General features: G+C 37.7%; 3 protein-coding genes and 1 pseudogene across 3 annotated transcripts; all 4 read left to right on the top strand.

Moving 5' to 3' along the window:
• The first annotated feature begins 13,049 nt into the window (after positions 1 to 13,049).
• Positions 13,050 to 14,009, top strand: LOC127666084 (olfactory receptor Olfr180). The gene has a single exon (XM_052158805.1). It carries the CDS (start codon positions 13,050 to 13,052, stop codon positions 14,007 to 14,009), a length of 960 nt encoding a protein of 319 aa, XP_052014765.1.
• A 9,583-nt stretch (positions 14,010 to 23,592) lies between these two features.
• LOC127666088 (olfactory receptor Olfr180-like) lies at positions 23,593 to 24,552 on the top strand. Its single transcript, XM_052158808.1, has one exon. The coding sequence runs from the start codon at positions 23,593 to 23,595 to the stop codon at positions 24,550 to 24,552; it is 960 nt and encodes a 319-aa protein (XP_052014768.1).
• A 15,235-nt stretch (positions 24,553 to 39,787) lies between these two features.
• LOC127666076 (olfactory receptor 5K3-like) lies at positions 39,788 to 40,666 on the top strand (annotated as a pseudogene).
• A 27,508-nt stretch (positions 40,667 to 68,174) lies between these two features.
• Positions 68,175 to 69,101, top strand: LOC127666085 (olfactory receptor Olfr180-like). The gene has a single exon (XM_052158806.1). The coding sequence runs from the start codon at positions 68,175 to 68,177 to the stop codon at positions 69,099 to 69,101; it is 927 nt and encodes a 308-aa protein (XP_052014766.1).
• Positions 69,102 to 72,089: the final 2,988 nt, after the last annotated feature.

Here is a 72,089-nt window from a genome sequence, read left to right on the forward strand (position 1 = left end):
CTCACTGCACTACCAGGCTCATATTTTCAAACACAAGTTCATCCTTATTACAGTGGTTGTTGTAGGTCAAAGGCAAGGCAGGTAACACAAAGTGAGCTTGGCCTCCACACAGCCATCTTTGGTTAACATATCTATCGAAGAAGCAGGGACTTATGCCTCCTCCATTGTTCCTCCTGGTGGACATTAAAACTAGAATCTTGAGGGGAAATATCAAAGTATCTCATACTCTAAATCCTTATAAAGAAAGGAGCATTGGCCACTCTTTTTTAAGTTTTAAAAATTTATGGTATATTTCTTTTTAGCTTTCCCTTATTTTAACTTTGATATCTTCATCCCATAATCTTTCCTGGACTTACCTTTCTTTACAGGCCCATTTATTTTTGTTATCTTAATATTCAATTATAAATTTATAGCTTATCCTCTCATATATGTTCTTTACCTTTTCAGTTTTACTGAAAATATGGTTTCTATTTTCAACTGTTTCTGGGGCAAGTTTGAACACATGTCTTTCTTGTGTAATGTTACTTCTGAATGGAAGGGAGGACTGGTGGTGAGAGAAGTCTGCTTGATAAAAAGTCACCATGAGGCCCTGGGATGGGTGGAATAAAGATATCCAACCTCCTGTCCTGCCCCTGTGTCAGGCATTGTTATTATGAGTGAATATGTGATAGAGAGATGGAAAGCATGGAGATCATGCTGGAGAGTTGCGGGAGAAAGTGAAGCCTAGGTTGTTTGTGCCCTGTGGAGAGAGGTGGAAAGTAGAAGCAACATGTGGATATAAGGAGCCTGAGCAAACATCTGAAGCCATAGTGATGTCCAGGCCTGGTCTGTCACCAAGCACCATATCTGGGTTAATCACCCTATTGCAATCATGGTCTGTACTGTTCCCTGTGTCCCATGTTGCCACCAAAGGCCATCTAGATGTCAGTGGTCTGAGGTGCTGCCTGAGAGCAAGTTGATAACCAGAAGCAGCTTTGATGCTGAGGGTCAACCTGATCAGAGTAGTCTAAACAGCAATCTGAGGCCATGGTGACATCCAGAGGCTATATTTGGGTCTGTGGTGCTATCACACCCAGTGTCTGTGATGACATCTAAGTTCTATCTTACCACCAATGGTCATGCATGTGTTCCCCATGTGAGCTGCCACTTGAGTTCATGCTGATGTCTAAGCACTGTGCTGAACTAGCCTTGCCCTTCACTTGCTGACCCCAAAGAGGTGAGTGAAGGAAAAAAGGTCCCATCTCTCACCAGCTGTGACACTCAGGAGAGCTGTCCAGGGAAAGCAGCATCCATACTATATTTAGGAAGCACAGTAAAGCTGTGATGAAGGAGACAAGAGAGAGCTGTCTCTACCCCATGCCTGTGAAAAGCAGAAGAGCTGGCTGTAAGTGGTGTCTGTGCAGGAGATCTGTTGTGTTGACCAACTCAGCTTTCACTCAGGCTTGAGTTGACCCACTCCAATATCCACCTCTTCTATAAACTGTTGGAGTGCATAAAGGGGCCAGTTTTACAGATCCAAAAATGAAGGATATACATGACACAGGGTAACAGCTGGATATCACAGACTTGTGTCAAGATCCCATATTGATAGTGTAGAAGAAGCCAGAATCCTCAAACCAAACCACTGAATCATTGATGTAAACATCTGCAAGTAAAGCTGTTTGGACAAAAGAATATAATGTGTGACATACCACAGCTTCCACAGAAATACCTACTTTTGTCATAGAGGTAGCAAGGAGCAATGATGGATATGATAGGATGGGGAGATAGTGGGATTGGGTGCATAGAGTGAAATTCACAATGACTAAATGAATAGTTTAAGAACAAGAGAAAGTATTCCATTGTGTAAATGTACCACATTTTCTGTACTCATTTCTCTGTTGAGGGACATCTGTGTTCTTTCCAGCTTCTGGCTATTATAAATAAGACTGCTATGAACATAGTGGAGCATGTGTCCTTATTATATGTTAGAGAATCTTCGGGTATATGTCCAGGAGTGGTGCAGCTGGGTCCTCCAGTAGTACTATGCCCAGTTTTCTGAGGATCCACCAAACTGATTTCCAGAGTGATTTTATCAGCTTGCAACCCCACTAGCAGTGGAGGAGTGTTCCTCTTTCACCACATCCTCGCCAGCACCTCCTTTCACCTGAGTTTTTGGTCTTATCCATTCTGACTGGTGTGAGGTAGAATCTCAGGGTTGTTTTAATTTGCATTTCCCCAACACCTAAGGATGCTGGACATCTCTTTAGGTGCTTCTGAGTCATTCAGTATTGAGAAGTTTTTGTTTAGCTCTGTACCCCATTTTAAATAAGGTTATTTAGTACTCTGGAGCCTAACTTCTTGAGTTCTTTCTATATATTGGGTATTAGCTTTCTGTCGGATGTAGGGTTGGTTCAGATCTTTTCCCAATTTGCTGCTTGCCATTTTGTCCTACTGACAGTGTCCTTTGCCTTACAGAAACTTTATGATTTTATGAGGAATGGATATATACAGAAAATGTGGTACATTTACACAATGGAATACTACTCAGCTATTAAAAACAATAAATTCATGAAATTCTTAGGTAAATGCATGGAACTGCAAAATATCATCCTGACTGTGGTAATCCAATCAGAAAAGTATACACATGGTACGCACTGACTGATAAGTGGGTATTAGCCAAGACACAATTCCAACAAAAAAGGAAGCTCAAGAAGAAGGAAGACCAAAGTATGGATACATTGGTCCTTCTTAGAAGAAGGAACAAAATGCACATGGAAGGTGATACAGAGACAAAGTTTGGGGCAGAGACTGAAGGAAAGGACATAGACTGCCCCACTTGGGGATCAATTCCATATACTGTCAATAAACTTGAACACTAATGTGGATTCCAATTGTGTTCCACCACAACAAGTGCTTGGTGACAGAAGCGTTATATAGTTGTCACCTGGGAGGCTCTCCTAGTGCATGAAAAATACAGAAGGGGACACTCTCAGCCAGCCATTTAACTGAGCACAGGGTCCCCAATGGAGGAGCTAGGGAAAGGACCCAGGGAGATGAAGGAGCTTTCAGTCCCATAGGAGGAACAACAATTTGAACCAACCAGTTCTCCAGAGCTCCCAGGCACTAAACTACCAACCAAAGAGTACACATGGAGGGACCCATGACTCCAGTTCCATATATATCAGAGGATTGCCTTGTTGGACATCAAAGGGAGGAGAGGCCCTTGGTCCTGAGAAGGTTTGATGCCTCAGGATAGGGGAAAACCAAGAGAGGGAAGCTGGAGTGGGTGAGATGGTGATCGCAGGGAATGGAGAATGGAATAAGGTGTTTTCAGAGCAGAAACCAGGAAAGGGGATCACATTTGGAATGTCAGTAAAGAAAATATCTAGTAAAAAAAAAAAAGAAGAGGAAGAAAATACCTCACTAAGACTGGGCTTTAGGCAAACATATAAGCCATCTTCTTAATTCATGATTACGGCCAAGAACCCAGTCCATAGTGGGTGGTACCATTCCTATACTGATGATAGCCCTGGATTCTATAAGAAAATAGGCTGAGCAAACCACAGGAAGCAATCCAGTAAGCAGCACCCTTCCATAGCCTCTGTATCAGCTTCTACCTCCAGGTTTCTGACCTGACTTCCTTCAGTGATGAACTACTATGTAGAAGTGGAAACCAAATAGTCCCTTTCCTACCCAACATGCTTTGGTCATGAATTCATTCCAATGATAATAATCCTAATTAGGACAAGATGTTTCTGTGCCCCTATTCATAATGGTATTATTCAAAGTAGTCATTTTAGCCCTAAATGTCCATTATAAAATGCAGGATGTAGTCTTTCCATAAAATGGAATATTATTCTATATTTTAAAAAGAAGAAATGTGAATATGGTAGGACACACTTTTAATACCAGAACTCAAAGGCAGAGGTAGGATATTTCTGGAAGATTGAGGCCCATCCATTCTGTAAAGATTTCAAGAATAGTCAAGACAATATAATTTGACTCTAATATAAATGAGACCTGAAGTATAGCAAATGATTTATATGGGATTTTAAAATAAAGTACTGTTTATTTCCTTTGCATTGGGCCCTTGAGTAGTCAGATTCATCAATGGAATGTAGAATGGTTATTGCCTTGGAGCACTAATGAATGGAGAATTAGTATTTAATGGACATACAATTTCTGCTGGGAAAGATTTTTAAAAGCTTCTGGAAATGACGATTGTGGTGGTTCCACAGAGATATATAACTGTGAATGTCCTTACATCCGTTGAATTCTATATTTGAAATGGTTATGGTGGCACATCTGGTAATTGCATGTACACTTTGCCAAAAATAAACAAATCTGAATAATTAAATATCATGCAAAAATTGATAGACATGCACTTCAGAAGATGTGCCAGTAGAGGAAATAAGAAAAGGCAGGGCAACATCAACACTTTAGAGGTATAATTCACCATAAGAGAAGCTGGAAATATCTAAAATTAAAACAAAAAACAAAACAAAGCAAAACAAAATTTGATGAAATAAAAATTTAGTGGAGCCGGGCATGGTGGCACATGCCAGTAATCCCAGCACTTGGGAGATAGAGGTAGGTGGATTTCTGAGTTCGAGGCCAGCCTGGTCTACAGAGTGAGTTCCAGGACAGCCAGGGCTACACAGAGAAACCCTGTCTCAAAAAAACAAGAACAACAAAAAATTTAGTGGAAATGCCATCTGAAAGTTACATCAAGGACCTGAGGTTGCAGCTTCAAAACCAAGTAGAAAGATCGGTGTGGCATTGCTTTTAGTTCTACCACTCTGGAGGTGAGGAGGTGGAAACATTAGGATCACTAGGGATTGCTGACCAGATTTAGGAAGAGACCTTCTTTGAGAGAAATAAGTCGCCAAAACTTCTACCTGAGGATGCAGTCCTCACATTATACTCATTCACCAAATAGTACATATGAGATTCCATTTTAAAGTTCAATATCTGTGTGCATTCTCCAAACTTTGGCAGGTTAGACAGATTGACTTCCTAAAATTTTTATCACTTCTGTGTTGTTAAAATAGCAGCCCTATTTATAATTGCCAGATGCTGGAAAGAACCCAGGTATCCCTCAACAGAAGAGTGGATACAAAAAATGTGGTATATCTACACAATGGAGTACTATTCAGCCATTAGAAACAATGAATTCATGAAATTCTTAGGCAAATGGATGGAGCTAGAGAACATCATACTAAGTGAGGTAACCCAGACTCAAAAGGTGAATCATGGTATGCACTCACTAATAAGTGGTTATTAACCTAGAAAACTGGAATACCCAAAACATAATCCACACATCAAATGAGATACAAGAAGAAAGCAGGAGTGGTCCCTGGTTCTGGAAAGACTCAGTGAAACAGTATTTGGCAAAACCAGAACGGGGAACTGGGAAGGGGTGGGAGGGAGGACAGGGGAAGAGAAGGGGGCTTACGGGACTTTCGGGGAGTGGGGGGGGCTAGAAAAGGGGAAATCATTTGAAATGTAAATAAATTATATCAAATAAAAAAAAAGACAAAAAAAAAATCTTCATAATCCTTTGTTTTGGCTTGGGACCTCTACAAAATATGACTACAACCTGCATTGAGCATCCTGAACTGAGAGCCTTTCTGCTCTGAGGATCACTGCTCATTCACCTTCCCCTGCCTCACTGTGCTCTCAAGGACGGGCATCAACCATTGTCTACTGCCATCACCTTCACTTCATTCCAGACCTGGATGCACGCAGAAAGCATGTTTCTGTGCCTGTCTCACCTCAGTCAGCATAATGGATATTTGTATTTTTCCTTAAATTTAAAGAACATTCATGCTGGTGCCACAGTATCAAGAACAAGAGCTGCCCCTGAATATGTTGCCTTCCCTTTCCTCTAAATGGCCCACCTTGTCTAGCCTCACTGGGAGAGGATGCGCCTAGTCCTGCAGAGACTTGATGTGCCAGGGTAGGGGGATATTAAGGTGGTTTTATCTACAGGGGGTCCTATTCTCAAAGGAGAAGAGCAGGGAGGAATTTGGGAAGGAACCATGTGACGGGGTACTAAGATTAGGGGCTGATATTGGGATATAAATTGAATAAATAAATTTAATTAAAATATTAAATACCATTCATGAAGTACCTAGACAATCTGAAATTATGAGAGTGTTGCCATGTGTAAAGTAAAATGGAAATTAATGTAACATGAAATAGGTCTTTTCCAGTGAGAATAGCTGAATGAATATACAAAGTGTAATAAAGACCTTTATATAGTAAAGTCTTCAATCATTTCAAAAATTAGAAAATTAGTAATATACACAAAATGGGACTCAGACTGAATATGAAAATTAAAAGTATTATCTGGCATTTAAGATTATATTATATTCATTAGAAATCTAATAGAAGAAAGACAGTGAATGTATTCCCGATGAGAGATACTTAAGAATGAATGATAAAAGACAAAGTAATGCTTTGATGCCAGCCCATGGGATTGATCCTGAATTGGGATGGTCTCTGGATGGCCTTTCCTTCAGTCACTGTTCCATTTGTTGTCCCTGAATTTCCTTTAGACAGAAAACATTCTAGTCAAAATTTTGAGGTATGTGGATGGCCCCATACCTCAACTAGGGGTGATGTCTATCTACTCACTGGAGGCGGTCTCTTCAGGTTCTATCTCCCAACTGCTGGGCATTTTAGCTAAGTTCATACTCATTGAGTCCTAGGAGTCTCTTAAGTCCCAGGTCTCTGGGAAATTCTAGAGGTCTCCCCAATGCCCCAGTGTCCCACAGCTACAAAATTCCATTCACTTTCCTGACCCTCTGGGCTTCTCTCCTGTCTCTCCCCACAATATCTGATCCTGGCCCCTTTCTCCTTCCTGTCTCCAACCCCTGATCCTCTCTCCCTCTGCCTCCTATGATTATTTTGTTCCCCCTTCTCAGTGGGATTTGAGCAGGCAGCAAACCCTGATACTATTATGAATGCTATGCTATATTTTCAGACAGGAGGCTATCATAGTTGTCCTCTGAGAGATTCTATCAACAACTGACTAAGACAAATGCTGATACTTACAGGCTACCATTGGACTGAGGTCAAGGACCTATGTGGAAGACATAGGGAAATAATTGAAGGACCTAAAGGGGATGCCATCCCCACAGGATGACCAAGAGCATCAACTAATCCTGGACCTGGGAGCTCTCAGAGACTAAGCCACCAACCAAAGAGCATACATGGGCTGGTCTGTGGCCCTTAGCTCAGAAAAGCAGAGGACTGTCTTGTCTGACCTCAGTGGGAGAATATGGACATAATCCTGCAGAAACTTGATGCCCCAGGAAAGGGGGATGCCCAGTCCAGGGAGCAACCTCTCAGAGTCAAAGGGTGGGAGGGGCAGGATGGGTTAAGTGTTCTGGGAGAGGGCACCCAGAGGGGGCAACATTTGGAATGTAAATTTATAAAAGCAAGATATTAGTGTGAAGACTAAAAATAGCGTCATGGAGAATAAATAGGATCCCAAACAATTTCTTGTCCACAAAAATCATATCTGTAGTAGAGAAAAGATGAAAGAGGGAAGGACAATAAAATACTAATCTTGACATTACTTACGTTAACCATGGTAATACTTTCATGGATTCCATTTATCTCCAGTTTTATGGACACAGGAACAAAACCTTGAAAATGGCAGCTTAAAATTCTGTTTATTTCTCAACACATAAATGACACCAAAGCACATGATGTCAGAGTTATATCCAAAAGTGAGTTTAGAGCATGTGGTCAGGGGCACTGTATGAGTGAAAGAAATGTATGTGATGACAGTTGATTGCACCAGGTTTTGTTGTCTTATCCAGAAATCCAATTTTCTTTTCAAAGTTGTTTATCCATATTATTTCTCTCCCATTAGAATTTCCATGTATGCAAGCTGGATGAGGCACAATTGATCAAATAGAGTAATCATAAAGATGACGTCAAAGCCAACTTTCTTGATGGACATTGATTTATCCTCAAAATCTCATTTCTCTTATATCTAGTTAAGGTGTTTTTTTTTTTTTCTTTTTTTTTTTATTTTATTTTTTTTATTATTCGATATAATTTATTTACATTTCAAATGATTTCCCCTTTTCTAGCCCCCCCACTCCCCGAAAGTCCCGCAAGCCCCCTTCTCTTCCCCTGTCCTCCCACCCACCCCTTCCCACTTCCCCGTTCTGGTTTTGCTGAATACTGTTTCACTGAGTCTTTCCAGAACCAGGGGCCACTCCTCCTTTCTTCTTGTACCTCATTTGATGTGTGGATTATGTTTTGGGTATTCCAGTTTTCTAGGTTAATATCCACTTATTAGTGAGTGCATACCATGATTCACCTTTTGAGTCTGGGTTGCCTCACTTAGTATGATATTCTCTAGCTCCATCCATTTGCCTAAGAATTTCATGAATTCATTGTTTCTAATGGCTGAATAGTACTCCATTGTGTAGATATACCACATTTTTTGCATCCACTCTTCTGTTGAGGGATACCTGGGTTCTTTCCAGCATCTGGCAATTACAAATAGGGCTGCTATGAACATAGTAGAACATGTATCCTTATTACATGGTGGGGAGTCTTCTGGGTATATGCCCAGGAGTGGTATAGCAGGATCTTCTGGAAGTAAGGTGCCCAGTTTTCGGAGGAACCGCCAGACTGATTTCCAGAGTGGTTGTACCAATTTGCAACCCCACCAGCAGTGGAGGAGTGTTCCTCTTTCTCCACACCCTCTCCAACACCTGCTGTCTCCTGAATTTTTAATCTTAGCCATTCTGACTGGTGTAAGATGAAATCTTAGGGTTGTTTTGATTTGCATTTCCCTAATGACTAATGAAGTTGAGCATTTTTTAAGATGCTTCTCCGCCATCCGAAGTTCTTCAGGTGAGAATTCTTTGTTTAACTCTGTACCCCATTTTTTAATAGGGTTGTTTGGTTTTCTGGAGTCTAACTTCTTGAGTTCTTTATATATATTGGATATTAGCCCTCTATCTGATGTAGGATTGGTGAAGATCTTTTCCCAATTTGTTGGTTGCCGATTTGTCCTCTTGATGGTGTCCTTTGCCTTACAGAAACTTTGTAATTTTATGAGGTCCCATTTGTCAATTCTTGCTCTTAGAGCATACGCTATTGGTGTTCTGTTCAGAAACTTTCTCCCTGTACCGATGTCCTCAAGGGTCTTCCCCAGTTTTTTTTCTATTAGCTTCAGAGTGTCTGGCTTTATGTGGAGGTCCTTGATCCATTTGGATTTGAGCTTAGTACAAGGAGACAAGGATGGATCAATTCGCATTCTTCTGCATGCTGACCTCCAGTTGAACCAGCACCATTTGTTGAAAAGGCTATCTTTTTTCCATTGGATGTTTTCAGCCTCTTTGTCGAGGATCAAGTGGCCATAGGTGTGTGGGTTCATTTCTGGATCTTCAATCCTGTTCCATTGATCCTCCTGTCTGTCACTGTACCAATACCATGCAGTTTTTAACACTATTGCTCTGTAGTATTGCTTGAGGTCAGGGATACTGATTCCCCCAGATTTCCTTTTGTTGCTGAGAATAGTTTTAGCTATCCTGGGTTTTTTGTTGTTCCAGATGAATTTGATAATTGCTCTTTCTAGCTCTGTGAAGAATTGAGTTGGGATTTTGATGGGTATTGCATTGAATCTGTATAGTGCTTTAGGCAAAATGGCCATTTTAACTATATTGATTCTGCCGATCCATGAGCATGGGAGGTTTTCCCATTTTTTGAGGTCTTCTTCCATTTCCTTCTTCAGAGTCTTGAAGTTCTTGTCATACAGATCTTTCACATGTTTGGTAAGAGTCACCCCAAGATACTTTATACTGTTTGTGGCTATTGTGAAGGGGGTCATTTCCCTAATTTCTTTCTCAGCCTGCTTATCCTTTGAGTATAGGAAGGCCACTGATTTGCTTGAGTTGACTTTATAACCCGCCATTTTGCCTGCAGGACGACAGAGAGCTCAGGCGGGCAGACGTGTAACAGGCATAGCCTAAGGCTAACAAAGCGGGGGTCCAGGCCCCAAAAGGCACAGGACTGACCCCAAGAACTGGGCGGCTTGGTGGGCCATCTGTGAGTCAACCCGCCCAGGTGATTGTTAGCAAAGCAGACTCTCCCGGCGCTTTCAGGGAGCGCGGGCGCACACGCCCGCCATCCTAGTCACCTCGCAAACCCAATTAACAGTCAAAGCCGTAGGGGAACTTTGCTCGGACCTTGGCCTCCCAGGCTTTTGCCTGGACTCAGGGACTGGGCGGCCAGGCTAACCTTGTGTGCGATAGCCCGGTTGGCAGATCGGCTGCCCAGCGGAGTGAGCGGAACTCAGGGGAGGTCACAGTAGCATACACCGTCGGCACTCCCTGGGAGTGCACACGGGCTCCATCTGCCCCACAGACACAATCTGGGGCAAGGCCTCAGGCAGAAGCCCTTAGCTCTACTCTCTCCGCTTCCGGATCCAGATCAGTCTGGGCGGCAGCATTACATCTCCAAGTCCTGCAAGTGGCTAGCTGGGCTTCCGGGCGGCCAGCTGGGAGAAGTCAGTGTGCTCCAGTGAATCCAGCGGGCCCCAGCGGGAGCCTTCGGGTGCCTGCTTTGGGATCTGAACAGCCTGGGCAGCAGCACACAGTCTACAAGCAGTGCAGGAAGTAAGCTGTGCACCAGAGGCCAACTGGGAAGGGGCAGCTTGCACTGGTGAGTCCAGCACTGACAAGATAAACTAACACCAGTGAGATCTAGATGGCAAAAGGCAAACGCAGGAACGTCACTAACAGAAATCAAGGCAATATGGCAACATCTGAACCCAATTCTCCTCTACCAACATGTCCTGGATACCCCATCACACCAGTAAAACAAGATTTGGATTTAAAATCACTGGTCATGATGCTGGTACAGGAACACATGAAGGTCATACATAAAGAAATTCAGGAGACAATGGATCAAAATGTTTTGTTTTTTTTAATCATGGTTTGGGACCAGCTTCTCAGATTAAAGTCTCTGCAGAAACACCTACTGTCAATGCCAAGGAACTCCCTTTAGAGTTTTGTTTTGCTTTATTTTGTTTAACTTTTGCCCTGAAGATAACATAATAATTATCACTGGCCACTGAGCTATGTGTTCTAGATTCTCATAAATTATTCCCCAATGGCTTAAGGCCTCTGTAAAGATCATGTGACTCTATTTGGTCATATAATGTGATGGTTAGTAAACTCATAGTGTGTGGATGGATTTTAAATTCATTCCTACATATGAAGAAGAAAGTCTAAAATACTTCAGTGTATATTTTTACATTTTATTTACTTATGTTTGGCTTGTCTCTGAATTGAAGATATACTGAAAGATAAACTTAAGCAGTAAATGTCCCTTCTGTGAGTAAAAGTACAATAGTTTTGTGAGCAAAAACACAGGTAAGCTATCAACAACTCTTAAAATAATTCAAGGATGCATAGTAAAATTATTTTTCAGATTTTTTAATAATTATGTTTGACAATAAAGAAAAGTTTTCACAGAGAAAAATGAATTTCACATAGTATGTTCCAATACAATATTTTAAAAAACCAAATGTCATTGACTTGCATTAAATATGAATGTGCCTATTTGATTTGCCAGTATATGTTGATGAAAGCAGTGTTTTTAGTGCTAAAAATGTTTTTGGAAACTAACAAAATTTGAAAGCTAATTAATATATTTAAATTAAAAACAGCAATGTGTTTTATTAGTTAAATTATAAGACATCTGTGACATGATGCAAGAAACCTTTCTATAATATGAGAGTGAATAACAAAACAGTGTGTTCAGTTCAGTCTAGACAATTAAAACCAAGGAAAAAGGAATTACAGAGAGATTTTAAAGCAAGTCTGTTTAAAAACACTTGTTGGATGTTCTTTAAAAATTATCCATTTAAATTCCATTAAAGCCAGAGAGTTCTAGCAATTCCTAGAAGAAAAATGATAATAACTAAAAATATATGCTATTTATAGATTTAAGGATTTCAGTGTTATATTGGCCAAATTAAATTAAAACACAATGAGTTTGGGTGGCTATTGAATTCTATCATATAAGTTAGGAAGAAAATAGTTTAAAGTTTAAATACTCATATAATTGTAAAACCTATAGTGAACTCAATAAGAGGAAAATATTGCTTCCAATATTGTGACAATATTGGAAACTACACAGCAGTATTTACCATATACATTTCAGTGTGTACACTGTGTGTAGATACTTTGTTACGAAGACACAAAATAAAGAACACTTCAAGTACACTGAAAATCAGACAGAAAATATTAGGAAACAGGGATGATTAAGAGTAGAAATATTTCTGTGAATACTTGTCAGACAGGGTAGAGTAAGATCCAAAATATGTTAAAATCAATAAAGAAATAATTTCAAGAGAAAATGATCATATTATACAATCCTATCCAGTGTCTTGTGGTTGCGAAGCCCTGGATATCCTGGAACATGCTCTGTAGGCCAGGATGATCCCAAACTCTGAGATCCAATACCTCTGCTTCTCAAGTCCTGGTATTAAAGGCCAACGTCATGATGCCATCTACAATTTTACCCACTCTTAAAAAATTAAATAAACCTTCATTTAAAATAGCCCATAGTGATATTAGCTGGAAAATGTAAGACAAAACATTTCGAACCCATTCTAATTCTATGAAGATTTATAAATTAGCCATTAAAATATGTACAGGGCAATTTGTTTTTCAATATTTTATTCACCATAGAATAAACAATTTTTGGAAAATAAGATACTACAATAACAGAGATTCAATATGCAAAAATATAAAATCACTGATAATGGCTATAAATTATATAGAACTATAGAATAATCCATAAGAAGCATCTAAGAGTTAGCTCAACAGACATCACAAGACAATATGCAGTATCGAACCTAAGTGTGATTTCTTCTCATATTGCATAATGTACCATGACGTATTTCTGGAGACAGCTTAGGTAAATAAAATAGAACCTCACCTGTGCAGTGTAACTAGAGAGGGAGAATAAGACATGTACCACCTGCAATATCACATTTCTTAACAAACTTTTGTCTCAGCAGAGAAATGGGAATGGAGAAGGCAAATCATTCTTTGACTACACAATTCATCCTGGTGGGATTCTCAGATCACCCAGACTTGAAGACCCTTCTGTTCTTACTGTTCTCTGCTATCTATGTAGTCACCATGGTGGGAAACCTTGGGCTGGTGGCCTTGATCTACATGGAACCTCGTCTCCACACACCCATGTACATCTTTCTGGGCAACCTGGCTCTGATGGACTCTTGCTGCTCCTGTGCCATCACTCCCAAGATGCTAGAGAACTTCTTTTCTGTGGACAGAAGGATTTCTCTCTATGAATGCATGGCACAGTTTTATTTTCTCTGTCTTGCTGAAACTGCAGACTGCTTTCTTTTAGCAGCGATGGCCTATGACCGCTATGTGGCCATATGCAACCCACTGCAGTACTACACCATGATGTCCAAAAAGCTCTCCATTCAGATGAGTATAGGCACATTCATAGCCAGTAACCTGCATTCCATGATTCATGTAGGATGTCTCTTAAGATTAACATTCTGTAAATCAAATCGCATTGATCATTTCTTCTGTGATATTCTTCCTTTATATAGACTCTCCTGTACAGACCCATTTATCAATGAACTAATGATATATATTTTTTCAATGCCAATTCAAGTCTTTACCATCACCACGGTCTTGGTCTCTTACTTCTGCATTCTTTTCACTATTTTCAAGATGAAATCCAAGGATGGGAGAGGAAAAGCACTTTCTACTTGTGCATCCCATTTTTTTTCTGTGTCAATATTCTATATCTGCCTTCTCATGTATATTAGACCATTTGATGAAGGTAATAAAGACATACCAGTGGCTGTGTTTTATACAATAATAATTCCTTTGTTAAACCCTTTTATTTACAGCCTAAGAAATAAAGAGGTAACAAATGCTGTTAATAAAGTTATGAGGATGTATAGCATTTTTAAAAAATCTTCCCCTTCTACAGCTCAATAATTTCAGTTCATTAGAATTATTTTATTAATATTAAATAAAGAAAATAAACATGTGGTTTATATAAAGTATTAGTCTTTAAATAATGGGTATGTTTGTTAAATATGCATACATATCCAATTTCAAAAGAATTTGTCAACTATGATCTGCACTATATAGACAGATAAAATGTAATTGTTGCCTCTAATGTCATTATTCTCATGAGAGTCTCCTAATACTGTAATTTCCAATTCAATAAGCTATTATAATCCCAAAAAGAAACAGTTAAATGGGTATGATTCCTCTTTGCTTAATATTATTTAGCTAATGGGAGAAATTTTGTGGTTTTTTTTTCGAGAATGTACCAAACCTAAAATTGTCAAGCATTAAATGACTTCTTTTGTTCCAGAAATTCTTCCTTCTCTTCCTTCCTCCCTTTTATAAAGCAAATATGGTAGAAGAGAAAACTTTATCTGTAACACTAATTCCTTGTGTCCTATATACTTAATATAAAAAGTATTAGTGTCTTGCACTCATTTTAATATATATATATATATATATGTATGTGTGTGTGTGTGTGTGTGTGTGTGTGTGTGTTTAATTTTATTTTTTCAGCTTATATTAGAGTAACAGATACTCAAGCTGGAAAATTTTAATTTGGTCCAGTCTTTCTGATACACTTCCAATAGATTTTGACACATCTCATGTTCTTGTATATGAAGATTCTAGGTTATATATAGTTACTACCCTCAGAATAAAATTAGTAAAAATGTTCAAGGAAGTTATAAAAGTTTCTCCATTATATTTCCTTATTCATTAGTTAAAAAATGAAAAATAAATAAATGACACACAAAAATATACACATTTAAGTCCTATATTTTACTCGTCTTATGTGTATCAACCTTATATATTGACTTTTATGATTTGTAAAATAACACTGCAAATGTTCCATGTCACTGTGTAGTAATATTTTTCATTCATTCCTTTGTCCTTATATAGTCATATTTCAAACTATATGATTTAAATTTTGTTTTTCAAATGCTTCATTTTATTTCATTATTAACTAGCATATATAGGTATGTATGTCTCATGTATATATTTCTGATGCTTGGGATGCTCACTGATGCAGATACCCAAGAAGAAGGCAACACTTTTCTGGAGATGAAAGCATAACCAGCTGTGAGACATCTGGCAGGGATTCTGGAACCAAAATGAGATCCTCTGGAAGAGCCACATGGACTTTTAGCCACTAAGCCATCTACAAATGCTTATTTGTAGGAAGTATAAATTGCTATTATATTATAACTATGCATGTTGCATTGAGTATATATTTAGCTTTCCTCTTTGATCAAGCCAAAAAGCCCTGTAAATATATCAGCTAGCATAAACATTAACAATGACTTCTGTTACTGAACCAGATCTGCTGATTTCTGTCAAAACAACTCAATCTTAAATTAGCCAACTGTATCACTGCATATTATCTACAATACAATTTTACTCAATTTAAAATATTCCTGTTGGGTTGGGGTTATGATTGCACTGTTGCCTTATTTTTCTGTTGTAGTGCCCATGTACCACTTGTCAGGAGTTTTCTTTCCACTTCCAGATTTGTGCTGCCCATCTGGCTAGTCAGACTATCTTTAGTCCATCTAGGAAACCAAAGAGCTCATTCAGCTTCAGTTCCCCCTCTGTTGTATTTCTTCTGTGTTCTCCTTTTAACAATAATATTTTAAATCCTTTCTTTTACTTTTTTGAGATCTTAATATAATAACATACCCCACTTTCCTTTCTTCTGTCCAAGCTCTCCCATAAAACCATTCCTTGCTTTTTGATATCCATGACTTTTTTCATTAATTGTTACTACACACACACACACACACACACACACACACACACATTCCGAAACACCTAACTTCAACTTGTTCAGTCTATATAAGGTTACCTGCATGTATGTATGCTTTTCAGGGCTGACCAACTGGTACCAGATATGTAATTGATTGCTCTTCCCTATAACTCTATTTCTCACATTCTCATCATTCTTTAATTGCTTGTAGTCCTTCGTGTATTTTGAGGCCATCTAGACTTTCTCTCATTCATTTTAACTTCATTGGTAATGACATTAGGTTGTGAGGAAACAATTTAATAGTATAGAGTTTGGTGTATACTTCATCAAAGCTCCCTAAAGTGAGTATCTTACACTATCATGGCATTTTTTTTATTTTATTATATATTTTTATTTTCTATATTCTTTGTTTACATTCCAAATGATTTCTTATTAGTAAGATATTTATATTAATAGAATACAATAGTATTGTATATAGCTGTAGACTTCACTTTTGATTTTATACTCATTCCGTTAATGTTATACTTCTTCCCAAAATCCAGTTTAGGATGCCAACTTATCTTTAGTTGTCAACTCTGTTTACTTTCCTATAAAATGTGACAGTTTAGACTATCCATGTTATTCATGGCCACACTTGAGAACTCTGCCCTCATATTTTATATCATTCTGATTTTGGCATGTCACATTTTTCTATCATTGGATTTATATTTTGGAGAAGAATATCACAGAATTTACATCTGCTTATACTATTTTGCATCAACATCACTTATTGCTTTTGTTAATAGCTTAGCTTGTTGGTCTAAGGCATGCTTGGTTTCAGAAATGGAAAGTTATCTCCTTTCCATACAATTTATTGGAAAGTAAAACAAACAGGTGTAAATGAAATTTAAAGAGAAAGGACTTACATGACTTATTACACTGAGGGAGGAAGATCATAAATTTATGGAAATATTTAAATATCAAATCAGTAATAAAGAAAAGTGCTTGAGAGAATGATAATGCCCTGTGAGACACCCACAGCACATTCTGGCATGTCTGTGGAGGTGTCCGTGTCTATACAGGTGTGGCACTCCAAGGACAGAGACAAATGGATTCTGCAGAAAGTCATATGAGAACAAGAGCAAACATCAGAAAGATTTGTAACAGAAATTAAGATACTGACATCAAGTACCAAAGAATATAGTAGGAAGGGCACTCCCCCTCCCTCCCTCAACCCTTACCTTCAGTTGGGTCTTATGCAAAGGGGAAAGGAAAGTCTCTGTCAGAAACAGAAACTGCAGCTTGTAAAATAGTATATGAGATACCTGCAATTTTGTTCTGCATCAAGAAGGCATGGAGGAGAGGATTCTCTGACTTGCTAGCTTGCTCACTGGTGCTATGGTGGGTTTTTTACTGACAAATTTCAGTGTGCCAATGTTCCTTATTATCACCTTATATCAAGGTATGGGATCACACACAGTATCAGTGTTATGTCAGGAATCCAATGGCAACTTAAATGAATAATAAGATCACAGGTCTATGCAATAGGAGATGGGTCTCTGACACAGAAGAAAGTGGAGGATGTTTCTATTTGGAAAGGATGGCTCAACTTCTGAGATGAGTGAACTCAACTATATGTGGTAAGGAGAGGAGCCCGAGACAGAAACCAGCATTACTCCACAACCAGGACCACTTGGTCCCTGTGACCTGCATCATCAGTGAGGCTTGCTTTGATTTTTATCACTCAGCACACAGAGCCCTAGAAATGTGGGTAAGAAAGCATGTGCTCTCCAAGCATCCCCACATGTGTGTGCTGACCAAATGCTACAGGTGTGAAGGATTATCAAAGGGGTTCTTCCTGTCTTCGCTGGCTGGAATGGATGTGAGGTTGCTTCTATTCTCACTGCACTACCAGACTCATATTTGAAATCACAAGTTCATCCTCATTGCAGTTGTTGTTGTGGGTCAAGGGCAAGGCAGGTAAGGAAAAGTGAGCTCGGCCTCTATACAGTCATCTTTGATTAACATGTCTGGATCAAAGAAGCAGTAACTTATGACATTCCTCCTCAGAGTAAATTTTAAAACAAGAATTTTGAGGTGAAATATCAAAGTATCTCATACTCTATACCCCTAAAATGAAGAAGGTATTAGTCACTCTTTTTAATTTTTAAAAATTTACTGTGCATTCTTTTTTTGTTTTCCCTTACTGCTACTTTGAAATCTTCATCCCACAATCTTTCCTGTCCTTACCTTTCTTTATATCCCCTTTTTATTTTTGTATCATGTTATTCATTTTTAACTTTAATGCTTATCCTCTCTTACCTGTGTTCTTTTGCTTTTGATCCTTTCTGAGGGTACAGTTTCTATTTTCATTTGTTTCTTGGGCATATTTGAATACATGTCTTTGTTGTATATTGTTACTCATATCAATTTTATCCTTTCTGAATGGAAGGGAGGACTGGTGGTGAGAGAAGTCTGCTTGATAAAAAGTCACCATGAGGCCCTGGGATGGTTGGAATAAAGATATCCGACCTCCTGTCCTGCCCCTGTGGCAGGCATTGTTATTTTGAGTGAATATGTGATAGAGAGATGGGAAGCATGGAGATCATGCTGGAGAGTTGGGGGAGAAAGTGAAGCCTGGGTAGTTTGTGCCCTGTGGAGAGAGGTGGAAAGAAGAGCAACATGTGGATATAAGGAGCTTGAGCAAACATCTAAGGCCATAGTGATGTCCAGGCCTGGCCTGCCACCAAACACCATATCTGAGTTCATTGCCCTCCTGCAATCAGAGTCTCTAACGATTCCTGTGGTCCATGTTGCCACAAAAGCCATCTAAATGTAAGTGATCTGGGCTGCTGCTTAAGACCAAGTTGCTATCCAGAGGCTGCACAGATGCCAAGGGCTAACCTGATTGGAGTAGCCTGAATATGAGGGCATGGTGACATCCAGATCTATGCTGCTCTCAGAGGCCATGTTTACATCTGTGGTGCTATCACACCCAGTGTCTGTGTTGACATCTGAGTTCCATGTTACCAACAATGGCCATGCAGATATTCCCCTTCTGGGCTGCCACCTAAGGTCATCCTGATTTCTAAGCACTGTGCTGAGCTAGCTTAACCCCTTGCTTACTGGCCCTAAAGAGGTGAGTAGAGGAGAGCAGATCCTACCCCTCACCATCTGAGACACTCAAAACTGGAGCTGACCCATGGCTCCAGCCACATATGTAGCAGAGAATGGCATTGTCTGGCATCAGTAGGAGGAGAGGCCCTTGATCCTGTGAAGGCCCAATTCCCTAGTGTAGAGGAATGAAAGGGCAGTGAGGTGAGAGTGGGTGGGTGGGAGGAGGAGCACCCTCAGAGAAGACGGGGAAGAGGAGATGGGATAGGGGACTTGCAGAGGGGAAACCAGGAAAGGGGCTAACATTTGAAATGTAAATACATAAGATATTTAATTTGAAAAAAAGAAAAATATTTATATCACAAAGATTTCAATCACTTTAAACTAGAAAAGTAGTAATAGATGCAAAAACTTCATATGAAGATCAAAAAGTATATAGATGGCATTTAAGATTAAATATTCTCATTTGTGTCTACTAGAAGAAAGAGAAACAATGTATATATCCCTATTGATGGATATTTAAGAATGAATGATAAAAGACAAAGTCATGGTGTGGTGTCTGCCCATAGGATGGATCCCAAGTTGGGTTAGTTACTAAATTGTCATTTTCTTCTGTCTCTATTCCATTTTTCTCCCCACATATCTTTTAGACAGGAACAATTTCATGTCAAAAATTTTGAATGTAGGTTGGTGTCTCTATCCCTCAACTGGGTTACAGTCTATCTACTGGAATTGGTCTCTTCTGGTTCCATCTCCCCACTGTTGGGCATTGAAGCTAAGGCCATCCCCCATTGGATACTGGGAGACTGTCATGTCACAGGTCTCTGGGAATATCTAGAGGTTCTGCCTCCCCACCCCAGTGCCCTGCAGCTCCATAATTTCATTCATTTCCCCAGCCCTCTGGTCTTCTCTCCTGGACCCACCCCCACAATACCTGTTCCTGTCCCCTTTTCCCCTCACCCTCCCATCTCCCACCCAGGTACCTCTCTCCCTCTACTTCCCATGAGTATTTTTGTTCCCCCTTCTAAACCAGGTTTGATCCTGCACCAAATCTTAACACTATTACTGATGCTATGCTATGCTATGCTATGCTATGCTATGCTATGCTATGCTATGCTATGCTTACAAACAGGAGGCTAGCATGGCTGTCCTCTGAGAGGCACTATCAATAGCTGATTGAGACAGATGTAGATACTTATATACAACCATTGGACTGAGGTGTGTTGGGGTATGCAGGACTTGCTGTTGTGGGAGTATTGGGTTCAGATGGTGCCATATTGCCTTGATTTCTGTTAGCAACATTCCTGTGTTTGCCTTTTGCCATCTGGTTATGTCAGGTGTTAGTTGGTCCTGCTGTCACTGGCTGGTACTTGTCCCTCCTGTGTGCCTGTAAGCCTATCTCAGCACCCCTGGGTGACCAGTTTATTCCATGGCACAGATTGCTGTGGGGCTGCCCAGGTCCTGCGTGTAGGTGGGGCCCTGGCAGACCAAGTCCCAAGTGACCTTACACTTGGGTGTTCTCTGTGTTCCTGGCTGTAACAGCCCACTCAGTTGCAGGAGTGAAGGTGATGACCTCACCTCTAATTGTGAGACTCCCTGCAGAGCAGATACCCCCTTAGCAGACTAGGTGAACTGATGGCCCCTATGAAAGATTAGGGAAAGGATTGAAGGAGCTGAAAGGAATGAAAACCACAAAGGAAGATCAACAGTGTAAGCTAACCCAGGAGCTCCCAGAGACTAACCCACCAACAAGGGTCTATGGCCCTTGACTCATATGTAGCAAAGGATTTCCTTATCTGGCCTCAATGGGAGAATATGCACCTAATCCTGTAAAGACATGATTCATCAGGAAAGGTGGATGTCCAGTGAATGGGAGCACACTCTCAGAAGCAAAGGAGAGAGATGATGGGTTAAGAAATCTAGGAGGGGGCATCAGGAGTGGGCAACATTTGGAATGTAAATGAATAAAATAATTTATAAAACCAAGATAATGACTGTGAAGATTAAAAATAGTGTCTTGGAGAGTAAATAGGATCCAAAACCATTTCTTGTACACAAAAATCCTATCAGTAGTATAGAAAGGATGAAAGAGGCGAGTCCAATAAATTTATAATCTTGGCATTCTTTATATTAACAATGGTAATAATGTCATAGATTCCATTTATCTACAGTCTCATGGAGCTGAACACAGGAACACAGCCTCAAAATGGCAGCTTAAAATTCTGTTTATTTCTCAACATATCAATGACACCAAAGGACATAATGTCAGAATTATTTCCAAAAAGAAATCTAGAGGATTTGGTCAGAGGCACTGTATAAATGAAAGAAAAAGGTGTGATTCTATTTGATTGCATCAGGTTTTGTTGTCTTATCCAGAAATCCAAATTTCTTTCCAAAGTTTTTTGTTACCAGGTGATCCATATTGTTTTTCTTTCCATTATCATTTCCATGTATGCAAGCTGGATGAGGCACAATTGATAAAATAGAGTAATCATAAAAATGACGTCAAAGCCAACTTTCTTGATGGACATTGGTTTATCTTCAAAATCTCATTTCTCTTATTTCTATTTAAGGTGTTTTGTTTATTTTAATAATGGTTTGGGAACCAGCTTTTCAGATTAAAGTCTCTGAAGAAATACCTACTGTCAATGCCAAGGAACTCCCTTTAGAACCGGTGTCTTGTTTTGCTTAACTTTGCCCTGAAGATAATGTAATAATTATCACTGCCTATGAGTCATGTGTCCTAGATTTTCATAAATTATTCCCCAATGGCTTAAACCTTCTGTAAAGATCACATGACTCTAATCAGTCATATAATGTGATGGTTAGTGAACTCATAGTATGTGGATGGATCTCAAATTCATTCCTCCAAATGAAGAATCAAATCTAAAGTAAGTGTATAATTTTACATTTTATCTACTTATGTTTGGTTTGCCTCTGAAATAAAGACATACTGAAAGAGAAAATGAAGCAGTAAATGGGTTATTCTGTCCATTCAGAGCACAAAAGCACAATCGTTTTGTGAGCAAATATACGGGCAAGCTATCAACAGCTCTGAAAAATAACTCTAGGGTGGATAGTAAAATTATTTTTTAGAATTGGTTTATAATTTATGTTTGGCACTAGAGAGGAGTTTTCACATACCACAATGAGGTTCAATTAGTATTTTCTAATACAATATTTTTAAAAATAAGTGACATTACCTTGGATTAATATGAACATGCCTACTTGATTTGCCTTTATATGTTGAATAAAAGCACTATTTTATAGTGCTAAAAAGGTTTTTTTCAAAATTACATACTTTGAAAGATATTGAGAAATGTCAATTATGAACAGCAATTTATTTTATTCATTTAATTATAAGACATCAGTGACACAATGCAAAAAGCTTTCTATGTTGTGGGAGTAAATAACAAAACAGTTTATCAAGTTCAGTCTAGACAACAAAAACTAAGGAAACAGTAATCACAGTGTCATTTTAAGGCAAGGCTGTAAAACTATGTAGGCTATTCTTTAAAAATTATTGATTTAAACTCTATTAAAGCCAGAAAATTCTAGCAATTCCTGAAAGAAAAAAATGATCATAACTATAAAAATATATGCTGTTTCTGGATTTAAATATTAACATGTTATATTGGTCAAACTAAAATCTTATAAGTTTGAGTGGGTATTGAATTCTCCTACATAAGTTAGGAAGAAAATTTAAAGTTTAAATAATCATATAAATTTAAAACCTTTATTGAGCCCAATATAGGAAAACATTGCTTCACCATGACAATATTGAAAAGTTCACAGCAGGTATTTAACATATACATTTCAATGTGTTCACTGTGTGCATTTTGTTACTAAGACACATGATAAAAAAAAAATGCCTACAGAACACTGACAACCAGACAGAAATATTAGGAAACAGGAAAGATTAAGAGTAGAGATATTTTTATGGAAATTTGTCAGATAAAGTAGACTAAGATCCAAAATATGCTGAAATCAGTAAAGGAATTGTTTTAAAAGGAAATGATCATATTATATAATCCTATGCAAACTATTTGGGAGGTCCAGGAGCCCTGGCTGTCCTGAAATGTGTTCTGAAGACCAGAATGGCCTAAAACTGCACTATCACCTCTGCTCCTCAAGTCCTGGTATTAAAGGCATGTTCCACTCTGTCAGAAACAATTTTACCCAGTCTTAAAAATTACTTTCACCTTCATTTAAAACAACCCACAGTAATATTAACTGAAATATGTACTTAAGAAAAAAATTCAAATTCATTCTAATTTTATCAGGTTTTATAAATTAGCCAATACATATTTATAGGACAATTTCTTTTTAAACATTTTATTGATCTTTTTGGAAAGTAGGCTACTATCAAAACAGAGTTTCATTATTGAAAAATTAAAAAAACATCATATACGTTGACCATAGATTTATATAGAGCTATACAATAATCTGTGTGAAACATTTAAGAGTTAGCTCAACAGATATCTCAAGACAATAACCATGTGCACAATCTGTGTGTGGTTTCCTCTCATATTAAAAACATACCAAGACATATTTCAAGAACAGCTAAGGTAAATGAAACAGAGGCATACCTGTTCATGCAACTAGAGGTAGAGAATAAAACATGTTCTGTCTTCAATATCACATTTCTTAACAAATTTTTTAAGCAGAAAAATGAGAATCGAGAGGACAAACCACTCTTTGACCACACAATTCGTCCTGGTGGGATTCTCAGATCACCCAGACTTGAAGACCCTTCTGTTCTTACTGTTCTCTGCTATCTATGTGGTCACCATGGTGGGGAATCTTGGGCTGGTGGCCTTGATCTACATGGAACCTCGTCTCCACACACCCATGTACATCTTTCTGGGCAACCTGGCTCTGATGGACTCTTGCTGCTCCTGTGCCATCACTCCCAAGATGCTAGAGAACTTCTTTTCTGTGGACAGAAGGATTTCTCTCTATGAATGCATGGCACAGTTTTATTTTCTCTGTCTTGCTGAAACTGCAGACTGCTTTCTTTTAGCAGCGATGGCCTATGACCGCTATGTGGCCATATGCAACCCACTGCAGTACCACACCATGATGTCCAAGAAGCTCTCCATTCAGATGAGCATAGGCACATTTATAGCCAGTAACCTGATTTCCATTCTTCATGTAGGGTGTCTCTTAAGGTTAACTTTCTGTAAATCAAATCGCATTGATCATTTCTTCTGTGATATTCTTCCTTTATATAGACTCTCCTGTACAGACCCATTTATCAATGAACTAATGATATATATTTTTTCAATGCCAATTCAAGTCTTTACCATCACCACGGTCTTGGTCTCTTACTTCTGCATTCTTTTCACTATTTTTAAGATGAAATCCAAGGATGGGAGAGGAAAAGCACTTTCTACTTGTGCATCCCATTTTTTTTCTGTGTCAATATTCTACATCTGCCTTCTCATGTATATTAGACCAGTTGATGAAGGTAATAAAGACATACCAGTGGCTGTGTTTTATACAATAATAATTCCTTTGTTAAACCCTTTTATTTACAGCCTGAGAAATACTGAAGTAGTAAATGCTGTTAATAAAGTTATGAAGATGAATAGCATTTTAAAAAAGTCTTCCACTTCTATAGTTCACTAATTTCAGTTCATTAGAATGGTCTTATTAATATTAAATAAAGAAAATAAACATGAGGTTCATATAAAGTATTAGTCTTGAATAACTATACTGTATTTACTGAACAGTATGCTAAGGCAATTCCCAAATTATTTGTTAATTATTCATCATAATTTTATAACTGAAATAAGTGTGTAAATTTAATAACTATCATGTCTAATTTTAATTACTCTCATTGGATTTTCCAATAGTATAGCTTCAGTAAATAAATATTACACTATAATTAGATGTTTAAATGTTAAAGCATATGCTTTGATTAAGATTGTGTAGTTAATTGAATAATTATGTGTGATTTTTTTTCAATATTCCAGACTTTTAAAATTTCCAGGCAAAAACTTGGTGGTTATCATTCAGAAATTCTTCTTCCTCTTCCCTTCTTTCTGTCATTATTTTCATTCTCTTTAAAGAATTTAAAGCTTTACTTCCTTAACAAGGTACATGCTGAGGCTTCAAAAGAAGTACATCTAATACATAAAATCTGTTATATAATTATAAATGCTAGTCTTTAGAAAATTTAGTTTATATATATTATTAACATTTTAAGTATTATTTAATAATGAAATTATTAATACTTTGAAAATCAATACCACATATTCATATGCCTTAGCATTCTTTTTCAGATTAAGTACGTTTTCATGATTATTATTTGAATAGGATAAATTCAATTAAGATTAAGTACGTTTTCATGATTATTATTTGAATAGGATAAATTCTGTCTGGAAACTTTGTTCCTGAGAGTGTATGATTACTGAGTAAGATTACTCAGTACTTTCCAGTCCATTCCATGCCCTAGATGTAGAGAATCATGTCTAATGTATAAATCCTCAAAACAGAACCATACATTTTTCCAAAGTGGTGTTATAAGCTCCTTGTCTACATTTTCTCTCTTTATGCTGAAAAATAAAACAAACCACTAAGAGAAGTCCACACATTGTTATATCCTTTCTTATTAAATGATCATGTAATTATAGACCTTATGCCTCAATCTTCTTTTGACCACTCTCTAATTGTATTTAAGGCCTGCTTCCAAACAAGGAACCCGTACCTGTTTGGTACCATTGTTGGGCCAAGAACCAGTGGATATACAAGATCAAGGGATCTAAGGAAGAACTGATTACTATTATTTTATAAATTGATACAGTATTAAACAAAGTCCGAATGTCTTATTGTTGTACCATAGATTAATGCACCTCTCAATTCTAATAAAGAAACTTCTATTATCAATAGATGGTGATTAGCACAGAGATACCCAAACAGCCAAAGTATAAAGAATAAGAAACTGTAGAATTCTCAGCCCTAAACAAAACATCTATACTGCACCCTCTCCTTTCAAGAATCAGTGATTGTTGTAAAAGATGCAATAGAAAGACATCCTTAGTCATCAGAAAAATGCGGATCAAAAAACCTTAAGAGTCTACCTTATACAAAGCAGAATGGCTAAAACCAAAATGTCAAGGGACATCACATGCTGGGGAGGATGTAGAGAGAGGAGAACATGCCTGCATTGCTGGTGGGATTGTACAACCACTCTGTAAATTAGTCTGGCAGGTTCTCAGAAAATTGAAAATAGTTTTATCTGAAGAACTAAGCTACACTGTTCTTGGGCATATACCTAAAAGATACTCCACCATACCACAAGGATGCATGATCCACTTTGTTCATAGCAGCCTTATTTTTAATATGAAGAAACTGAAAGCAATCCAGATATCCCTCGACCCAAGAATGGATACAGAAAATGTGGCTCACCTATTAAAAACGAGGGCATCATAAATTCTGTAGGCAGATGGATAGAACTAGAAAATAGTATCCTGAGTGAGGTAACTCAGACCCAAAAGTGTATGCATAGTATATACTCACTAATAAGTGGATATTACCCAAAAATTATAGAATGCACATGATACACTGCACAGACCCAAAGAAATTCAACAAGAAGGGAGGCCCAAGTGAGGATGTTTCAGTCTCACTTAGGAAGTGGAACAAAATAGTCAGGAGAGGAAGAGGAAGGTAAAGAGGTAGGAGAGAGGAGGGGAATAGGAGATCAACATCATGTATGGGGAAAGACTTGGAGAGAGACTCAGAGGGCCAGGAGAATGAATGGAAATGAATGAATATGCAGCTACTGGGGGTGAGCAGGATTGTGTGGGGAATACCTAGGAAGTCCCGGAGGCCTGGGATGGAAGAGATTCCCAGGACTTAATGCAAGTGACCTTAACCAAAACACGAACATCTGGGATAGGGAACCTGAATAGAACGCCTCCAGTAACCAGACAGGATATCCCATGGAGGGATAGAAACATCAGCCCACCTACAAAATGTTCAACACAAAGTTGCTCATGTCTAAAAGAAATGCAGAGATGAAAATGGAGCACAATTTAAAGGAATAGCCAACCACTGTCAGGCCCAACTGGGGGTTCATTCCATGAGCAGGCAGCAATCTCTGACACTATTGCTGATGCTATACTGTGCTTGCAGACAGGAGCCTAGCATAGCTATCCTCTGAGAGGCTCTAGCCAGGAGCTGACTAAGACAGGCAGATACCTATAGCCAACCATTAGATGGAGGTCAGGGACCCCTATAGAAGGGTAAGGTAAACTATTGAAGGAACTGAAGTGGATGACAATCTCACAGAAAGACCAACAATGTCAATTAAGCTGGAACCTAGGGAGCTTGGAGAGACTAATCCCCCAACCAGAGCATAAACTGGCAGGATTGAGACCCTTGACATGTATGTAGCAGAGGGAGAGGATGCATCTAATTCTGTAGAGACCTGATGACCCAGGGTGGGGGGAATACAGAGTAGCCATGCCTTCATAGGCAAAGAGAAGAGAGAATGGGAGGAAGAACCCTGAGACTGGGGACCAGAAGAGGTGACAGAATTTGGGATAAAATAATTACAGTAACTCCAAGTGGATCAAGGACCTCCACATAAAACCAGACACACTGAAATTAATAGAAAAGAATCTGGGGAAGACCCTTGAGGACATGGGCACAGGGGGAAAGTTCCTGAACAGAATACCAATAGCTTATGCTCTAAGATCAAGAATTGACAAATGGGACCTCATAAAATTACAAAGTTTCTGTAAAGCAAAGGACACTTTCAAAAGGACAAAAGGGAAACCAACAAACTGGGAAAAGATCTTCACCAACCCTACATCCGACAGAGGGCTAATATCCATTATATACAAAGAACTCAAGAAGTTAGACTCCACGGAGCCAAATAACCCTATTAAAAATGGGGTACAGAGCTAAACAAAGAATTTTCACCTGAAGAACTTCGAATGGCTGAGAAGCACCTTAAGAAATGTTCAACATCATTAGCCATTAGGGAAACACAAATCAAAACAACACTGAGATTTCACCTCATACCAGTTAGAATGGCTAAGGTTAAAAACTCAGGAGACAGTAGGTGTTGAGAAAGAGGAACACTCCTCCACTGCTGCTGGGAATGCAAGTTGGTACAATCACTCTGGAAATCAGTCTGGCGATTCCTCAGAAAACTGAGCATGACACTTCTGGAAAACCCTGCTATACCATTCCTGGGCATATACCCAGAGAATTACCCAGCATGCAATAAGGACACATGCTCCACTATATTCATAGCAGCCTTATTTGTAATAGCCAGAAGCTGGAAAGAACCCAGATGTCCCTCAATGGAGGAATGGATACAGAAAATGTGGTATATTTACACAATGCAATACTACTCAGCAATTAAAAGCAATGAATTCATGAAATTCTTAGGCAAATGGTTGGAACTGGAAAAATATCATCCTAAGTGAGGTAACCCAATCACAAAAGAACACACATGGAATGCAGTCACTGATAAGTGTATATTAGCTCAGAAGCTCTGAATACCCAAGACACAATTAGCCTATCAAATGATTCCCAAGAAGAAGGAAGGAGAGGTCCCTTGTCCTGGAAAGGCTTAATCCAGCAATGTAGGGGAGTAGTACCAGAGTAACAGGACAGGGAGGAGGGAGGCGGTTGATTGGAGAATGTGCGGAGCAAAGAGGGCTATGGGACTTATGGGGAGGGGGAAACCTGGAAGGGGAAGATCATTTGGAATATAAACAAAGAATATAGAAAATAAAAAATATGCAATGGATAAATACAAGGAAATAGTATGCAACAGAATAACTGCACATATGAACTCCCAGGTTGTCAACACCAGCAAGTCATATTGATGCAAGTACACTCTGATGTGATAGAATAAGTAGAGTAATTAAATTCTATAATGCTTTTCCAAAATTTCCTAAAACAAATATATCATAGTAAAAACCAATGAACATAATAGTCAAAAGCCAATAAGCCAAAATTATGAGTGTTTTTGGTTAAGGTTCTTGGATGACAAGAAGAATCCAAAGCATTGTAGCTTTGTAGAAGTAGTCTGAATTGACAAATAAATAAAAATTAGCATCCTGATTTGCGTTGTGGACAAAATATAAAATTAATTCAAAAGCTGCTGGGTTCCAGAATAAAATTTATACTTAATAGTATATATTGGAAAAAGAAAAACATTATTTAAAAAAATAGTACAAATTGATGTTAGTTTAACATCTTAATTTTAATAAGCATCCCTTAATCATGTAGAATGGACACATTATAGGACCTTGGATGAAACGTATACTGAACTCTGGGTTATCTGTATATCTTCCACATAAATCCAATGTGATAAATAATAATAAATTTAATAAATGCTAGAAATGAGTCATATAGAAAAGAAAGGAAAAACATTAAGTAGAATAAGCTCCTTGATTTTCACATAACTACTAGTTACAGTCAACATAATTTAAACCAGAGAAGCCGAAGTAGCATCACAAATATAGGGTTGGAAGGAGGAATGTAAATAAGAATAATTAATGCATAATATAAAAATCAACATAAACAAATTAGGCAACATTACAAAAAATCTGAAGTAATGAAATATTTTTCAGTAAGTAAAAGTATAATATAATGCGTAAATATAATTTTAAAGCCAATAACCTTGAAATATGATAGAATTCAAACAAGTTAGTAACAGAAATTATTGTTAATGTAAGTCATTTACTATAAGATTTTCTATATTTTTACTATAAGATTTGATCAAAAAGCAAAGATAGGTGAATATCTGGCCCAATATATGTAGCTGAAACAGAAACTTAAACTACTTACAAGTAAAAGACACAGTAATAGGAAGGATATACATCCATTCATAAGAGTCCAGTGAAACAACACATATCAGGACACTATATGACTATGTAAAAATATGTAACAAATGACATTACTGCATGGTGATATAGAAAAACTTCAGTCTACTCTCCTTTTTAAAGTTAGTTCTTGCAGGGCAGTGGTGGCACATGCCTTTAATCATAGCACTTGAGAGGCAGAGGCAGGTGGATTTCTGAGTTCAAGGCCAGTGTGGTCTACAGAGTGAGTTCCAGGACAGCCAGGGAGGGCTACACAGAGAAACCCTGTCTCAAAACAAACAAACAAACAAACCAAAAGATATGTCTTAGAGGAACCCACCAGGAACCTGCCTGGAACCCTGAGGGCACAGGAATCCAGAGGTGTCTGCTGCTGGAGACCATCCTCTGCCAAAGGGCTCCCTACACAAATAGCATCAGAGGAGGAAGAGGCATCCAGAAGTGCATAAAGGGCTGTGATTGCACATAGGACTATCAATGCTGCTCAGAGGAACCTGCCTAGAACCCTCAGGTCACAGGAACCAAGGGGCTGCCTGGAACAGGAGTCTTCTGATTTCCCAGAGCTGCCCAGAGCTGATCCTGGGCCACAGAGCTACATATACAAATGCCACCAGAAAAGAACTGGTCTCCCAAGAGTGCCTAAACACCTGCGAGGACAGGTAAAACCACCTCTTCTCTTCAAATTTCTGGCCCAAGAGGGACCTGCTAAGAGCCATCGGGACACAGGAACCAAGAATCAGCCAGGGACAAGATACTTCTGGTTTCTGTCTGCACCCCAGAGCTGACTCTGTGCTACAGCTCTCCATACCTAAATTTCTCCCAGAGAGATCTGGTCTCCCAGGAATACTGACACACAGGCTTGCAAAGGGGACCAGACGCATCAGAAACAGCAATACCAGATAACTCCAGAGATAACCATATGGCAAAAGGCAAAAATGCCTAATAAAATTCTTGCCAACCTAATCCAAGAACACATCAAAACAATCATCCAACATGATCAAGTAGTCTTTGTCCCAGTGATGCAGGAATGGTTCAATATATGGAAATCCATCAATGTAATCCACAACATAAACAAACTCAAAATTCAGCATCCCTTCATGTTAAGTCTTGGAAAGATCAGGAATTCAAAGCCCATACCTAAACACAGTAAAAAGCAATATACAGCAAACAAGTAGCCAACATCAAACTAAATGGAGAGAAACTTGAAGAAATCCCATTAAAATCAGGGACTAGACAAGGCTTTCTTCTCTCTCCCTATCTATTCAATATAGTGCTTGAAGGTCTAGCTAGCTCAATTAGACAATAAAAGAAGGTCAAAAGGATACAAATTAGAAAGGAAGGATTCAAACTATCACTCTTTGAAGACAATATGATAATATATTTAAGTGACCCCAAAAACTCCACCAGAGAACTCTTACAACTTCAGCAAAGTTGAAGAAGATAACTGGATATGAAGTTAACTTAAACAAATCAGTAGCCTTCCTATACTTTAAGGATAAATAAGCTGAGAAAGAAATTATGGTACCAACACCATTCACAATAGTGACAATAGTATAAAGTAACTTGGTATGACTCTAACCAAACAAGCGAAAGATGTATATGACAAGAACGTCAAGTCTCTGAAGAAAGAAATCGAAAAAGACCTCAGAAGAGGGAAAGATCTTCCATGATCATGGATTGGCAGGATTAATATAGCAAAAACAGCCATCTTGCTGAAAGCAATCTACAGATTCAATGCAATCCCCATCAATATTCCAACTCAATTCTTCATAGAGTTAGAAAGAGCAATTCTCAAATTCATCTGGAATAACAAAAAAACCTAAAATAGTGAAAACTATTCTCATAAATAGAAGAACTTCTAGGGGAATCAGCATCTTGGACCTCAAGCTTTACTACAGAACAATAGTGAAAGAAACTGCATGGTTTTGGTACAATGACAGGCAGGTAGAGCAATGGAAAAGAATTGAAGACCAAGAAATGAAACCACACACTTATGTTCACTTTTGATAAAGGAGCTAAAACCATCTAGTAGATAAAAGATAGTCTTTTCAATTAATAATGCTTATCTTTTTGTACAAAGTTCAACTGCAAGCAGACCAACAACTTCCACATAAAACCAAATACAGTGAAACTAATAGAAAAGAAATTGGGGAAGAGCTTTGAGCTCATGGGCACAGGAGAAAATTTCCTGAACAGAACACCAATAGCTTATGCTCTAAGATCGTGAATTGACAAATGGGACCCCATAAAATTACAAAGCATCTGTAAGACAAAGAACACTAGCAATAGGACAAAATGGCAACCAACAAATTGGGAAAAGAACATTATCAACCCTGCATCCAATAGAGGGCTAATATCCAATATATACATAGAACTCAAGAACAAAATACCCAAAGGAATAGATACAGACACAAAGTGTGGAGCATAGACTAAGGAAAAGATCATCAAGAGACTGCCTCTCCTAGAGATCAATCCCATATACAGTTACAAAACCCAGACACTAGTGTGGATGCAAACTAGTGCTTGCTGACAGGTGCCTGATATAGCTGTCCCCTGGGAGGCTCTGCCAGTGCCTGACAAATACAGAGGGAGACGCTTTCAGTCAACAGGTGAACTGAGCACAGGGTCCCCAATGGAGTATCTAGAAAAAGAACCCAAGGAGCTGAAGGGGTCTGAAGTGCCATATGAGAAACAACAATTTGAACCACCCAGTATCCCCAGAGCTCCCAGGGAGTAAACCATCAACCAAAGAGTACACTTGGAGGGACCCATGGCTCCAGATACATATGCAGCAGAAGATGGTCTTGTTGGACATCAAACCCTTGGTACTGAGAAGACTAGATGCCCCAGGAGAGGGGAATGGCAGGACAGGGAAGCAGGAGTGGGTAGACTGGTGAGCAGAAGGAGGGGGGATGGGTTAGGGAGTTTTCGGCGAGGGGAGAGAACAGGGCAGGGGACAACATTTGAAATGTAAATAAAGAATATATTTAATAAAAAATTAAAAGAAGATTAAAAAAAAAAGACTCCGGAGAACCAAATAATGCTATCAAAAAAAAAAAAAAAAAAAAAAAGGGTTACCAAGCTAAATGAAGAATTCTCAACCGAGGAATAATAGATGGGTGAAAAACAGCTAAAGAAATGTTCAACATCCTTTGTCATCAGGGAAATGCAAATAAAAATAACCCTGAGATTCTACTTCACATCAGTCAGAATGGTTAAGATCAAAAGTCAGGTGACAACAGGTGTTGGTAAGGATGAGCAGAAAGAGGAACACTTCTACATTGCTGGTAGGATTGCAAGCTGGTACAACCACTCTCTGGAAATCAGTTTGGTGGTTCCTCAGAAAATTGGACTTAGTCCTACTGGAGGATCCAGCTATACCACTCTTGGGCATATACCCAGAGGATTCTCCAACCTGTAATAAGTTTAGATACTTTGGTCCTTCTTAGAAGGGGGATCACATTACCCGTGGCTTTCACTTAAAGAAATACAGGAGAACTTTGGTCAAAAGGCTGAGGACATAAAAGAGGAAACACAAAAATCTCTTAAAGAATTATAGGAAAACACAAACAAGCAAGTGAAGGAGCTAAGCAAAACCATCCAGGATATAAAAATCAGAAGCAGAAACAACTAAGAAAATTCAAAGGGAGAGAACTTTGGAGATAGAAAACCTTGAGAAGAAATCAGGGACCATAGATGCAAATATCAACAACAGAATACAAGAGATGGAAGAAAGAATCTCAGATGCCTAAGATACCATAAAAACCATTGACTCAACAGTCAAAGAAAATGCAAAATGCAAAAAGCTTGTCTCCCAGAACATCCAGGAAATCCAGGATAAAATGAGAAGAGCAAACCTAAGGATTATAGGTATAGATGAGAGTGAAGATTTACAACTTAAAGGGCCAGCAAACATCTTCAATAAAATTATGGAAGAAAACTTTCTCAACTTAAAAAGGGATGCCCATGAATATATAAGAAGCCTACAGAACTCCAAACAGACTAGACCTGAGCAGAAATACCTCCCATCACATAATAATCAAAACCCTAAATGCACTAAACAAAGAAAGAATATTAAGGCAGTAAGAGGAAAAAGGCCAAGTAACATATAAAGGAATACCTATCAGAATCACACCAGACTTCTCACCAGAGACCATGAAAGCGAGAAGATCCTGGGCAGATCTCATGCAGACTAAGAGAACACAAATGTCAGCCAAGAATACTATACCCAGCAAAATTCTCATTCACCATAGATGGAGAAACCAAGATATTCCATGACAAAACAAAATTTACACAATATCTTTCCACAAACCCAGCTCTGCAAAGAATAATAGGAAAACTCCAATACAAGGAGGGAAACTACACCCTGGAAAAGATAGTAACCTTCCTTCACCAAATCCAAAAGAAGGTAACCACTCAAATATAAAAATAACATCAAAAATGACATGAAGTAATAATCACTATTCCTTAATATCTCCTAACATCAATGGACTCAATTCCCTAATTAAAAGACATAGACTAACAGACTGGATAAGGAAACAGGACCCTACATTTTGCTGCATACAGGAGACACACCTCAGTGTTAAAGACAAGAAGTACCTTAGAGCAAAAGACTGGAAGACAATTTTACAAGCCAATGGTCTCAGGAAACGTGCGGCAGTACCCATTCTAATATCAGATAAAATTGACTTTCAACCTAAAGTCATCAAAAGAGACACAAAAGGACACTTCTTGCTGGTCAAAGGAAAAATCCACCAAGAAGAACTTTCAATTCTGAACATCTATGCGCCAAATGCAAGGGAATCCTCATTCGTAAAAGAAACTTTACTAAAACTCAAAACACACATTGCACCTAACACAATAATTGTGGGTGACTTCAACACTCCACTCTCCTCAATGAACCCATCAGGAAAACAGAAACTAAACAGGGACACAGTAAAACTAATTGAAGCTTTGGACCAATTGGATTTGATTAATATTTATAGAACATTTCACCCTAAAGCAAAAGAATATACCTTTTTCTCAGCACCTCATGGTACCTTCTCCAAAATCGACCATATAATTGGTCACAAGACAGACCTCAACAAATATAAGAAGATGGCACTAATCCCATGCCTCCTATAAGACCACTATGGAGTAAGAGTGGTTTTCAATAGCACCAAAAACAACAGAAAGCCCACATACACATGGAGGCTGAACAATACTCTACTCAATGATACATTGGCCAAGGAAGAAAAAAGAAAGAAATCAGAGACTTTTTAGAATTTAATGAAAATGAAGGCACAACATACCCAAATCTTTGTGACACAATGAAAGCAGTGCTAAGAGGAAAACTCATAGCCCTGAGTGCCTCAAAAAGAAAATGGAGAGAGCATACACTAGCAGCTTAACTACACACCTGAAAGCCCTGGAACAAAAAGAAGCCAGTTCACGAAGTAGAAGTAGAAGACAGGAAATCATCAAACTCAGGGCTGAAATCAGTCAAGTGGAAACAAAGAGAACCATACAAAGAATCAACAAAACCAGGAGCTGATTCTTTGAGAAAATCAACAAGATAGATAAACCCTTAGCCAGACTGACCAAAGGGCACAGAGAAAGTATCCAAATTAACAAAATTAGAAATGAAAAGTGGGATATAATAGCAGAAACTGAGGAAATCCAAAAAATCATCAGATCCTACTACAAAAGCCTATACTCAACACAACTGGAGAATCTGGAGGAAATGGACAATTTCCTAGACAAATACCAAATACCAAAATCAAATCAGGACCAAATAGATCATCTAAACAGTCCCATAACCCCTAAAGAAATAGAAGGGGTCATAGAAAACCTCCCAACCAAAAAAATCACAGGACCAGATGGTTTCAGTGCAGAATTCTATCTGACCTTCAAAGAAGACCTAACACCAATATTCTTCAAACTATTCCACACAATAGAAACAGAAGGAACACTACCCAATTCCTTCTACGAAGCCACAATTACATTGATACCAAAACCACACAAAGATCCAACAAAGAAAGAGAACTTCAGACCAATTTCCCTTATGAACATCGATGCAAAAATACTCAATAAAATTCTTGCCAACCGAATCCAAGAACACATAAAAACAATCATCCACCATGATCAAGTAGGCTTTATCCCAGGGATGCAGGGTTGGTTCAATATACGGAAATCCATCAATGCAATCCACTACATAAACAAACTCAAAGAAAAAAAAACCACATGGCCATTTCATTGGATGCTGAAAAAGTATTTGACAAAATTCAGCATCCTTTCATGCTTAAAGTCTTGGAAAGAACAGGAATTCAAGGCCCATACCTAAACATAGTAAAAGCAATATACAGCAAACCGGTAGCCAGCATCAAACTAAATGGAGAGAAACTTGAAGCAATCCCACTAAAATCAGGGACTAGACAGGGCTGTTCCCTTTCTCCTTATCTTTTCAATATTGTACTTGAGGTACTAGCTCGGGCAATTAGACAACATAAGGAGGTCAAAGGGATACAAATTGGAAAGGAAGAAGTCAAACTATCATTATTTGCAGATGATATGATAGTCTACGTATGTGACCCAAAAAATTCCACTAGAGAACTCCTACAGCTGACAAACAACTTCAGCAAAGTGGCTGGTTATAAAATCATCTCAAGCAAACCAGTAGCCTTCCTATACTCAAAGGATAAGCAGGCTGAGAAAGAAATTAGGGAAATGACACCCTTCACAATAGCCACAAACAGTATAAAGTACCTTGGGTTGACTCTTACCAAACATGTGAAAGATCTGTATGACAAGAACTTCAAGACTCTGAAGAAGGAAATCAAAGAACACCTCAAAAATTGGAAAAACCTCCCATGCGCATGGATCGGCAGGATTAATATAGTTAAAATGGCCATTTTGCCAAAAGCAATATGCAGATTCAACGCAATTTCCACTAAAATCCCAACTCAATTCTTCACAGAGTTAGAAAAGCAATTCTCAAATTCATCTGGAATAACAAAAAAACCAGGATAGCTAAAACTATTCTCAACAACAAAAGAAATTCTGGGGGAATCAGTATCCCTGACCTCAAGAAATACTACAGATCAATAGTGTTAAAAACTGCATGGTATTGGTTCAGTGACAGGCAGGCAGATCAATGGAACAGGATTGAAGATCCAGAAATGAACCCACACACCTATGGCCACTTGATCCCCGACAAAGTGGATGAAAACATCCAATGGAAAAAAAGATAGCCTTTTCAACAAATGGTGCTGATTCAACTGGAGGTCAGCATGCAGAAGAATGCGAATTGATCAATCCTTGTTTCCTTGTACTAAGCTCAACTCCAAATGGATCAAGGACCTCCACATAAAGCCAGACACTCTGAAGCTAATAGAAAAGAAACTTGGAAGACCCTTGAGGACATTGGTATAAGGGGAAAGTTTCTGAACAGATCACCAATAGCGTATGCTCTAAGATCAAATGGGACCTCATAAAATTACAAAGTTTCTGTAAGGCAAAGGATACCATCAAAAGGACAAATCAGCAACCAACAAATTGGGAAAAGATCTTCACCAACCCTACATCAGATAGAGGGCTAATATCCAATATATACAAAGAACTAAAGAAGTTAGATCCCAGAAAACCAAATAACCCTATTAAAAAATGCGGTACAGAGTTAAAGAATTCTCATCTGAAGAACTTCGGATGGCAGAGAAACATCTTAAAAAATGTTCAACATCCTTAGTCATCAGGGAAATGCAAATCAGAACAACCCTGAGATTTCACCTTACACCAGTCAGAATGGCTAAGAATAAAAATTCAGGAGACAGCAGGTGTTGGCGAGGATGTGGAGAAAGAGGAACACTCCTCCACTGCTGGTGGTGTTGCAAATTGGTACAACCACTCTGGAAATCAGTCTGGTGGTTCTTCAGAAAACTGGGCACCTCACTTCTGGAATATCCTGCTATACCACTCCTGGGCATATACCCAGAGGATTCCCCAGCATGTAATAAGGCTACATGCTCCACTATGTTCATAGTAGCCCTATTTATAATAGCCAGAAGCTGGAAAGAACCCAGGTATCCCTCAACAGAAGAGTGGATGCAAAAATTGTGGTATATCTACACAATGGAGTACTATTCAGCCATTAGAAACAATGAATTCATGAAATTCTTAGGCAAATGGATGGAGCCGGAGAACATCATACTAAGTGAGTTAACCCAGTCTCAAAAGATCAATTATGGTATGCACTCACTAATAAGTGGATATTAACCTAGAAAACTGGAATACCCAAAACATAATCCACACATCAAATGAGGTACAAGAAGAACGGAGGAGTGTCCCCTTGTTCTGGAAAGACTCAGTGAAGCAGTATAGGGCAAAACCAGAACAGGGAAGTGGGAACGGCTGGGTGGGAGAACAGGGGGAGGGAAGGGGGCTTATGGGACTTTCGGGGAGTGGGGGGCTACAAATGGGGAAATCATTTGAAATGTAAATAAAAAATATATCCAGAAAAAAAAAAGGAAGAAGAAAGGAATTTCCAATCTGGGCGTGGTGGCACACACCTGTAATCCCAGCACTTGGGAGGCAAAGGCAGGCAGATTTCTGAGTTCAAGGCCAGTCTGGTCTACAGAGTGAGTTCCAGGACAGGCAGGACTACACAGAGAAACCCTGTCTCGAAAAACCAAAAAAAAAAAAAAAAAAAAAAAAGAAAAGAAAAGAAAAAGAAAGAAAGAAAGAAAGAAAGAAAGAAAGAAAGAAAGAAAGAAAGAAAGAAAGAAAGAAAGAAAGAAAGAAATTTCCACCAGTTTTTGGATGTTCTGGTTATGGAAATGGAAACTCATTAAGTCAATCAAATTAGAACAATTGGCTTTGGTAGTATGTCCTAATGTACCACTGATAAGAGGAAAGAAACTGGAGTTCCAATATTTTTTTAACATTTAAAAGGTTTTTATGAATAATCATTAGAAAAAAGATTAAGAAGAAAAATTATTTATTAGATTTTATCTATTATAGTATAATGTAGACAATCACAATATTCTAAAGAAGCATAAGAATAAATATTCTTATTTCACAAGGGAAGATTTTGAACAATTCCCTTTTAGATTTTTTTTATTAAAAGAACTTATTTCTTTATTTACATTTCTTCCCATACAATATAAATTGGTCATATCCTTTCCCCTCCTTCAGTTCTTTGCCAGTTCCTTGATTGTAAAAGCCAGATATCATACTATTTCAAGATAACAGCATCATCAAAACACTTCTTAAAGGTAATAATGCTGTGAGCAAAGGAAAGCTGTCACTTGTATTCATTATTAAAATATAGATAATATGATCATCTGGCTAAGATAACTGACAGAAGCTGGAGTTGGAAGAATTTCTTCTTTTAAATCATAACCTTCAGAATTCTGCAGCAATATGCTTCAAAATACTTTAAGTACACTTAAAATTATTGAGTCATATATTAGAAAAAAGGATAAGTTATGAAATTATGCAGAAGAAATTGTGTATCTTGGTGCTTGACGGTGATATGCCTCATTATTCAGAATATGATACTAGTGTGGTCTAAGAAATTGAGTTAAAATTTGGTTAAACAGTTTCACATGTAAAATGTTCTCACACATTTTTAAATATCTTTAATCTGGGAAAGAGTTGAAAATAATTTTGTCACATTTGGAAGATAACTGATTTTAAAATTTTGGGAGGAAGGGAGAGTAACAGAGAAAAAAATAAAACAAATGAAACACAGAACCAAATCTGAGTAACTTAAATTTTTTAACTCTTTATAAGTTTTTGGAAAAGTAACATGTTTTCAATTTACTTATGCACCCTGGAGATAGTAAGTAGTGCAATGAATTTTGAGAGTCAAAGATGGTAATGCTTTTAGGAAAAATAATTGCAAAATACAAGAATGTCTTTGCAATGACAGTAGGTAATGTTTGGATAAGAAATACCCTGTCTCCTATACAAAGCAAAGTGACAAATAATTAGACCATAGTCGCAATCTGATATCCTTATCACTTATCAACAGAGAAATGAAGATGACCGAAAACAACTACTCCTTGACAACAGAGTTCATCCTCATAGGATTCTCAGATCACCCAGACCTGAAGATATTTCTGTTCCTGGCATTCTCTGCCATCTATCTCATCACCATGGTAGGAAATCTTGGGCTGGTGTTCTTGATCTACATGGAGCCTCATCTCCACACACCCATGTACATCTTTCTGGAAAACCTGGCTCTCATGGACTCCTGCCATCACTCCCAAGATGCTAGAAAACTTCTTTTCTGTGGACAGGAGGATTTCTCTCCATGAGTGCATGGCACAGTTTTACTTTCTCTTGGCCTATGACCACTATGTGGCCATATGCAACCCACTGCAGTACCACAGCATGATGTCCAAGAAGCTCTGCCTTCAGATGACCACAGGAACCTACATAGCAGGACACATACATTGCATGACTCACATAGGGTTCTTGTTCAGGTTCACATTCTGCAGGTCTCACGTAATCAAGCACTTCTATTGTGATATACTTCCACTCTACAAACTCACATGTATAGACCCTTATATCAATGAACTAATAGTACTCATCTTATCTCATTCACTTCAAACTTTTACCATAACTCTAATTCTCATTTCTTATTTCTACATTCTTTTTACTATATTCACAATGAAGTCTAGATAGGGAAGAAGCAAAGCTTTATCTACCTGTGCATCCCACTTTCTATCTGTGTCAATATTCTATGTGTCTCTCCTCTATGTGTATATTTGACCATGTTCAATTAATGAAGAGTATAAAGACATACCGGTTGCTATTTTTATGCTCTAATAATTCCTTTATTAAACCCATTTATTTATAGTCTGAGAAATAAGGAAGTGATCAATGTAGTGAAGAAAGTAATGAAGAGACAATTGTAACAGCTCTTTGAAAATGAACTTGAACTTCAAGTAAATCTATGGATACTTACAAAAAGGCAGAAAAGCATAACTTTGTGATGTTTTACATTAAATGATAGAAATATGATATACTTTATTCAAATTATGCCAGAAGGAAAGATATTATCATATTTTACTTAGAAATCTCAGGTGCTAGATATTTTAGAAGTCATAAGAGGAATTAATTCTTGACAATCCTACAAATATTAGAAATGTACATTAGCATTTGTAAAGGTAGATTTTTATTAATTATTGGTAAAACCTTTGATCTAAAATCATAAAATCTCAAAACACTGCAATGTCCTTTCTAATAAATCTTTGCTTAGAATTTCCACTCCTTTGAAGTTAACTGCATGCTTGCATATGGTTTTACCTTCACCTCATTTTTTGTGCTTCACCTTCTGTACTCATATAGATTTTATTTTAGTCGAAATTTTAACACTTAGTATTAGTTATTTAGTCATAAGCTGCACTAAAGAAAGTACTAAGTAAATCTCTGCTTCGGGATCCAGAACAGGCTGGGCTGCAACACCACATCTCCAGGTCCTGCAAGAGGCCAGAGGGGCCCCTGGGAGGCCGGCTGGGGAAGTCAGTGTGCTCTGGTGAGTCCACCAGGCCCCAGCGGGAGCATTCAGAATAGCCTGGGCCACAGCACTCGGTCTCCAGGAAGTGCAAGAAGCCTGGTGTGAACCCAGAGGCAGATTGGGAGCACACAGCATGCTCCAGCAGCCCTGATCTTAGGTTCCAGTCCTGAGGCCTCAGGCAGGAGCCTTCAGATCTCCCGTTTGGGATCCAGAACAGCCTGGGCTGCAACAAAACATCTCCATGTTCTGCAGGAGGCCAGAGGGGCACCTGGGAGTTCGGCTGGGAGGAGTCAGTGTGCTCTGGTGAGTCCAGCAGACCCCAGTGGGAGCCTTCAGGTGTCTGCTTCAGGATCTGAACAGCCTGAGCAACAGCACCCTGTCTCAAGGCAGTGCAGGAGGTCAGCTGTGTACCAGAGGCCACCTGGGAAGAGGCAGCTTGCACTGGTGAGTCCAGTATTGACAAGACCAACTAACACCAGTGAGAACTAGATGGAAAAATGCAAACACAGGAATGTCACTAAGAGAAATCAAGGCAATATGGCAGCATCTGAACCCAATTCTCTCTTCACAGCATGTCCTGGATACCCCATCACACCAGAAAAACAAGATTTGGATTTAAAACCACTGGTCATGATGATGGAGGAACACATGAAGGACATACTTAAAGAAATTCAGGAGAAAATGGATCAAAAGTTAGAAGGCCTTGGAAGGGAAAAACAAAAATCATTGAAAGAAATTCAGGAGAAAACAAAAGCCAATAAGGAAGAAACACAAAAATCACTTAAAGAAATACAGGAGAACTTTGGTCAACAGGCAGAGGTCATGAAAGAGGAAACACAAAAATCTCTTAAAGAATTACAGGAAAGCACAAACAAGCAAGTGAAGGAGCAAAGCAAAACCATCGAGGATATAAAATCAGAAGTAGAAACAACTAAGAAAACTCAAAGGGAGACAACTTTGGAGATAGAAAACCTTGGGAAGAAATCAGGGGACATAGATGCAAATATCAACAACAGAATACAAGAGATAGAAGAAATAATCTCAGATGCTGAAGATACCATAGAAACCATGGACTTAACAGTTAAAGAAAATGCAAAATGCAAAAAGCTTGTAACCCAAAATATCCAGGAAATCGAGGACACAATGAGAAGACCAAACCTAAAGATTATAGGCATAGATGGGAGTGAAGATTTACAACTTAAAGGGCCAGCAAATATCTTCAATAAAATTATGGAAGAAAACTTCCCTAACCTAAAGAGAGAGATGCCCGTGAATATACAAGAAGCCTACAGAACTCTAAACAGACTGGACCAGAACAGAAATACCTCCCAGCACATAATAATCAAAACCCCAAATGTACTAAACAAAGAAAGAAAATTAAAGGCAGTAAGAGAAAAAGGCCAAGTAACATATAAAGAAAGACCTATCAGAATCACAGCAGACTTTTCACCTGAGACTATGAAAGCTAGAAGATCCTGGGCAGATCTCATGCAGACTCTAAGAGAACACAAATGCCAGCCAAAACTACTATGCCCAGCAAAACTCTCAATCACCATAGATGGAGAAACTAAGATATTCCATGACAAAACCAAGTTTACCCAATATCTATCCACAAACCCAGCCCTACAAAGGAAAATAGGAGGAAAACACCAATACAAGGAGGGAAACTGCACCCTGGAAAAAGCAAGATAGTAACCTTCTTTCATCAAACCCAAAAGAAGTTAACCAATCAAATTTAAAAAATAACATCAAAAATGACAGGAAGTAATAATCACTATTCCTTAATATCTCTTACCATCAATGGACTCAATGTCCCAATAAAAAGACATAGACTAACCGACTGGATATGTAAACAGGACCCTACATTTTGCTGCATAGAGGACACACACCACAGGGTCAAAGACAAACACTACCTTAGAGTAAAAGGCTGGAAGATAATTTTACAAGCAAATGGTCTCAGGAAACAAGCTGGAGGAAGCATTCTAATATCAGATAAAATTGACTTTCAACCCAAAGTCATCAAAAGAGACTCTGAGGGACACTTCTTGCTGGTCAAAGGAAAAATACAACAAGAAGAACTCTCAATCCTGAACATGTATGTTCCAAATGCAAGGGCACCCTCATTCATAAAAGAAACTTTATTGAAGATCAAAGCATACATTGCACCTAACACAATAATTGTGGGTGACTTCAACACTGCACTTTCCTCAATGGACGGATCAGGAAAACAGAAACTGAACAGGGACACAGTGAAACTAATTGAAGCTTTGCACCAATTAGATTTAACAGATATATATATATATATATATATATATATATATAGAACATTCTATCCTAAAGCAAAAGAATATACCTTTTTCTCAGCACCTCATGGTACCTTCTCCAAAATCAACCATATAATTGATCACAAGACAGACCTCAACAAATATAAGAAGATCAAACTAATTCCATGCCTCCTATCATATCACTATGGAGTAAAAGTGGTCTTCAATAGCAACAAAAACAACAGAAAACCCACATACACATGGAAACTGAACAATATTCTACTCAATGATACCTTGGTCAAGGGAGAAATAAAGAAAGAAAGTAAAGACTTTTTAGCACTTAATGAAAATGAAGATACAACATACCCAAATCTATGGGACACAAAGAAAGCAGTGCTAAGAGGAAAACTCATAGCCTTGAGTGCCTCCAAAAAGAAAATGGAGAGAGCATACACTAACAGCTGAATGACACATCTGAAATCCCTGGAACAAAAATAAGCTATTTCACCCAGAAGTAGTAGAAGGCAGGAAATCATCAAACTCAAGGCCGAAATCACTCAAGTAGAAACAAAGAGAACCATACAAACAATCAACAAAACCAGGAGCTGGTTCTTTGAGAAAATCAAAAAGATAGATGAAACCTTAGCCAGACTAACCAAAGGGCACAAAGACAGTATCCAAATTAACAAACTTAGAAACGAAAAGGGAGATATAACAACTGATACTGAGGACATTCAAAAAATCATTAGATCCTACTACAAAAACCTATACTCACCACAACTGGAGAATCTAGAGGAAATGGACAGTTTCCTAGACAGATATCCAACACCAAAACTAAATCAGGCTCAAATAGATCATCTAAACAGTCCCCTAACACCCGAAGAAATAAAAAGGGTCATAGAAAGTCTCCCAACCAGAAAAAGAACGGGACCAGATGGCTTCAGTGCAGAATTCTATCAGACCTTCATACAAGACCTAACACCAACACTCTTCCAACTATTCCACAAAATAGAAACAGAAGGAACTCTACCCAACTCATTCTATGAAGCCACAATTACTCTGAAACCAAAACCACACAAAGATCCAACAAAGAAAGAGAACTTCAGACCAATTTCTCTTATGAATATTGATGCAAAAATACTTAATAAAATTCTTGCCAACTGAATCCAAGAACACATCAAAACGATCATCCACCATGATCAAGTAGGCTTCATCCCCGGGATGCAGGGATGGTTCAATATAAGGAAATCCATCAATGCTATCCACTACATAAACAAACTCAAGAAAAAAACCATATGATCATCTTATTAGATGCAGAAAAAGCATTTGACAAAATTCAGCATCCTTTCATGATAAAAGTCTTGGAAAGAACAAGAATTCAAGGCCCATACCTACACATAGTTAAAGCAATATACAGCAAACCGGTAGCTAACATCAAACTAAACAGAGAGAAACTTGAAGTAATCCCACTAAAATCAGGGACTAGACAAGGCTGTCCTCTCTCTCCATATCTTTTCAATACAGTCCTTGAAGTTCTAGCTAGAGCAATTAGACAACATAAGGAGGTCAAGGGTATAAACATTGGAAAGGAAGAAGTCAAATTATCACTATTTGCAGATGACATGATAGTCTACTTAAGTGACCAGAAAACCTCCACTAGAGAACTCCTACAGCTGATAAACAACTTCAGCAAAGTGGCCAGTTATAAAATCAGCTCAAGCAAATCAGTTGCCTTCCTATACTCAAAGGATAAGCAGGCCGATAAAGAAGTTAGGGAAATGACACCCTTCACAATAGCCACAAGCAACATAAAGTATCTTGGTGTGACTCTAACCAAGCAAGTGAAAGATCTATACAACAAGAACATCGGGTCTCTGAAGAAGGAAATTGAAGAAGACCTCAGAAAATGGAAAAATCTGCCATGCTCCTGGATCAGCAGAATTAATATAGTTAAAATGGCCATCTTGCCAAAAGCGATCTACAGATTCAACACAATTTCCATCAAAATCCCAACTCAGTTCTTCAGAGTTAGAAAAAGCAATTCTCAAATTCATCTGAAATAACAAAAAACCCAGGAGAGCTAAAACTATTCCCAACAACAAAAGAAATTCTGGGGGAATCACTATCCCTGACTTCAAGCAATACTACAGAGCAATAGTGTTAAAAACTTCATGGTATTGGCACAGTGACAGACAAGTGGACCAATGGAATAGAATTGAAGATCCAGAAATGAATCCACACACCTATGGTCACTTGATCTTCAACAAAGGAGCAGAAAACATCCAGTGGAAAAAAGATAGCCTTTTCAACAAATGGTGTTGGTTCAATTGGAGGTCAACATGCAGAAGAATGTGAATTGATCCATTCTTATCTCCATGTACTAAACTTCACTCCAAGTGGATCAAGGACCTCCATATAAAACCAGATACACTGAAACTAATAGAAAAGAAACTGGGGAAGACCCCTGAGGACATGGACATGGAGGAAATGTTCCTGAACAGATCACCAATAGCTTATGCTGTAAGATCAAGAATTGACAAATGGGACCTCATAAAATTACAAAGTTTCTGTAAGGCAAAGGACACTGTTAAAAGGACAAAACGGCAACCATCAAATTGGGAAAGGATATTCACCAACCCTACATCTGATAGAGGGCTAATATCCAATATATACAAAGAACTCAAGAAGATAGATCCCAGGGAACCAAATAACCCTATTTAAAAAATGGGGTACAGATCTAAACAAAGAATTTTCACCTAAAGAAATTCGGATAGCTGAGAGACACCTTAAGACGTGCTCAACATCATTAGTCATTAGGGAAATGCAGATCAAAACAACCCTGAGATTTCACACCAGTCAGAATGGCTAAGGTCAAAAACTCAGGAGACAGCAGGTTTGGTAAGTATGTGGAGAAATAGGAACACTCCTCCACTGCTGGTGGGGCTGTAAGATGGTACCACTTTGGAAATCAGTCTGGCAGTTCCTCAGAAAACCGGACATGACCCGTCTGGAGGACCCTGCTATACCTCACCTGGGCATATACCCGAAGGATTCCCCGTCATGCAATAAAGACACACGCTCCATTATGTTCATAGCAGCCTTATTTATAATAGCCAGAAGCTGGAAAGAACCTAGATGTCCCTCAAAGGAAGAATGGATACAGAAAATGTGGTATATTTACACAATGGAATACTACTCAGCAATAGAAACAATGAATTCACAAAATTTTTAGGCAAATGGTTTGATCTGGAAAATACCATCTTAAGTGAGGTAACCCAATCACAAAAGAATACACATGGAATGCAATCTCTGATAAGTGGATATTAATTAGCCCAGAAGCCCTGAATACCCAAGACACAAATCGCATAACAAATGACTCCCATGAAGAAGTATGGAGAGGCTCCTGATCCTGGAAAGGATTGACCTAGCATTGGAGGGGAAGATAAGGAAAGAGAAAAAGGAGGGAGGTGATCGGAGAATGGATGGAGAGAAGAAGGTTTATGGGGCATATGGGGAGGGGGGATCCGGGAAAGGGGAAATCATCTGGAATGTAAACAAAGAATATAGAAAATAAAAAATATTTTTTTAAAAAATGTACTAAGTAATATCCTAGGGAATTAACTCTTTCTTAAATCTTTTTAATTTTTTCATTATATTTTACAATAATTAAGATGTCTATCAAATTAATATTTACTCTGTTATATCATTTATTTTTGTTAGAGATTAGAAGTATCAATACCTTCGTAGTATTAATAAAAGATGAAGATGATATACATATACAAAAAATTGCTGAAAAATCCAAAATATCTATAAACAAAATATTTGCTTATAATTAAATTCTAAATTTTTTAAACACTTCATTTGTATTTTAGAATCAAATTCTCTTTACTAAAGAAGCAGTATTTTGCTTTGGTAATCTGTGCTTATAAATGTTTTCATGATGAAATCCCGACAGATTTTAACCTTTTCAATTGCTAAATCTTTTGTTGTCTAAAAAGAAAATGACAAATATCCTGAATCAAAATAGTTCATAAAGGACATATGCTAAAATGTACTTGTAGCAGCTAAGCTACTGGGATCAATTCAAATAAACTATAGGAACACTCATGAGTGTAACAATCTAATTAGATATAATTTTGGATATATACAATGAATTCTAAGAGTTAAAGTTCAAATGAGAGAACCTTTATTTACAATGTCAGATTTCTTTGTTCCATAGAAAAATCTTAGTCTATGTTTTATTCAGTAGCAGAATTGATAGGCAATATGTGTTCAAGTGACATTTTATCTTGAATTTAGCTCTTTCAAAATTTTATCTTGAATTAGCTCTTGCTGGGCAGTGATGGCACACATCTTCAGTCCCAGCACTTGAGAGGCAAAGGCAGGCAGATTTCTGAGTTCGAGGCCAGCCTGGTCTACAGAGTGAGTTCCAGGACAGCCAGGGATACACAGAGAAACCCTGTCTCAAAAAAGAAAAAAAGAAAAGAAAAGAAAAAAAGAAAAGAAAGAAAAGAAAAAAGAAAAAAAGAAAAAAAAACGAACAAAAAGTATAAAAAAAGAATAATCTTGGTTATTGTTCAGATAGAAAGTCTACTTTCTAATAAGAAGTAATTGTTATTAGTGTAAGTCATTTTAGTATTAAATTCTCTTCACTAAATAACCTCTATTTTGTGGTCAATTTTTAATTATAAATGATCTTTTAAGATTAAATCCTAGGGATATTTAATATTTTCATTTGCAAATTTGTCTACCAGATATAACATTGTACTTCTTAAATCTATTTGTTTCATGAAGTATTTCTCCTGTTTGCCATTCATTAGGAATACTAAAACCTTAACTAACTCTAGTGAACATTATTGACATGCCCAAAGAGTTAGTAAAAATGGAGATTTCATTCAGTTATAAGTGAGACAGAAATTTTATAAAAATCCTAAATATCTAAACTATGTATTTATAAAATAAATTTGCAAATAAAAAATAAAAATACCTTCCTAGAAATACCTGATCTGCAAAGCTTACAAAGGGAAGCTTTAACTTGTTTTAAGTTTATTTTAACAATGTTTTATTTATCCTTTAAAAAATTCCTACACTTTAATCATATTCATTTTCCTCTCCCACATACCTAACCCACCCATTCAACTTCATGTTCTTTCTCTCTAGAAGACAAAAATAAGGAGATAGATAGATAGATAGATAGATAGATAGATAGATAGATAGATAGATAGACAGACAGACAGACAGACAGACAGACAGACAGACAGATAGATAGATAGATAGATAGATAGATAGATAGATAGATAGATAGATAGATAGATAGATAGATAGAATTTGAAGTCCAGTTGGTTTTGGCTGTGAGCATGAGACTTACCCTGAAATATGGTTAACAAGCCCAAAATCATCATGCTTAGAAAAACTTATTTTTCTTCTCCTAGAAGTTCTTAATTGCAAATAGGTTCTCTTAAGACTCAAGGATCTATGTGAAGAGATTTTTTTCATATGTATGACATATCAATTACCTAGATATAGTCTACTATTTACTAGAACAAAAACGTCTATACTAAAATATTGAGCAGTTTGCCAAAGCTCATCCCAGAGTACCCAATACATACAGAGTTTGGATCAACAGTGCCTTTTTCCCCACCTGCTATTGCTTCTAAAACTAACATTTATGTTGCTTATTAAATAATAACAAGGAGAAGCCATGACATTGGCAACAAAGACTCAGGTATTGTTCAAAGTTCAAGGCAAGTCTTATCTATTGTGTGAAAATAAAAAAGAAAAATAAGAAAGAAAAAGAAAGAGAGGGAGGAAATAAACTAAATTGCTTCATAGCTTGGCATGGTGGCATGTGTCTTTAATCACAGCACTCAGAAAACAGAGACAAGATCTTGGAGAGTTCAAAGCTAGCCTGATCTACAAAACAAACTCCAGGACATCAGTGTTGTTACATACAGAAAAACAAAAAAACAAAACAAAGCAAAAAACAAACAACAAAGTGGAGGTCTCAAATGGACCTGGTTATGGCAAACATGGCCTTGAAATGCCTTGATTTTTCCACTTCCTCCCTCCTTGCTAAATCATAGATTCCATTTCTAAAGCCAGTCACCAAGGTCTCTTCTCTTATTTGGTCACTTCCTCCTCATGAGCCTGACCACAAAGGTCAAGTTATCAAAGCATGGAAATCCAGCAATAAAAAGTACCCTTTTGGCTACCCAAAATTAACATGCCCAATCAAAGCCAATCAACTCATCCTAACATGGGGTTCCCCATTTTGCCAAAAGGGAAAATGGGAAAACTGCCATTTGTCTTTGTGCCATATTGGTCTTCTCTATATTCAGAAACAGTCTTTTGTCCCTCAGGACAAATATCCCATCCCCCTCTCCCTTGTTTCTTTTACCTTTTCTCTTGTCCTTTGTCTCCTGTCTTTGACTCTAATTCCCTGCCCTTTGTCCCACTGGAGCAAATAAATCTCCTTTGTGCTGTGAACGCAGTCTTGGTTTGCCTTGTGCCAATGTATGTCTGTAACTGCCTGCAGTTACTTTGAAAGGGTTACCAGGCTACTTGGAAGAAAAGCTAGGGATGGAACTGGGTTTCAAGAGAAAAATGGAGCCAAGACAAATAGGCTTTCTGATCAAGGCTCAAAGTTTAATGCCTTCCTCAGCCAGAAGCTTCACCATCAGCTCCAGATTTCGCCCAAGAATCTTATCTGACAGCCTTAATCCAGGGGGCCTTTCAGGTCATCAATGCAACTAATCCTGAGGTTACACGAGAATGTTGGCTCTGCTATGCTGCTGTCCCCCCTCATTATGACACACTGCATCCCTTGGAATACTCTATCAGACTTGGGAGGCCCAAGCTTGCCACTGGGCTCAGGAGGAAATCAGATTTACCCTTTCTACTGTAACTGGGCAGGGACTGTGTGTGAGGACAGTAGCCCCCACCTTTGTAATAAGACCCTCTCTGAACCCAGGTAATGAAAAATATCTTATACCCCCAGTTGATGGATGGTGGACCTGCTCTTCAGGTGTAACCTCCTGCATAAATCTCCAGGTTCTTTTGACTAAGTCAGATTTTTATATTCTAGTGCACTTGGTCCCCCAACTCATCTACCACCCATATGAAGAACTACTGTCATATTGGGATAAAAGACCCTCCAGAACCGAGAAAGAGCTAAGAAATGCTCTCTCCGTTTTACTGGGAATGGGACTTGGTGCCACTGGGGACACCACTGACTCCTCTTCACTGGCCCTACAGCACCGGGCCTATGGAGAACTCAGACAGGCCATAGACCTAGACCTCAAGAGGTTAGAAAACTCCATCACTAAGCTTCATGCTTCTCTTAAGTCTCTCTCAGAAGTGGTTCTCCAGAACCAGAGACACTTAGATTTACTCTTTCTACAGCAGGGAGGATTATGTGCAGCCTTAAAAGAAGAATGCTGCTTTTCTATAGATCATTCAGGGGAAATTAAAGATTCCCTAGCCAAAGTCAGAAAAGGACTAAAGCCAGAGAGCAAAAGCAGAGTCAGGGCTGTTTTGCAAATTGTGGTTTAATTCTTGCCCGTGGCTTACCATGCTAGATCAACATTATTAAGACCCCTTATTATCCTGCTATTGTGGGTGACCATTGGCCCCTGCAAAGTCTCCAAATATATATAGATGGGGGGTTTTCCCAAAGGCTGAAAACTCTTGCAGCAGAACCTGTTCGCCTGCTCCTCACGTGGCTAGTGTCAGGTGGCTAATGCCTCATAGGAAACTGCAGGTCCTTGGAGAACAATGGGCTTCACCTTGGTCTGAGCACTCCACCCTAGGTGGAGGGGTAACAGGCAGCACAGGAATTCAAGTCAATGTCAAGTTCCTGCCAGTTGGTATGGCAACCCAATATGGCTCTCTACATCAGTCCATTCAACGAGTATTACCAGAGTCGTTATTTATGTAAATGAGAGTGTCAAAGACAGTGAAAAGTGCAGTGAGCAGTAGGACTGAGCCAACAAGGTGTGAAGCTGTTGGAGAGATGGAGTGTGGGATGCAGGAGGGAAGTGAAGCAAGTTAGTGAGAGCCTGTAATGTCACCTTAGTGATATGGATTTGTACGGAACCATCAGACCTTGGAGTTTTCCAGTGACAGGTTATTAATATTGGTGGGTTTTTTTTTCCCAGAAAAATGATGAAGCAATAGACTTGATTGGAAAGAAATTGGTGTAAAAAAATTCAGATGTAAAATGCATGTTTGAGGCAGTCTCTGAGGAAGTGAGTTATATCGTGGGAATGGGAGTTTTATCTGAAAGACAGGGTGGGACAGGTGCAGTGGGACTTTCTCTAGAAGATAGCTTTCTTGTAGAGTTGCAAGCCATGTTTCCTTTTCGAAATTGCTCTTGATTCTGGTTCTCATTTCACAGTCTCTGTTAAGACACTCAGCAAGTTCCTTTATGCTGTGCCTTACTGAGTCACAGACTACATTATTTTAATGCATTTTCACCCATTTTTCTTCACTATGATGGATTGTTCCTTCTCCCTCCCCATTGGTACTTTCTATTTCTTTCAGGCTTTGCCACAGCCTCTAAGGAGACAGCCATATCAGGCTCCTGTCAGCATTCACTTCTTGGCATCCACATTATTATGTGCATTTGATGACTGTATAAGGGATAGATATTTCGATGGGGCAGAGTCTGGATGACATTTCCTTCACTCTCTATTCCACATTTGGTGTCTGTATTTGCTCCCATGGTGCAAGAGGCCTGCATGGTAGAGGGAAAGAATGGAGTATCACAGGTCACCTGTCCTATATAATGGCATTAACCATAGCATGGGCATGCACTCATATGCAAACACCATAGGTAAATAAGTGAAAACACATGTGATACTCACATTCCTTTTTGTAAGATTTTTTATTAGACATTTTCTTTATTTTTCCCTCCAAGAACCCCCTAATACATTCCCCTCCCCCTGGTCAGCAACATAGCACTCTTGCCTCCATATCCTGGCATTCCCTTACAGTGGAGCCTAAAGCCTTCATGGGATCAAGGGCCTCTCCTCTCATTGATGTCTGACAAGGCTATCTTCCACTACATATGTGGCTGGAGCCATGGGTTCCTCAATGTGTACTCTTTGGCTGGTGGTTTAGTCCCTGGGAGCTCAGCTTGTTGGTTCATATTTTTGTCCCTCCTATGATGCTGCAAACCCCTTCAGATCCTTGGGTCCTTTCTTTAGTTCCTCCATTGGGGACCTTGTGCTCAGTCGAATGGTTGGATTAAAACATCCACCACTGTATTTGTCAGGCACTGGCAGAGCCTCTCTGGAAACAGCTATATTAGGCTCCTGTCAGCAAGCACTTGTTGGCATCCACAATAGTGTCTGGGTTTGGTAACTGTTTATTGGATGGGTCCCCATGTGGAGCAGTCCCTGAATGGTCTTTCCTTCAGTCTCTGCTCCACACTTGGTCTCTGTATCTCCTCTCATTGATATTTTGTTTTTCCTTCTAAGACCAAAGTATCCACACTTTGGTCTTCCTTCTTGAGCTTCATTTGGTCTGTGAATTGTATCTTGGGTGTTCAGAGCCTCTTGGCTAATATCCACTTATCAGTGAGTGCTTACAATGTGTGTTCTTTAGGGATTGGGCTAGGGCACTCAGTATGATATTTTCTAGTTCCATACATTTACCTAAGAATTTCATGAAGTCATTGTTTTGAATAGCTAAGTAGTACTCCATTGCTTAAATGTACCATGTTTTCTGTATCCATTCATCTGTTGAGGGACATATGGGTTCTTTCTAACTTCTAGCTATTATAAATAAGGTTTTTATGAACAAAGTGGAGCATGTGTCCTAATTACCTATTGGAGCACTATCTGGATATATGGCCAAGAGTGGCATAACTGGGTCTTCAGATAGTATTGTTTAATTTTCTGAGGAACCACCTATTTCCAGAGTGGTTGTACCAGCTTTCAATCCCACCAGCAATGGAAGAGTATTCCCCATTCTGCCCATCGACTCCAGCATTTTCTTTACCCTGAGTTTTTTATCTTAGCCATTCTGACTTGTGTGAGGTAGAATCTCAGGGTTGTTTTGATTTGCATTTCCCTGATGATTAAGAATGTTGAAAAGTTTTAGGTGCTTTCAGCCATTTGGGATTTCTCAGATGAGAATTCTTGGTTTAGTTCTGTAGTCCATTGTTAATAGGGTTATTTGGCTCTCAGAAATCTAACTTCTTGAGTTCTTTATATATATACATATATAGAGAGAGAGACAATATCTAATATATATATGTTAGATATTGTCCCTCGATCAGATGTAGGATTGGTAAAGATCTTTTCCCAATCTTTTGGTTGTTGTTTTGTACTATTGACAGAATCCTTTGCCTTACAGAAGCTTCACAATTTTATGAGGTACCATTTTGTCAAATCTTGACCTTATAGCAAAAGCCATTGGTGTTGAGTTCAAGAAAATTTCCCCTATGCCCATGGGCTTGAGGTTCTTCTTCCCCATTCTTTTCTATTAGTTTCAGTGTATCTGATTTTATGTGGAGGCCCTTGATCCACTTGGACTTGAGTTCTGTACAGGAAGATAGGAATGGATCAATTGGCATTCTTCTACATTTTGACTGTCAATTAAATGAGCACCATTAGTTGAAAATGCTATCTTTTTTGCACTGGATAGTTTTAGCTCCTTTGTCAAAGATCAAATGACCATAGGATTCATTTCTGGGTCTTCAATTCTATTCCATTGATCTAAATGTCTATCATTGTACCAATACAATGCAGTTTTGAACTAATTGTACACAATTGCTCTGTAGCATAGCTTGAGTTCATGGATGGTGATTCCAGCAGACATCTTTTATTGTTGAGAATAGTTTTCACTATCCTGGGTTTTTTGTTATTCCAGATGTATTTGAAGATTGCTCTTTCTAGCTCTATGAAGAACTGAGCTGAAATTATGATGGGGATTGCACTGACATAGTTTGATGTCACCTACTATTTTGCTGTATATTGCTTTTACTCTGTTTAAGTATGGACCTTGAATTCCTATTCTTTTGGTTATCATGTAGGGCACTTGTCAAATGCTTTCTGAGCATCTAGTGAAATGATCATGTCAATTTTTTCTTTGAGTTTGTTTACATAGTGGATTACATTGTTAGATTTCCATATACTTAACCATCCCTGCATCCCTGGGATGAAGTCAATTTGATAGTGGTGAATCATCATTTGATATGTTCTTGGATTTGGTTTGTGAGAATTTTATTGAGTATTTTTGCATCAATATTCATGAGGGAAATTGGTCTGAAGTTCTCTTTCTTAATTGGGTCTTTGTGTGGTTTAGGTATCAGAGTAGCTGTGGCTTCATAGAACAAATTGGGTAGTGTTCCTCCTGTGTCTGTTTTGTGGAATAGTTTTGAAGAATATTGGTATTAGGAGTTCTTTGAAGGTCTTACAGAAGTCTGCAATAACATATCTGGTCCTGGCCTTTTTTTCTTTGGTTGGAGACTTTTAATGACTGCAACTATTTCTATAGGGGTTATGAGACTATTTAGATGCTTTATTTGATCCTGATTTAACTTTGATATTGTTATCTATGTAGAGAATTGTCCATTTCTCCAGATTTTCCAGTTTTGATGAGTATAGGCTTTTGTCATAGGATCTGATAATTTTCTTACTTTCCCAAGTTTCTATTGTTATATCTCTCTTTTCATTTCTGATTTTGTTAATTTGGATACTGTCTATGTGCCCTCTTGTTGGGTATAGGCTTTTATAGAGTCTATCTCCCGGGGATAGGCATGACCCCCAGTTGAGGGTTGGGGCCACCCACCCATCTTTCAATATATTTTTTCTTTTGATTTCTATGACTAAAAGCTTTATCATTAATGTACCTTTAATAGAAATAAATAACAACAAGTCTTTGCCCCAACAAGAAAATTGAAAAACATTAACAAAAGAACCTACTCTAGGGAATTTGAAATCCTGTGCCATGCCATCTCTTCTTTGGTACCTAGAAGAGAGTATAAGAATCTTCACGACTTCTGAACCTTCAGAGAGTCCCAGATCATTTTAAGAGGACTGCTCAAGTTCTTCCTCTAGGTATCCAGTGGTAACTCTACATTTCCCAATTCTTGCTGTCCTCCAGACAACTGCTCAAACTTCATCTGAAGCCATTTCTCAAGGAAACAAAACCTAATGTGTCCTTTTGTCAGTTTGAGTTTGTAAACTAAGGCCTTAAGCATCTCCTCCTATGGCCATGGTCTTTCTTGAAGTGCCTTTTTATCTCCAGGAACTGCTTATAGGTTATCCCAAAGTTTCCATCCCAGTAGGACATACTCAGAGTTGTCTCTATCTAAGTTACCTCTATCTTGAATGCAGCTCACTTGACTTTGTTTCTTTGTCTCAAAAATTTTAACCCAGAAATGTTCCCACTCAAAAGAAAGACAGGTACACAAAATGAAACAGAGACTGAAAGAAAGATCCGTCCCATCTGCAGACACCAAACCCAGACACTATTGCTGATGCCAAGAAGTATTTGCTGACAGGAGTCTGGAATGGCTGTTCCCTGAGAAGTTCTACCAGCACCTGACCAATACAGATACAGATACTCACAGTCAAGCATGGTAGTGAGCCTGAGGACCCCAGTGAAAAAATTAGGGGAAGGACTACAGAAGCTGAAGGGGGGTTGCAACACCATAGTAAGAACAATATCAACTGACTGAAACACCAGAGCTCCCATAGATTAAACCATTAAACAAAGAGATTACATGGAGGGATCCATCCCTCCAGTTGCATATGTATGACCTTATCTGACATCAATGGGAGGGAAGGCCCTTGGTCCTATGGAGGTTTGATGCCCCCAATATAGGAGGATGCTAGAGCAGTGACATGGGAGTGGGAGAGAGGATGGAGGAGCACCCTCATAGAGGCAGGGAGAAGGGAGAGAGGAGATAGGATGGGGGGATGGTGGAGAGGAAATTGGGAAGGGGGATATCATTTGAAATGTAAATGAATAAAATGAATAATAAAAAATAAAATAACAAAATAAAAGAGATATCTGTACAGATAAGTAGATACAATGATATCTCTACTATATATAGTATTAATTTTATATAAAGTAATTGTGTAATTATACAGCTATAAGAATATATCCACTTTTGTGCTTTTGTATATTAATTTCACATGGAGTATATAATAAATTTGGAGTATAATGTGTATAACAGAAACATCAATTATATATTTACATGTTGTATTCCATAGCTGCCTGCAGCTATTACGAACTGGGTTGTTGAAACAGAAGGTGAGGGATGAATGGGAGAGGGGCAAAAGGAAGGGGGGCCAGGACAATGTTTCACTGATCGAGGCTGAAACTTTAATGGTGGTCAGACCTTTTAACAGTTTGGGCAAACCCTTCCCCCCAGACTCCGGGCTGAGTTCCAGTGGAAGTTGTCTAGCTTCTCTTGGAGGACCATGTCTCAACTGCTCCGGCAGCTGCTTAATTCAGGAATTCATAGACCTAGAGGAACAATGAGCTTAACCTTCACTGATAGGATAAAGATTCCTGCCCAAAGCCAGGGATTGTCCTTGGCCAATGTCAAGTACACTCTTAGCACTCCACCCAAGGATAAAAATTCCTGCTGTACCATGTAGAATGACTCCCCATTATGGCTCTGTACATTTCCTCCCTTTTTTATTAATTTGAAAATGAGGAGGTAGAAAACAAGTGGATAAACATCCTTCAGAAGAAGGTGGGCCTTAACCAGGAGGGAAAACACTGACCTCAATTCCTCTTAAATATTGTATAACGTCTTTTTCCAGAGGATGGGTAATAGGCTTCCTTATTATCTTAAGGACAGCCTCTTGGTGTTAACCCTTATGCAATTAGGTGTACTTCCTGGGGACTCAGAGGCAGAAATTCACCTCCCCATGCAGTGCCTTGCCTTGCACGTCACACTGGTACCCATGTTTGTTCATAAAAAAACACACATAGATCTGAGTTCTATGTGGCTCCCTCTTTGGAGATGCACTTGTGTAAGTTTTGAAGCCAGGGGGTCTGCAAGTGTCTTTAACAGACATGCAATCCTTCCATCCAGGTGAGCCTGGGTGGAGACAGCCAGTCTGCTTAACAAACAAGGTCAAGAATTAAAGGTGGGACAGGATTAACTTGTCCCTGAAATATCCAATTCAGCTGCAACTTAGCAACTTAAAGGACACAAAGCCTGGCCTCTGGGGTGGGAGAGGTAGCCTTGTAAATCAAGAGATAAGATGTTACTTCTCAAGAAAAGTGGAGACTATATTTTAAATTAACACAGCTGGCTGAAGATTGTTAGCCATCTTCAAAATTGGAATCTCTAATATTGGATTTATGTCTAGACCAGTCTATGGTTGAGTCAGCTGATCACATTAAAGGAAAGAAAAGAGACATTATAACTCCTTTTTAGATTTTTTTTTTCTAAGCTAGTTTAACAGTCTCCAAGTTCTGTCCCACAAAGTCTAAAAGCTTGAAGCTAGGCAATTTATGTAATCTGGGACATTTGACAATTAAGGTAAGTCAAGAACATATACCTAATATAGCTCTTATGTTACCATTGTCTGGGTACTCAGCAAGCACACAGTCAGCATATCTTCAGCATGCCACACCAATCACTCTGGTAGCTAGCATGTTTCTGCAGCATTCTGTGGAAAAAAACATAGGAGACATGCCTTCTTCCCCAATATTAAATCAGGATCATGGCATATATCCATAAGTGAATACCTTCATCTCATATAGACATCAATATGCCTAATTAAAGGATGTCATATACACTGAGCAAGGAGTTCCTTGGCATCCAAATTTTAAAATTTTCTTAAAAATATACAAGCATAATTTATATGATATGCACAGGGACACAATTTTCTTCTCTTTTCCTCTTTTAAGAAGATATTGCTTTGTTTTGTTTAAAAAAATGTTTTATATTACCTCGTCTTTGAGGACAACAATTAAATTGTCAAAGATATTTCAAATTAATCACCTTTATTCATTAAATGGCCAGGTCCATTGTTTGCTCCAATCCAAGTTGTAACACCGAGCATATACCATAATATAGGCAACAACTATGTTATAGAAAATAAACGTAGCATTTTTAGTTGCTTTTTCTGTTAGAGCAGTTGCAACTGGAAACCCTAAAAATGAATCATTAGTCACATGTACATATTTTTAATCTTTTAAATTAGAAATAGGTGTATCATTTTTCTGTAACAATTAATTAAGCCCTCTAGGATTAACACCATTATGTGGTAGAGGTAGAAATTGAGGACATCAAAAACAAATCTTTTTAATTTGATGTGCACAAAAATACAAAATTATTTTTAAGCCATTACCCTTTTGATGATATGAATAATATGTTTGTACATCTGAATGTTTCTATACAGCCTGTCTGGGATACAAATTTTATGTGCCTTGCCTTAAGGGGTCTTGTCCAGGAAACTTTTTAAAGATTAATTATATATAAGTATATTGTAGCTGTCTCTCTAGCCTTTGGGTTAGTTTTCAATTATCTAAAGGACAGTCATTTAGAGAACATATCCTTTGAAATTTGAATTACATTTCTATAAACTGTAAAAATTAAGAATTAGCAGTATTAAAAATAGGACAATTTTAAGCAATTGTAAACCATGAGCTATATATATATATATATATATATATATATATATATATATATATATATATATATATTTACTATTATTAAAAGCTTGATTTTTAATATCTCAAAAATAGCTGCTATAGCACCCAAGTCAGATATCTGTGCTGAAGCAGGGAGAAACTTAAAGGAAAAAACATGTGATCTGATAGTAACAAATTATGTTTTGGATAACAATTATTTATTTTGCCTAAAAAGGCTTGCCATGTAGATCAACCATCAATGTTTTGTAATAAACAATTTGATTGATACTTGAAACAAGAAACAACATTTTCTACCTTGAAAACAGAGGTTTAGGTCCTCCCATGGCAAGCTTACGATGAGGTTAATATAAGATAAAGCCAATTAATATATCCTAACAACCTTTGAAAATCATTTACTTAAAAATTTTAAAGCCCATAGTTAGGAGCAAAGGCCTTTAACAAACATTTCATGAACATTATATACTGAAAAATCTAAGATCCTAGCTTCTTGTATTGAAACACAGACAAAACATTTTTTTCTCACATGAGGTAAGGCTATTAGCCATTCCTGAGGCAAAAGCCTTCTAATGAAATTGCTTTATTGTTTCTTTAAAGTTAGAAGCAAATGCTTTTATAATTATCAGAATGTAAAGCAAAAAACAACCCTTTAAATCTATAATAATTTTGTATGGAGTAGACAGGCCAAATTTCAATGCCTTTATACATAGAGAGTTCAGGTTCTACATAGCCTTATTGACCTTTCATAGATTTGAACTGTATTTTGAACCACACCTGGATAAGTCAAGAATGTTCTTTTAGCCAAACACTCCCTAGGTGAGGCCTGCAAGGCATAAACAGTGTCTCACAAGTTTCCTCACAAGCTTTCACAGAGGCTGCTCTAAACTTTGCATTAACTCAAATGTAATTTTTTTTTAATCTGCCCAAGGACCCACCTTGAGTCCTTGGCAAGGACAAAGTATGAGATTCCTCAAATGTAAATATCTTCTAATCTGAGCCTTTTATCTAAGACCAGACCCAAACCCACCTGTCATGCAAGGACATTTTGGGGATTAAACAACAAAAGAAACCTGTAATTTCATAGTCAAAGGAACCTGCTTGATATCAAATACATTTCTACTGAGATCTCCTTTTGATGGTAAAAGATTCCATGCACATTGGGCAGCCATTGCAATCTGTGCATACACTCCACATGAAACCCAATCTGATTAGTATACCCTTTATATATATCTTCTCCCAGTAACATTTCAGCATTTCAATCTGGATGGCCTGACTGAGCATTTACGGTGGCAGTCCTTTTGCCAGCTTCACACCCCTCAGAAACCCAAAGCAAAAAAATCTCCTTTTGACAGAGTAGCCTTACACAGAGTTCTCCAATCCTGTGGAGTTAAATTTGACTCCATCGCAGTATCCAATAAAGCTTGTATAAAAGGAGACATACTGTGCCACAGCTGCCTTTAATTCTTTTATCACCTTGAACTCCATGTCTGATATTGTCTAATCCTGTTCTCCTGGTCTCCTAGCTCAAGGACAGGGAAAGCCAGAAGGTCAGGTGTATCCTGTCCTTAGCCACGAGCCTAATTTATAGCTCTTTCTAGCGGTGATTGCTGTATCTTAAAATCACTGTTCTTACCAACACTTGATACCCCTTTTAGCCCTTGTAACTCATTAGTTAACCTCTGCAACTTAATCTCAAACTCTAATTTTTGTAGTTGCATATTCCTCTGGATATCATCTTCTAAAATAGAGGTCATAGGTGGAGCTGTGTTCATTACTGTTTGATTCATAGTAGCCATCAAATGAAATTGACCTAAATGTATTTCAACAGATGAGTGGATAATAAAAAATTTCATATAATTATTCAATGAAATATCATTTAGAAATAAATAAAAGTGAAATCATGAAATTTTCAGCTAAATGGACAGATGTAAATATACATATATATCAAGTGAAGTAATCTAGCTACAGAGAGATAAAAGTTACATATTCTTTCTCATTGGCAGTACCTAGCTCGAAAGCCTTGGTTTCAGTGGTATAAGCATTTTTCCTTGGCGTCAATTCACCCAAGAGTAAATTACTTCATGTTACCTGTGTCTTCTGTCCCATCTGTATGTTGCATGAGTCTAAAATTGCTTCCAGAAGTCTGTCTTGGGAATTTGTCTCTGTGTTTGTGACTTTTTTCTGTCTGTGTCAGTGTGTATCTGTTATTCACAAAGAGTTTCACTCTGTCATTTTTGAACAACATCAAAAGGATCGAATGGCAGAAGGAATGAGATACTTTACAAAACTCCTTAAGAGTGGTTTATAAAGGACTAAGTTACCGACTCCAGCTGGTCCCAAATGACCCAGGCAACATTATTTGTCTACCAAAGGGGAAATCATTTGAAATGTAAATAAAAATATATCGAATAAAAAAAGAAGTACAAAAAAGAAAAACACATGATGTAAAATTTAAAATTTAATCATTATAAATAGTAAAAAGGAAAAAAAAGAATTAAGACTCATAGACTACTGTGTACTCCAAATGTTGGTTTAACCTAATTTTAAAAGAAAAATGTAACAATTAACTTTACCTGCCTTGGGTTTCCAGGTAGCCAACTTTTACAATGAAGAGCTGCGTGCTCAGGTTACAGACTCTTCCATGTTCCTCACCCAGAACAATGGATGGCTGTCATCTGCATAAAATACAAAATACAAAAATTGAAAGCGCCTGAAATTTATAGTATGTCTGCTTTTATGTGGCAGTCCTTGATCCACTCACTCAGATTTGAGCTTTGTACAAGAGGATAAAGATGGATCGATTTGCATTCTCCTGCATACTAACTGCCAGTTGTACCAGCACCATTTGTTGAAAAGGCTATTTTTTTTCCTCAGGATGGTTTTAACTCCTTTGTCAATGATCAAGTGACCATAGGTGTGTGGGTTGATTTCTGGGTCTTCAATTCTATTTCATTGATCTATCTGCCTGTCACTGTAGAATAGCATGCAGGATTTAACACTATTTCTCTCTAGTACTGCTTGAGGTACAGGATACTGATTCCCTCAGAAGCTCTTTTACTATTGAGTATAGTTTTATCTATCCTGGGTTTTTTGTTATTCCAGATGAATTTGAGAGTTGCTATTTCTTTTTTATTTTTTAAATATTTTTATTTTCTATATTCTTTGTTTACATTCCAAATGATTTCCCCTTTCCCGGATCCCCCCTCCCCATATGTCCCATAAATCTTTGTCTCTCCATCCATTCTCCAATGACCTCCCTCCTTTTTCTCTCTGTCTTTATATTCCCCTCCAATGCTAGATCAATCCTTTCCAGGATCAGGACCTTCTCCATACTTCTTCATGGGAGTCATTTGTTATGTGATTTGTGCCTTGGATATTCAAGGCTTCTGGGCTAATTAATATCCACTTATCAGAGATTGCATTCCATGTGTATTCTTTTGTGACTGGGTTACCTCACGTAGGTTGATATTTTCCAGATCAAACGATTTGCCTAAAAATTTTGTGAATTCATTGTTTCTAATTGCTGAGTAGTATTCCATTGTGTAAATATACCACATTTTCTGTATCCCTTCCTCCTTTGAAGGGCATCTGGGTTCTTTCCAGCTTCTGGCTATTATAAATAAGGCTGCTATGAACATAATGGAGCATGTGTCGGGATAGAGAGATGGCTCAGCAGTTAAGAGTACTGACTCTGGAACAGGATTGAAGATCTAGAAATGAACCCACACACCTATGGCCACTTGATCCTTGACAAAGGGGCTGAAAACATCCAATGGAAAAAAGATAGCCTTTTCAACAAATGGTGCTGGTTCAACTGGAGGTCAGCATGCAGAAGAATGCGAATTGATCCATCCTTGTCTCCTTGTACTAAGCTCAAATCCAAATGGATCAAGGACCTCCACATAAAGCCAGACACTCAGAAGCTAATAGAAAAGAAACTGGGGAAGACCCTTGAGGACATCGGTACAGGGAGAAAGTTTCTGAACAGAACACCAATAGCGTATGCTCTAAGAGCAAGAATTGACAAATGGGACCTCATAAAATTACAAAGTTTCTGTAAGGCAAAGGACACCATCAAGAGAAGAAATCGGCAACCAACAAATTGGGAAAAGATCTTCACCAATCCTACATCAGATAGAGGGCTAATATCCAATATATATAAAGAACTCAAGAAGTTAGACTCCAGAAAACCGAACAACCCTATTAAAAAATGGGGTACAGAGTTAAACAAAGAATTCTCACCTGAAGAACTTCGGATGGCGGAGAAGCATCTTAAAAAATGCTCAACTTCATTAGTCATTAGGGAAATGCAAATCAAAACAACCCTAAGATTTCATCTTACACCAGTCAGAATGACTAAGATTAAAAATTCAGGAGACAGCAGGTTTTGGAGAGGGTGTGGAGAAAGAGGAACACTCCTCCACTGCTGGTGGGGTTGCAAATTGGTACAACCACTCTGGAAATCAGTCTGGCGGTTCCTCCGAAAACTGGGCACCTCACTTCCAGAAGATCCTGCTATACCACTCCTGGGCATATACCCAGAGGATTCCCCACCATGTAATAAGGATACATGTTCTACTATGCTCATAGCAGCCCTATTTATAATTGCCAGATGCTGGAAAGAACCCAGGTATCCCTCAACAGAAGAGTGGATGCAAAAAATGTGCTATATCTACACAATGGAGTACTATTCAGCCATTAGAAACAATGAATTCATGAAATTCTTAGGCAAATGGATGGAGCTAGAGAACATCACACTAAGTGAGGTAACCCAGACTCAAAAGGTGAATCATGGTATGTACTCACTAATAAGTGGTTATTAACCTAGAAAACTGGAATACCCAAAACATAATCCACACATCAAATGAGGTACAAGAAGAAAGGAGGAGTGGCCCCTGGTTCTGGAAAGACTCAGTGAAACAGTATTCGGCAAAACCAGAACGGGGAAGTGGGAAGGGGTGGGTGGGAGGACAGGGGAAGAGAAGGGGGCTTACGAGACTTTCGGTGAGTGGAGGGGCTAGAAAAGGGGAAATCACTTGAAATGTAAATAAATTATATCGAATAAAAAAAATTAAAAAAAAAGAAATAAAATTTAGTGATAAGTGATTAATAAATGGAATGAGGAAGAAAAGAAAAATAACAGAATGACAGAGGAAAAGCATAGTTAATATGAACAGAAACGACTAAAGATTTTCATTAATTTGTATAATATTTGTATGTAGGACTAAATACTTTTTAAAAGAAATACAAAGTTTTTTATTAGATATATTTTTTATTTACATTTCAAATGTTGTCCCCTTTCCTGGTCCCCCCACCAAAAAAAAAACATCCTATAAGCCATTTCCCCTCCCCCTGTTCTCCAACCAACCCTCTCCTTCTTCCCTGTCCTGGTATTCCTCTACACTGAGTCATCCAGTCTTTCCAGAACCAAGGGCCTCTCCTCCCTTTAGTGTCTAACAAGGCCACCCTCTGCTGCCTATGCATCTGGAGCCATGGGTAACTCCATGTGTACTCTTTGGTTGATGGTTTTGTCCCTGGGAGATCTGGGATTACTGGGTGTCTCATATTGTTGTTCCTCCTATGGTGCTCCAAACCCCTTCATCTCCTTGGGTTTTTTTCTCTAGCTCCCCCATTCAGGACTCTGTGCTCATTTCAAAGACTGGCTGAGAATGTATTTGTAATGGACTACCAGAGCCTTCCAGATGACAGCTATAGCCACCAGGTGTAGGCATTGATAATAGTGTCTGGGTTTTGTAACTGTACATGGGATGCATCGCTAGATTGGGTAGTCTGTGGATGGTCTTTCTCTCAGAATCTGTTCCAATGATTGTCTCTGCATTTCCTTCTGTGGGTATTTTGTTCCCCCTTCTAAGAAGGATCAGAGTATCCATACTTTGTTCTTCTTCCTTCTTGGGTCTCACTCAGTATGTAAAATGTGTCTTGGGTATTCCAAGCTTCTGGCCTTATATCCACTTATCAGTGAGTACATACCATGTGTGTTCCTTTGTGATTGGGTTACCTCACTCAGGATGATACTTTCTAGTTCCACGCATTTGCTAAAAAATTTCATGAATTCATTGTTTTTAGTTGCTGAGTAGTATTCCATTGTGTAAATATACCACATTTTCTGTATCCATTCCTTCATTGAGGGACATCTGGATTCTTTCCAGCTTCTGGCTATTATAAATAGGACTACTATGAACATAGTGGAGCATGTGTCCTTATTACATGCTGGGGAATCCTCTGGGTATATGCCCAGGAGTGGTATAACAGGCTCTTAAATATATGTCTCAGTTGTTAAGAGTATATACTACTACTGCAGAGGACCCAGGCTTCAGTCCCAGTTTCCACACTAAGCAGCTCATAGCTGCCTATGATTCCAGTTCCAGGAAATATAACACATATGATCTTAGCAGGCACTGAGCTTTACAGGCACATACCCACAAACAGGTGCACACACAAATAAATTATTTTCTAGAGTATATGATAACATCAAATTCTCACTGTTACATGACAAGAAGATACAATCAACTCACATAACAAAATTCATAAAAATAGGTGAACATACTATACCATTTATTTTCCTCTCCAAATAAGATCTACAATGGAAACTGGAAAAATGGCTCAATAATTAAGAGTGCTTGCTGTTGTTCTTCCAGAGGACCTGAGTCAGATACCCAGCATATACATGGTGGTTCACAACAGCTTGTAATTCCAGTACTAGGGGGTCTGATGTCCTGGTCTCTGTGTGTACTAGAATCCACATGGTTCATATTCATACACACAGGCAAAACACCCATATACATAAAATAATAAATATTGTTTATAAGGCAACTGAGGGGAATTAATTTGGCATGTTTTTTATGCTTTCTTGAAGAAAATACCATATAGGCTGAGAAAGTACTGTACTCATGTACACAGACTTTTAGAAATGCCTACATAAGAGGAAGTGAAACTGATGAAAAAGCAAAGCAGAGGAAATGTTCTAAGTAGAAGAGGATCAAGAGGAGATATGTAAACGAACAGATCCAGGGATACAGTTTTACATTATACACACCATTTTAACATAAACAGAGGTGAAGAGACCTGTAAGAAGTCTGACAAGCACTAATGGTTGAAATTATATCTGAGCACACATTCTGAAAGCCATTTGTTCATTAGCACATTGCCAGGTACACTTAAGTGGTTTATAAAGCTTAGGCATTAATATCTTAAGCACTCTGGTGTCAATGCAGGGAAATTCCTTTGGGATTTATGGAAGACTTTTTAACTTTGCAGTATGATGGGCATAATTACTAACATAAACTTGTAGGCCACCCCTGGGCTTTTCATTCTCTTAAAGACAAACACTTTAGAGAACAATGCACATATATTCTTAAGTTCTGACACTTGTATGATAAAGCAAAGAATATACTGAGAAAAAAATCCTCTTAGTAAAATCAGGTAAGAGGTGTGTAATAACTTATGTCTACTTTTAACAATTGCTGATAAATATATTGCTTACTATAATATAATATAATATAGTAATAATATAGTAATAGAATATAAATGTATTATTTATATTTCTAAATTTCATGTCATTTTGGTCTTCTTGATAAGTGAAGGCTGTATAAAATAGAGGGAGGCATAACACAATAATTAATGTGGCTTCTGAAAGGATAAGATTTTAAAGTATGTACAAGATCAGAAAATACTCTGCTAAGTAAAGCAAACATTTACATTGAATGTTATCTTACCTAACTTTATAAATTCCACCTAGTTATTAGAAGAAAGAAATTTCTACCAATTTTTTGAATGTTCTGATTATGGAAACGCAAACACATTAAGACCATCAAATTAGCACAATTGGCTTTGGTATTATATTATAATATACCACTGATAAGAGAAAACAAACTAGTATTCCAATACTATTTTAAAGTTTAAAAGATTTTCTGACAAAACATTAGAAACAAATTTAAGAAGAAAAATTATTTATTAGATTTTATCTATTATAGTATAATGTAAACAATAATAATATTCTAAAGATGCATAAGAATAAATATTCTTATTTCATAAGAGAAGATTTTGAACAATTTTCTTTTAGATTATTTTTTATTAAATTAACTTATTTCTTTCTTTAATTTTTTTCCCATTCAATACATGCTGGTCATGTCCTTTCCCATTACTCAGGTCTTCACCAGTTCCTTGCTTGTAAAAGCCAGATGTCATACTACCGCAAGATAACAGCATCATCAAAATTCTTCTTAAAGGTAATAATGCTATGAGCAAAGGAAAGCTGTCACTTGGATTCATAATTAAGATATAGAAAATATGATCACCTGGTTAAGATCACTTACAGGAGCTGGGATTGGAAAAATTTCTTCTTTTAAATCATAACCTTCAGAATTCTATAGCAATATGCCTCAAAATGCTTTAAGTATAGTAAAAATTATTGAGACATATGTTAGAATAAAAGGATAAGTATGCAGAGGAAATTTTGTGTTTTGTTGCTAGACAATGATATGCCCCATTATTCAGAATATGACACTACTGTGATCTAGGAAATTGAATTAAAACTTAGATAAAAAGTTTCACTTGTAAAATGTTCTCACACTTTTTAATTTTTTTTTTACTCTGAGAGAGAGTTGAAAATAAATTTGTCATATTTGCAAGACAACTGATTTTAAAATTTTGGGAGCAAGGGAGAGTAACAGAGAAAAAATAAAACAAGAAACACTGAACCAAATCTGAGTAAATTACATTTTTTATGTCTGTATAAAGTTTTTGGAAAAGTAATGCTTTTTCAGTTTACTTATGTACCCTGGAGGTATTAAGTAGTCCAATGAATTTTGACAGTCAAAGATGGTAATGCTTTAAGGAAAAATAACTGCAAAATACAAGAGTTTCACTGCAAGGACAGTAGGTAATGTTTGGAAAAAAGAAACCCCCTGTCTCCTATACAAAGCAAAGTGGGAAATGATCAGACCATAGTCGCAAATCTGACATCCTTATCACTTGTCAACAGGGAAGCTGAAGATGACCGAGGACAACTATTCCTTGACAACAGAGTTCATCCTCATAGGATTCTCAGATCACCCAGACCTGAAGATACTTCTGTTCCTGGTGTTCTCTGTCATCTATGTGGTCACCATGGTGGGGAATCTTGGGCTGGTGGCCTTGATCTACATGGAGCCTCGTCTCCACACACCCATGTACATCTTTCTGGGCAACCTGGCTCTGATGGACTCCTGCTGCTCCTGTGCCATCACTCCCAAGATGCTAGAGAACTTCTTTTCTGTGGACAGGAGGATTTCTCTCTATGAATGCATGGCACAGTTTTATTTTCTCTGTTTTGCTGAAACTACAGACTGCTTTCTTCTGGCAGCAATGGCCTATGACCGCTATGTGGCCATATGCAACCCACTGCAGTACCACAGCATGATGTCCAAGAAGCTCTGCCTTCAGATGACCACAGGAGCCTACATAGCTGGAAACCTGCATTCAATGATTCACATAGGGTTCTTGTTCAGGTTAACATTCTGCAGGTCTCACACAGTCAAGCACTTCTTTTGTGATATCCTTCCACTATACAGACTCTCATGTGTAGACCCTTATATCAATGAACTGATGATACTCATCTTTTCTGGTTCAATTCAAACATTTACCATTACTGTAGTCCTCATTTCTTATTTCTGCATTCTTTTCACCATATTCACAATGAAGTCCAGGGAGGGAAGAAGTAAAGCTTTATCTACCTGTGCATCCCACTTCCTGTCTGTGTCAATATTCTATGGGTCTCTTCTCTACATGTATATTCGACCAAGTTCAATTAATGAAGAGTATAAAGACATACCAGTTGCTATTTTTTATACTCTGGTAATTCCTTTATTAAACCCATTTATTTATAGTCTGAGAAATAAGGAAGTAATTAATGTAATAAAGAAAGCAATGAAGAGACAATAGTAACAGCTCTTTGAAAATGAAACTTGAACTTCAAGTAAATTTATATCCATATTTATATTATCCAATTTTATTATTCAAATTATGCCAGAAGAAATGAGATTATTAACTTTTACTTCAAAATCTTAAATGTGAGATGTGTTTGAAGTCATAACTTCTTGACAAGTCCTACAAATGAAGGAAATGTATGTTGGCATATGTAAAGGTAGGTTTTTATTAATTATTGGTAAAACTTTTGATCTCAAATAATAAAAACTAAAATCTCAAATACATTGCAAAGTCTTCTCTAGTAAATCTTTCCTTAGAATTTCCACTCCTTTGAAACTAATTGTGTGCTTGTGTATAGTTTTATCTTCACCCCCGTTTTGCCACTGTACTCATACATGTTATACATTTAGTCTACAAAATTTTAACACTAAGTATTAGTCATTTATTCATAAGCTGTCTAAGGGAAAGTACCTTTAAAATGACTTATTCAGCGATTTGAATGTGAAGTGATTCACTAAGTAATCTCCAAGGGTTTGAAGTTTTTCCTGGATTTTAATTTGTTCATTATATTTTACAGTTATTAAAATGGCTATCAAATTAATATTTATGTTGTAATGTCATTTATTGTTTTGTTTGAGATTAGAAGTATCAATACTATCATAGTATTTATAAAAGATGGAGGTGATATGCACATACAAATGAGGTTCAATATTGCTGACAATCCTAAATATCTTTAAACCAAGTATTTCCCTGAAATTAAATTCTATTATTTAACCACTGCATTTGTATTTTAGAATCAAATTCTCATCACTAAAGAACCAGTATTTTGGTTTGGCAATCTGTGGTTATAAATGATGTTTTTCATGATGAAATCCCAACAGATTTTAATCTTTTCAATTGCTACATATTTTGTAGTCTAAAAATAAGAAAGTTATGAATGTCCTAAATCAAAATTGTTCATAGAGCACATGTGCTAAAATGTATTTCTGGCAGCTAAGTTACTGGGATCAATTCAAATAAACTATAGGAATACTCATGAGTGTGACAATCTAATTAGACATAATCTTGAATATATCCAATGAATTCTAAGAGTTAAAGTTCATATGAGATAACCTTTATTTATGATGTCAGGTTTCTTGGTCCCAAAGAAAGCTTTTAATCTATTTTTTAGTCAGTAACACAATTGATGGGCAATATGCATTTGTATGTAATTTTTACTTTGAATTTAGCTCTCAAAAGAATATTGTTCACACAGAAATTCTACTTTCTAATAAGAAATAATTTTTATTACTGTTAGTCATTTTAATATCAAATTCTCACTAAATAATCTGTGTTTTGGTGTTCAATTTTTTATTATAAATGAACTTTTAAGATTAAATCCTAGGGGAAATAATATTATCATTTGCTAATTTGTCCTCCACATATAACAATGTACTTATTAAATCTACTTGTTTCATAAAGTATTTCTCCTGTTTGCAGTTCATTAGGAATACTAAAACCTTCACTAACTCCATTGCAAACTATTGACATGTCGAAAGAGTTAGTAAAAATAGATATTTCATTCAAGTATAAATGAGGCAGAAATTTTGTAAAATTCCTAAATATCTAAACTATGCTTTCATAAAATAGCTGTGAAAACATAAAGTAAAAATATCTTCCTAGAAATGCATGATCTGCCAAGCTTACTACAGGAAGCTTTAACTTGTTTTAAATTTATTTTAATAATGTTTTATTTATCCTTTAAAAAATTCAAATATTTTAATCATATTCATTTTCCTCTCCCACCTACCTAACCCACCCATCCAACTTCATGTTCTTTCTCTCTAGAAGACCAAAAGAAGGTAAAAGATAGATAGATAGATAGATAGATAGATAGATAGATAGATAGATAGATAGAATATGTAGTCCAGTTTTTTTCAGCTGTGAGCATGAGACTTAGCCTGGAATATGGTTAATATGTCCAAAATCATCCCACTTAAAAAACCTGATTTTCCTTCTTCTAGGAGCTATAAATCACAAATAGCTTCTCTTTAGACTCAAGCGTCTATATGAAGAGACTTTTTATATGTATGACATATCAACTATCTGGGTTTAGTCTACCATTTACTAGAACAAAAACTTCTGTACTAAAATATTGAAGAACTTGTCAAAGCTCAGCCCAGAGAACCCAATACATACAGAGATTACATCAACACTGCCTTCTCTCCCACCTTTTGTTTCTGAAAATAATTTTTTATTGCTTATTGAACAGTAACTTAAAGATGAAAAACCATGACACTGGCAACAAAGACACAGGAAGCTTTCAATGTTGAAAGCCAGCCTTGTCTATTGTGTAAAAAGATAAAAAAAAAAAAAATAAGAAAGAAAAGGAAGAAATAAATTAAATTAAATGCTTCATTGCTTAGCATGGTGGCATATGAATTTAATCACAGCACTCAGAAGAAAGAGACAAGATCTTTGCGAGTTCAAGGCCAGTCTGGTCAAAAAAACAAACTCCAGGACTTCAGTATTGTTAAATACAAAAATTTAAAAAAGCAAAAACCAAAGTAAACAAACAAACAGTGACAAAGTGGCAGGCTCTAATGGAACTGGTTATGGAAAACATGGCCCTAGTATGCCTTGTTTTTCCACTTCCTTCCTTCTTGCTAAATAATAGATTCCATTCCTAAAGCTAGCCACCAAGGTCTATTCTCTTATTTGGCTACTTCCTCCTCATAAGCCTGACCACAAAGATCAAGTTATCAAAGAACTGAAGTCCAGCAATCAAAAGCACTCTTTTGACTACCCTAATTAGCATGCCCAATCAAAGCCATTCTAATCAACTCATCAGCCAAATTACCTCATGTTAGGATGTGCTGTGAACCCAGTCTTGATGTGTCTTGTGCCGATGCTAGTCCTTTCAATGAGTATTACCAGAGTGTATATTTATGTAAACGAGAGTGTCAAGGAGAGTGGAAAGTGCAATTGAGAGTGCGAATGAGCCAACAAGGTATACAACTGTTG

Source organism: Apodemus sylvaticus, chromosome 15 (assembly GCF_947179515.1).
Source record: "Apodemus sylvaticus chromosome 15, mApoSyl1.1, whole genome shotgun sequence".
NCBI lineage: Eukaryota > Metazoa > Chordata > Mammalia > Rodentia > Muridae > Apodemus > Apodemus sylvaticus.

What these genes read in the sequence shown, in the direction of transcription:
- LOC127666084 (XM_052158805.1), top strand. Translation starts at nt 13,050, where the DNA reads ATGGGAATGGAGAAGGCAAATCATTCTTTGACTACACAATTCATCCTG.
- LOC127666088 (XM_052158808.1), top strand. Translation starts at nt 23,593, where the DNA reads ATGAGAATCGAGAGGACAAACCACTCTTTGACCACACAATTCGTCCTG.
- LOC127666085 (XM_052158806.1), top strand. Translation starts at nt 68,175, where the DNA reads ATGACCGAGGACAACTATTCCTTGACAACAGAGTTCATCCTCATAGGA.